Source organism: Nicotiana sylvestris, chromosome 4 (assembly GCF_000393655.2).
Source record: "Nicotiana sylvestris chromosome 4, ASM39365v2, whole genome shotgun sequence".
In the NCBI taxonomy this organism is placed as follows: domain Eukaryota; kingdom Viridiplantae; phylum Streptophyta; class Magnoliopsida; order Solanales; family Solanaceae; genus Nicotiana; species Nicotiana sylvestris.
In genome coordinates, this window is record NC_091060.1 from 170,078,200 (window position 1) to 170,150,288 (window position 72,089).

Genomic DNA, 72,089 nt, shown 5'->3' on the forward strand with positions numbered 1-72,089 from the left:
TACCCGAGTTCTAGAAAATTCTCTTTCGGAGACCTTGCTCTCACTCAACTCGAACTCAGGATTCCCGATGTCCCGAGCTCGCATCAAATTAATTTAAGCTTAACTCAAGGATTAACAAAAAGCCTTAAGGGATATTTTATTGATCGATTAAAAACCTAAAGGCTTATTATGTTCTGAGTCCAGTATTCGGACTGATCATTAGAGTTATACACCAAATTTTTCACAAATGAAGATGGAATGGAATTCAACACAAATCGAAGATGAAGTGAAGAAATTCTTTGTATTTACAAAAGATATTTACAAAACCCACGAGGGGCCCTTACACAGAAAGAAAGAAGCAAGCAAAAACAAAAAGCCAAGAACCTAATCTACTTATGGGGGCATATCCCCGAGAGCGGCATCTTCGGGAACCACCTCCTCGGGGACTCCATCTCGATCTTTAGAGAAAATTATGGCCTGGTGAAAACTTGGCGAGTATGGGTCTTATCAGCACAACTATTTTGAAGCCACTTCTTGAGACGTTGTACCGGTGCGAGATGCAAAAATTGGTAGATGATAGCGCCACCTCACTCCATGGAAAGCAGAAGGAATGAAGTGCCACACTAGGTTGAAGTTAATAGAGATGAGAGGTAGGGTGAAGTTCACATATTTTGTGATGCGGGAAGGATTCTGCGCCCTTTTCTCGTTGTTCCGAATCGAAGATTTGAGAAGAGGAACCCTGGCGTAACTAGTAAAGTTGTTGCCATGCGACCAGGAGGTCGCGGGTTCGAATCATGCAAATAGATGATTAGAGGAAGAAATAAAGAAGGGAAAGAATTAGAGTAAAAGTGATGAATGAGTACAACTCTTAGTTCAACGGAGTAGCCTCATATTTATAGGAAGGCGACGACGGTTCGACGGCGACAACGGTTCGGCGGTGCTAGTGGTCGACCAGTACTGGCGCATATTTGATGTTTTGTGAAGCGCGTTGACAGGACATTTCCGATCACTTTTAACGCCTACGTAACAGGCATGACGTCATCATAAGAGGCTCGGAAAAGTCGAGGTTCAAATTGTTTCTTATCATTTTATTCTAAGAAATGCGGGGACTATCTGTATACGGTCAAAATTGAAGAGCTCGATTTCAAGGACTTAACGGTACCCCGGGCTCGAGTTCGGGCAGCACGAAGTAGAGACCAGATCTCATTGGAAAATGCATACCTCGAGGGAGCAAATCGAAGGCCTGGCACGACCTACCCGAGGGAGTTCCATTTCGATGACACTCAAGAAAGAGCGGGAATTTCTCAAGGACACGTGGATCAGGGATCAGGGCATAAATTATGGGATAAGGTTTGTACGAAATGGTACGAGTCCGTACTAGGTTATTATACAGCTGTACCAATAGAATTCTTTGCCATAATTGGAAATGTACCACATTAGGGTTTCCCCCTCCTATATAAAGGGGACCTCAATCATTTGTAATCATCATCTCATTCACCGTAATAGAACATTCTACTCTGCTTTTCTCGTTTACTGTGTTCCATAATTGTTCTTCAGTTTTATTATTTTTACTTTATTGTTCATACTTCATTGCTCTTAACTCACCTCGAGGCCCCCAAGATAATCGAGCTCGAGGTCCCTATTGCTCTAACAACATTGGTTTGGTTCATCAATTCTTCTTACTTAACCTAATATTACTTGTATATATATTCACTAGTATTGGAATAAATCAGATATCTTTAAAACCACAAATCAAATTTAATTATTACTCGTATTTTCGAGGTAAACAAATATCTACTTAAGGAAGTATTTGATTCTTAGTTCTTATTGAAGTGATATAATAATATATGAACGTTCGACTTCATTTATTTCAGTATACATTTTTACACTAGATTGGAAAAATGTTCCCTCTAATTTTTGTGTACATATTATCTGTTTTAATGTTCGGAAAAAAAGTCATGAAAATCTTCATTACATATATACGAAGAGTCACAAGTTTACATAACAAAACCCCCTTTTTACATGCAAACATTAGTACTTAATTTAGTCACACTTGGTCTATGTAAGTTGTAACCTGCAGAGAATTCCATCTTCATGTATAGTGTACTACTACTACTAATATCTAATTTAGGAAAGATGTACTCCATAAATAGTAAACCAATACCAGTACGTATTTAGACCCTTTAGTTTAGGATCTAGTCAAGCTAGCCTTCTGTGCAGTAAAAGGAAGACAACCTAGTCAATTAGTACCCATATCGTTATGTCAAAATCAACTTATTTTTAATAATTCACTCAAATGTTACGATCAAACATTTACCATCATGTCAAAGACTATAGCTAATAGCAAGGGCATAATTTTATTTTTTAACCAAACTCATCAAGCAAGCGTCATGTTCGACCATGACTCAGACCCGAAATACCTAGCCCCTTCGTGAGTTTTGCTATAGGTAGGATGTTGGGTTACCCTTACAAGTCCCCTCTAACACCTGGCTCATGCAGCATGTTGCTCTTGGGAATCGAACTCATGATATTGACTTTGATACCACTTGTTACGATCAAACTCAATGATTGAGTTGTGACATATTTGTTGATTTGATTCAACGGGTAAAGTGGGTGTGACTCATCAAAGCAAGTCAAAACTGTGTATACCGATAGTTATATTATATAACCTGATGGGTCAAAATGCAATCTAAATTCAAATACACAACGAAATTTGGATAAGATTAATAGAAATCTATGTAAATTTGAAAGAACTTAGAGCTATAATTTCAAAAACTTACATCAACTTTCACATTTTTCCAAAAAAGTATAAAATAAATAAGGAGGAACATTGGATCATATTGGTTGGATTATGAATTGATATATGATCCATCTTGACCAAAAAACTTTTAGCAAATTTTAATCATACAATAATTCATTTATCAAATTTGATGCAACCCGTTCATTTATCGCCTCTACCTATATATCCATTTGTTTACTTGTTTATTTCTTTTCTATGCGTTGAACGTGTTATATTAAGGCCCCGTACATAAAGATCTACTTGCCAGCAAATATTCATTGTTTTATGCATCTTCTCTGAAACTTCAAGAAGGATGTAAATACATACAGTATAAATTATTACTCCATGGGAAGGGGGGGGGGGGTTAGTTCTTTTTATTCTCTTAAACTGAGGATTTTGTCTCATTGTGCTTACTGAACAAACTGAGATATGTTTTTATCGATTAAGATGATATAAAGTAGGCAGAGTTTATTATTACTAAGTACTAACATACATAAATAAAGTATAATAAAGCTTGATTAAGCTGTCAATATTCCATCAAATTAAGAATTAATCGCAACATATTAATTAATAGTATAATATATAAGAAGATAAGGCCCCACAAAAGTTCAAATCGGAGGAAAAGGTTGATGGGAGAATGTGAGATAATCAGAGTATGGGCAAGCTTTATCCCAATTACCCTTTTTGCTTTTACCCTTTCAGCAGCATGACCCTATTCCCCACACATCCCTTCACTGCTTATACTATTTTATATAATGTCCTCAATACTATCGAAAGAGGAGGTATTATCTTCCAAAATTACACACTCATCGCCTTGAAAAGAGCAAAATTTAAAAGTATTGTTGAACCTAATTCACCTCTAAAAATTAGTTTATGAAGTTAAAGATTATTTTTGTGTAGCGAGCTGTCCTTTTTAAGTGAATTATTCAAGTCTATATAAGGAGACAATAGCTTATCGAGGATCATGGGTGGAGCTAGATGGCGGAAGGGAGTTCGATCGAACATCTCCTTCGCCAAATATTACATTGTATATATAAGGTTAAATTATTATTTTTATGTTTATGTATATTGGGTGTTGAGCCCCGTAGCTTCTTTGCGTGTTTATCCTTTTATTTTTTGAATTTTCTCGATAAAAATTTTGCTTGCGCCACTGACGAAGACATGGCCCTATAATAGAAAGCTCGATATGGAGGTCGAAGATTAGGGTAGAAAATTAGTAAGAAGTAAGAGTTTGAAACACCTACGGACTCCTCATGAATATACCATGTGTTAGGAAACAAAAAAGATTCAAAAGGAACCAGAAAATGAATATCTCATCAACTCATTTATCAAAATATGTGAATATAGTGGAGAGAATTCAGTACCGGTGGATGATCACATAAAGAAAAGGAAAAGATCAACAATATGTATTTAATTGAGAAAGAATTTTAATATTTCTTAGTTTCTTTTCTTGAAATTGTAGTTGTCTGCATTTCAAAAAAAAAAAAAAACCCTTTATACAAATGCTGGTATTACTATTTTGACACACGAACACTGAAAGAGACAACAACATGACGAAGATGCGTGCATGCGTTTAGAAAAATAGGGAAAAGAAAAAAACATTTTGATAGTAATAGTTATAATAGCTTTCTGGTTAATTTATTAGCTTTTCTTTTTACTGGCTCGTCACCTTTTCATAATCTTTAATCACAGTAATCACTATCTTCCAAGATTTTGATTTCCTAAAAAAAGCTGTTTCTCTGCTTCAGATTTCCCCCCACCATTTTGTGTTTTACAACCAAACGTTCCTTCAAACTTTGATTAAACCTTAGCTTTCAATGATGGATTTAAGATCCACTCTTTGCCTTGTCACTTTTCATTCCCTTTAAAGTCGATTCACTACATTTCTACAACTAATTAAATAGAAGGATGTGGAAGGAAGGCTTCTTTCTCCGAGATATAATCTTATCTGATCAACAATCTTATCAATTGAACTGAAATTATTAGAAGAAATCGATTATAAAAAATTTATTACAACTTTTCATCTCAAAAACCTTGAAAAATAGATTTTAAATAAAAATATATATTATAACCTTTTAAAAAAATGTAGGCATCACATTAAATTTTAACTTTAGGCCACATATGTGCTTGAGCCTCCCCTAGGTCTATATTATAGAAATAGTGTAAAGAATTTTGCACTATCAATTAAGCGTGTCATATGTGGGTGAACTGATTTGGGCGGGTTGGGCTGATTTTGGACAGGTTAAAATAGGTTGCGTCAATAAATGGAGAAATTTGCAGTCGTACCTAATATTTGTGCCACCTTTTAACCTGTACCCTATTTTTAAAAATTATTGACTTGGTAGCTAGTTGACAAAAAGTCCGTAATAATATGACACTTACACCCCTGATAAATCGCATGATCTGCAACCTCATTCATGAAAAAAGATCTCCTCCTCTCCTCTCAGCAGCTTTACCAAAAAACCAGAAACTAATGTAGCATGAAGATGTTTCATGCTGAAGCTAAAACTTCATGCTAATATAGCATGAAGTTGTTTTACACAGGAGCTAAAACTTCATGCTAATGCATGCTGAAGTTATTTATCCTGCAGTCTACAGTTTTGCCCTGAGTACTGAATTTATTTAGTTTATTTGCTAAAACTTCAGTTTAAACATTGATAGAATATACGAGTCCACCAAACTATATAGAGACCAGGTCCTATATAGTTTTCCACAGATAACGCTAATGCAACAGTAAGTAAATGGAACAGGGAACTTTTACGTGGAAAAATCCCTGCTCAAGGGGATAAAAAACCACAACCTACACTGGTAGGATTTCAACTTCACTATGAGCAATCTTTAGATTACAACCTATGCAATCTACGAATTAAACTCTTAATCCCTCCCTAACTTGTAATACACCTATTACAAGTCACTTTGCAATACAACTATTACAAAGACTTCAACTCATGACTAACTCTAGTCGCGACACAAACACTAAAGGTTTATGGTTTACAAGGGGTTCCTAAATAAAGCTTCTAGATAAGCAAAGTAGGAATTAAAATGAAGAACAAATACAAAGTTACAACTCAACTAAGGACATACAAGAGACTTGTTGTAGGAACTGGTTCGTAGTGGTGTTGTAGTTTGTTCTTGATGCACTTGAGAATTGAATGCTTGATTGTCAGATGCTTGAATGAATTCTCAAGTGTCCAGTGATGTTTTGTTGTAATGTTTATTGTTAATACAACATGAATGACATCCTTGAATAATGTAATCACTTGGTTAGTCAATGAGAAGTGATTATTATAATGTGCTGCACTGTTTGTGTGTATAGTGCAGGCAGACACTTTCCAGCTATATACAGTTGACTTCGTACTGCTGTCAGGGGAACCCAAGGGGATCAGGTCCCTATGTTGATTCTTTATCTTCTAAAGTCATAACAACTCACATTAGCTTGAGTCCATTGATTGAGTTGTGTTCCAAGTGTATCAGGTTCCTTATTTGGTTCTATGACAGTAAGTTTGTTAAATCATCAAAACATAAAGTTAAGGTACTGTAAACCCATCAAACATGCTGAAGTTATTTGGTTCATTTGCGAAAACTTCACACGAAACATGCTTAAGTTTTTGTCTTACAGTATGTAATTTTCTAATGAGTTTTTACTAATGCATGCTGAAGTTATTTAGTTCATCTACTAAAACTTCAGAGTAAACATGCTTAAGTTATTTAGTTCATTTGCGAAAACTTCAGATTAAACATGCTTAAGTTTTTGTCTTGTAGTATGTAATTTTCTAATGAGTTTTTGCTAATGCATGCTGAAGTTATTTAGTTCATTTTCTAAAACTTCAGACTAAACATGCTTAATTTATTTAGTTCATTTGCTAAAATTTCATGCCAAAACATGCTTTAAGTTTTGTCCTGCAGTCTACAGTTTTGTCAATAGTCCTGAAGGGCAAAATTGTCTTCTTAAAATGCTTTTAACAAAAAAATAGGTACGGATGCAAACGAAAAAACAAAATGGGTATAAGCTAAAAGGGGTGCAATTTTTACCAATAAATAAGTGGGTCAAGACCCACCCAAAAGTTAAGTGAGGTGAGATTGATTGAATCAAGATAGGCTAAAATTTGAGTCATAGTCCAATCGGTCCACCTCTTACTGAGCTTTAATTAATGTGTATTATTTTCTTATGAATTGTTTAACTATATCAAATAAGATTTTTTCTTTTTTTTTATGGTCATATATAACATATCAAATAAAAAAGAATTATTTTAAAGATATTTCAGCAAAGTTACTCATAGATTAATTTGGGCTAAAAATTAGCCCAACTTTAAATGGGCTGAGAGGTTGGGTCAAGATGGGTGGTTAAAAATGGACGAAGTTCCACAAATAAGTGGGTCAATAACCATCCCAACCTTAAGCGAATTAGGCAGGTTAACTGGGTTTGCGCTGCCACCGCTGCTATCAATATAGTTTAACCTCTCATATCAGTTGTGGCAAATTAATAATGTGAATTTTCACGATTAATTCGAAATTAAAGATAAAAAGGAAAGAGAAATACAAATTTGACAAGTTGAGACAACTAACTTTCAAAAAAGGCAACAATAAATAGCCCAAAGAAGATTAGCCTTGTACTTATATTCCTTTAGACATGAAAAGTTAACATTAGAAAATTCAAGTAGGGAACTCCATACATACCCTTTGGTCCCCACGAGTGCCTAATTATTGAGTAAAATTATGGCCTTTCATTCAAAGTGAGTGCATTTTTCAAAAAATAATTTTTAATGGTTGATTGATTAAAAAGTCATATGACATTAATCCCCAATTTAATACAAGAAAATCATTTAAAATAAGTGAATAGAAATAAAATAAGATAAAGAAACAGAATATTCCTATCGATCTGTGCATCTACTGTCACACACTCAAACACCAATTGCTTGTGTTTTTTTTCCTTTTAAATTTCTAAATCTTGAGAATATGTATTATTTAATTAATTTCTATTACCCCATCAAAAGGACTTTTGTCATCATTGATGACTTTAGGGTTCTATCACCATCACATAATTAAAACAATCTTCTTTATTTGCAAGTAATAATCGGTCAACTTTGAGGTCAAAACCATCAGTACTATAGTACGAGTACTAATTAGCACTATCATTATCAATGCTAAGAAATTTCTACTTAAATAATTGCTTGAAAACTGTCTAAACCTAGCTAATCATCTGAATTTGAATGGAGTTTTGAACATGATTCGAGTTTTACACTATGGTCGCAGAAAATTATCTTTACTTCCAGTGGTGGAGCTAGCCTATGGGTTCGGACGTTTGGTTATATATATATATTTAGTAACTAAGACGAATTATAAGTTCTAGGGAAAATTCAGAACTCACAAACTTCAATCCTAGCTCCGCCTCTATTTACTTCTTACTGCATGGTAGGTTCTATCAAGCGCAAATTTAGGGGGGCGGTAGGGGGTGAACTCGAACCTCCTTCGCCGAAAAATTACATTTTATATAAGGTAAAATTTATTTTGTGCATCTATATATTATATTGTGAATCCCCTTGACATATCCAGAAAGTATAGCTCAGTTGTTAAGGGGGTTTAAAACGTTTGTGTGTGTGATGACCATTCTGCATTCTGAGGCCTTAAAAACCTCTTTTAGCATTACCTCTATTTGCGTGCACAGTCCGGGCGCGTACCCGGAAAGCCTGAATGTGAAAATCTGTGAAAAATGATAATTTTGACTATAAAATGAATTAATTTGACTTCGGTCAACGTTTTGGGTAAACGGACCCGGACCCGTGATTGGACGGGCCCGGAGGGTCCGTAAGAAAATATGGAGCTTGGGCGTATGCCCGGAATCGAATTCCGAGGTCCCAAACCCGAGAAATGAATTTTTGAAGAAAATTATTTTCTGAAATTGTTCATAAGGTTTGGAAATAAATTTTGATTAGAACGTGCTGGTATCGAGCCCATATTTTGGTTCCGACACCCGGTACAAGTCTTAGATATGATTTAAGATAATTCTGTGAAGTTTGGTAAAAAACGGATTCCGTTTGACGTGATTCGGACCTTAAATGCAAAATTTAATGTTTTAAGAAGTTTTGAAATATTTCATTGAATTTTGAGGTTTAATTCGATGTTTATGATGTTATTTTGGCAATTTGATCGCACAGATAAGTTCATATGGTGTTTTTGAGATAGTACGAATGTTTGGTTTGGAGCCCCGAGCGCTCGGGTGAGTTTCGAGTGTGTTTCGGAAGGTTTTGAACTCATAAAAAGTATGCAAGTTTTTGTTGTTTAGTGCCGAGGGATTTTGTTCTTCGCGTTCGCGTGGGTCCACTCGCGAACGCGTAAGCAAATCTCCTAGGTGCCAAATTCCTTCTTCGCGAACGTGAAGCTGGTGATGCGAACGTGAGGCTAAGGTGGGATACCTTTCGCGAACGCGACCCAGCACACGCGAACGCGATGGCTTATGAGCCTGGGCAGGGAGGCATCATACCTACTCGAACGCGACTACCTGGACGCGAACGCGAGGGCTCGAGGAGTTAGTGCTCTGCGATCGCAAGCCCACTTACGCAAATGCGAAGGTCTCTCAGGCCTGACTCATCGCGAACGCGATGAGCCTGTCGCGAACGCGAAGACCAAACTCGCCTAGTTATTTTAAGTTTCAAAAACAGAATACATTACGGGAATTCCACCATTTTTCATAAACTTCATCTTCTCCACACCTCTTGGGTGATTTTTGAAGAGAAACTTCACCATAGCTTCATAGGTATGTAATCCTAAGCTCGTTTACTTCCATTTTTATCAACATCCACTAGATTTCTAGGCTTAAAATATGAGATTAAGGGTAAAAAATTAGGAATTTGGGTAGAGTTAGGGCTTTTTGATTATTTGGGAATTTGACCTCGTTTTGGGGTCAGATTTCAAAACAAATTATATATTCGGACTCGTGGGTGAATGAGTGATCGGGTTTTGGTCTGAATCTCGTATTTTGACCAAGCGGGCCTGGGGTCAATTTTTGACTTTTTGGGAAGAATGATGGGAAAGCTATAATTAAGCATTGGAATTGGATTGTTTAGCGTTTATTGATGTTATTAAGCCGATTATGTCTAGATACAATTGATTTGGAGCCGAATTCGAAAGGAAAAGCGGTGTTTGAGGCTTGAGTTGGCCGTGGAAGTTCGAGATAAGTGTTTGGTCTAACCTTAGCTTGAGAGATTAGGAGTTGTGTCTTATTACTACATGTTAATTGTGAAGTACGACGTATAGGCATGGTGACGAGTATCTATACGTTGGTGTCAAGCATGCCCGTGAGTCTTGTATTATAATTGTTATAACTCCGTTGTGGTTTATTGCGCTTCATATGTTATTATCACCATTGTTCCCTTGTTGGGATGTTTGTTTGATATTAATGATCCTTTGTCGGGATGTTTGTTTTGATAGTATTGTTCCCTTGCCGGGATGTTTATTTTGATATTATTGTTCCCTTGTCAGGATGTTGTGGAAATATCATTGTTCCCTTGCCGGGAAGTTGTTATATTGCTCTTGTTCCCTTGCCGGGATTCTTTGTGATTATTTTTGGCTTAAGATAAATGAAATAGGATCGGGTGGTACGCCTACCACGAGATAAATGAAATGGGAGCGGGTGGTACGCCTACCACAAGATATAATGAAATGGGAGCGGGTGGTACGCCTACCACAAAATAAATGAAATGGGAGCGGGTGGTACGCCCACCACAAGATATAATGAAATGGGAGCGGGTGTTACGCCTACCACAAAATATAATGAAATGGGAGCGGGTGGTACGCCTACCACGAGATAAATGAAATAAGAGCGGGTGGTACGCCTATCACGAGATAAATGAAATGGGAGCGGGTGGCACACCTGCCACGAGATATATAAAATGAAAGTGGGTGGCATGCCTGCCACGAGATACATGAAATGGGATCGGGTTGCACGCCTGCAACAAGATGTGAAAAGAAAGTGAAATTTGCCTTTGTTTTCCTTATTCTTGTTAGTGGTTGATTTTGATTCCTTTATAATTCTCTTGATATTCTATTTTACTTGTTATTCCCCGAAGCATGTTTCCCCTCCTATCTTTATTTGTTTATTTCTGTATTTCTTTTCCGCTGTATATATATTTGAACTGCACAGGTTTATTTGGTAGTCTGGTCCTAGCCTCGTCATTACTTCGTCGGGGTTAGGCTGGACATTTACCAGCACATAAGGTCGGTTGTGCTGATACTACACTCTGGACTATGTGCAGATCCCGGAGCAGCTTTTGGACAGTAGCTTGGAGGCTTCCTTTAGTCCATCCGGAGACCTAAGGTAGACCTGCAGGCGTCCGCAGGCCCTAGCGTCTCCCTCTGTCCCTATTTCGTGTTTCATTTTCCTTTTATTAAAAAACAGTGTACTGTTATTTCTTCAGACTTTGTATGTAGTAATCTTAGACAGTCTGTGACACTGTGACACCAGGTTTTGGGTGGTTAAGGCTTAAGTATTTGTAATAGATGCAGTTTTCATAAATCTTATTTTTGTCTTCCGCTTAAATTTGAATTTCCGTTGTTACCACGTTATCGTCTTATATTTGTTAAGAAGAAATAATTGGTTAATGAAGTAATTAGATTAAAGGTCTGACTTGCCTAGCTCACATTAGTAGGCGCCATCACACCTTCCGATGGTAGGAAATTCGGATCGTGACAGTGTGGTTGGTGATTTAATTACCCCTGGCCACCGTTTTTAAAAAAATTTAACTTTTCCTTTTTGAAAATCCCTCAGCACAAATTCTGCCTCTAATGCTATAATACTTTTATTTATATTTTTTGATTCGTAAAGGAAGATATATTGGTGTGGTGTATCTAAAGTGAAAAGAATCACTTTGACCCAAAGACCAATACTTTTGGCTTTGGTCACAACAGTGTATAATATTTGAAGACAACTTTTTCTCAAACGATTAAATTATGTAACTCAAAGTTACACAGATTTGGAAAAGCCCTTAAAAGGAGGGTCTAAAGTTGCAGGATTTAAAGGGGTGTCTTGAGAAGAAGACAAAGCATTGAAGTCTGGAGAATATATGCCTTTCTCAATTGTTAAATTAAGGCAAAAAAAAACTTGTATCAAATTATTAGTATTCTCTCCGAAGTATATCCGGTCTTAATTACCCTCCTCAACTTTGCCTTTTGAGAGTCATTACCCCCTTAAATACTGATGTTGCAAAAAGTGTGGGTACACTAGCCTGCCACGTGGATTTTTTTATATATGTGGCATTGTTTTTGAAAAATAAAATATATTTTTGCATTTTTAAGAATATTACTTTTTTAGATTTTTTTCGAATATAATTTATAATAAAACTTGGATAGAACTACATTATTTAGGCTAAATATTTTTATTTGCCAAAAGTAATAAAGTTTTAGTTAAATCTTTTTTGAATTTGACCTGAAAATAAAGATATATACAATTGAAATAAATAGTCAAGTCATCTAAATAGTTATAAAAAAATACATAGTTTGAAATTAATTATTTTGGCTATAATTTTTTATATAGCTCTAAATTACGGTGCTCTAAAAATATTTTTTTACAGAATTTACCTTAAAAAGTAAAAATACACAGTTGAAATAAATAGTCATTGCATCAAAAGAAGAAATAAAAAGAGTGTACAATTGCAGTATAATGCAAGTGATTCGTTTTATTTCTTGCAATTGTACATTTTTTTTTATTTCTTCTTTTAATGCATTAACTATTTATTTCAACTGTGTATTTTTATTTTTTTAGGTAAAATCTGTAATATATATGTATATATATATATATATATATATATATATATATATATATATATATATATATATATATATATATTTAGAGCTATATAAAAAATTATAACCAAAATAATTAATTTCAAACTATGTATCTTTTATAACTTTTAGATGCCTTGACTATTTATTTCAATTGTATAAATTTTTATTTTCAGGTCAAATTCAAAAAAAGATTAACTAAAACATTATTATTTTTGGCTAAATAAAAATATTTAGCTTAAATAATGTAGTTCTATCCAAGTTTTATTATAAATTATATTCGAAAAAAATCTAAAAAAGTAATATTCTTAAAAATGCAAAAATATATTTTATTTTTCAAAAACAATGCCACATATATAGAAAAATCCACGTGACAGGCTAGTGTACCCACACTTTTTGCCACATCAGTATTTAAGGGGGTAATGACTCTCAAAAGGCCAAGTTGAGGAGGGTAATTAAGATCGGATATAGTTCGGAGAGGATACTAATAATCTGAGCCAAATTTAGGGGTGGTTTAAGGTATTTTGCCTTAAATTAAAGAGCAATGAAATCCAACAGTAGGGTCCCGTCTCTTCTTCTTGCTTTCTGTATCAAAAATACCTAATTATTGATTTGATAATCTACAAGAAGTTTCATATTTTTGCCTCTTTTAAGACCTATATTCAATACGTGATCAAACGATTAATTTATAGGATAATGGTTTTCTCACTCTGTGGTGTATTATCTTTTCTGATGGGAGACGCTACCTAAAGGCGTAATTATATTTTAAAAATATATAATTATGTTTACATTATATTACGAAGAAGTCTATTAACGCCATGATCGATCCACGTCCTAGTGTAGGGTCCGTCGTCTTGCTCATCTTGGTCAACTTTGTACTCTACAAAGATTCATTTCGTTAAGTTAAATGAAGCATTCCTCCAACAAATTTCGCTTTCACAAATATATACAACAAATTAAAGGCAATTAAAGATATTGTATAGCAATAATTCAGTTCATAGCCTTTCAAGAGTAGACCCTCTTGACCAAATGTCCTGTCCATGTCCTTGACCAAAAGAATTTCTTCTCTAAATGAAATGCACGTTTCTTGTCAAGGAAAATTGTAGGACTTGGGTGGAAATCTATTCAAACAAAACTTTAATTTGAAGTCATTAGTGCATATTAGGGTTTCTAAAAGAGTTGTTATTAATAGGAATTCGAGTAGGATGTATCTTCACGTACGCATTGGCCACAGAAAAGCAATAATATTCCAACGTTTACACAGAATAATTAATTTCAAAACGATATTATAAAAAGAGTAAAAATAAAGAGATTGACATAGTTTTGAAGAAGTGATTCTTGCAATTAAGGAAGGAAAAAACATGTCCACTACAAGTCTACAAGAAATCTCTAGTGGTGTCAAAAGCCTGAAATCCTGCGGAGATGTTGCTCTCTGCAGATTGTTTTCCAGTTGCATCTAGACATAAATTGCATGCACTAAGGTATGATGTTTTTCAGACTTGAGTGAAAACATGTCCACTACGTGTGATTGCGCAACTATAACTGGTCGTTGTTGCTGGATTGAGCTTTGATGAACAGAATTATTTACTACATATGCTGACAAGATAACAGGATAAGTGGATTAATCGAGATGTGCAAAAGCTGACTAGCTCGACTGACATAGTAGTCTATGGCATTGCAATTTCAATTCATTACGAGAGCGCAATTTTAGAGAACTTTTCGAAATTCTAAGGTAACGCGATGCTTCAAGTTATCAACAGTACATTTGCTTTTTAGTTGATTAATATATATAATGGTTCATTAAAACGCAATTACTGAACCTACATTACTAAGAACTCCTATGATTCATATTCGTGTAAGCTATACACCATGGCCAATTAAAATTTGGAATTAATTATCTGAATCTTTAAAATTGGTTTGACAGATGTAATTAATCGTTTGGAACCGACAAATTTAAAAAGAAAATCATATGCGATAATGGATGTTTTCCTTTTAGCTATGTGATAATAGTGTGCGTGAATGAACACAATTTTAGCCCGCAGTCGAAATTATTTATGTCCGATAACTGCAAAATTTCTGTGTGTGTATATTATTTTGCGAGCGGCTATACAATGTCATTTTCTTAATAAATTTGAATGAGGCTGTTTTGATTATTTATTCTGGATTTATTATGTCTAACTTACACATAATTTTATTATTTCCCAATATTTTAAAGGTTTTTCACCTATTATCTCTATTTCATCTAGTATTTTTACTATGTTGTCTAAATCCCTTTGGTTTTTTATTATCCTATTTTTTCTATTCCCTATATATATATATATATATATATATATATTATTTTGAGAGCGGCTATACAAATATTTTTTCAATAAATTTGAAGGAACCAAATGATTGGTTGCGGACTGAACTACTATGGGCTTGGTTTGTAAAGGCCATTGCAGAAAAACATGGGCTAAAAACTACAATAGCACTAAGGCTTTTGCTCTAAACACTAAGCAATCCATAGAAAATGGCCCGCTGGATATCTATATAGTAATTCAGATTTTTCATTGAGGCCCAATGAGTAGCTTATTAAGCCCTCTTTAGCACGACTTGAAAAACAAAATTCTATCTGATCCGTTCCAATTTTTTATTCTAAGCATTGGACGGGCGCCTTATTTGGTCGCCCCTATTTAACCTATACCCAATGTAATCAGCACTTTTCTTGTAGTGTTAAATTGCTACTGAAACATGAAAGCACGACTTGATTCCCTGTGCATTGGGTGAAGATGTTACTTTTACTAATGGTCTTATTTTACAAGAGTATTGTTTTTCAAATTTCCTGACAATTCAATTATTCTAAGGCTAAAATATACAATAATAGTAGTTAGCAACTGGATCTTAATGACAATATGTGATTGTTATTTTAGAACTTCAGCTCTAAGAATGATGAAGTTCAGCAAATATAAATAAAAACTTCAGCTCCTAGAATGTTGAAGTTCAGCAACTACAAAACAAACTTCAGTACTGAAGTTCATCACAAACATAACAAAGTTTCAGCTAAAAGATGCTGAAGTTCAGCAAATACAGAACAAAACTTCAGCAACTAGAATGCTTAAATTCAGCAATTACAAACTAAAACTTCAGCCAACACATGTTGTTGTATTATTGAACTGAAGTTTGCCATTAGCACTATGAACTGAAGTTTGCGTGATTGCCTTTGCAAGTCAGGCCGAACTTCATGCAAAAATATCTGAAGTTTTGCTACACTTCAGGCAAAAATATTTTCTACTTCAGGCCCTGAAGTTACGCAAAAAGTAGGTATGCTTGTAATTTATTTTGCAAATTGGGTATAAGTTAAAATGTCACGACCCAATTCCCGAACCTGGTCGTGATGGCGCCTCTCATGAAGACAAGGCCAGCCATTCAACCCAATTCATTCTTTTAAGACAATTAATTAACACAATTATAGTATAAACATGGTTTAATAATATCCAATAGCGGAAAGTATAGATAAAATACGGAAATCCAACCCAACTCAGCCCTAACCGGGGTGTCACAAGTCATGAGCTACTACAGAGTTTACTAAAATTCTACAAAGTATGGAATTAGGAATAAAGTCTGAAGATATCATAAATAACAGAAGATAAGGGAGAAAACGGGTCTGCGAACGCCATGCAGCTACCTCGATAACTCCGATGAAAACTGAACAGCAGAAAACTCGCTCTATGCCTCAGGAATACCTGTACCTGCACACATGGTGCAAGGAGTAATGTGAGTACTCCGACCCAGTGAGTAATAAATATAAATAATGACTGAAGGTAAGAAAACACGTTAAGGCACACAACATTCTATACAGAAGTAGTGAAATCATTTAAAATAACAATTATGTGAAACATCATGTGAAATTTCTTTTAAACCAGTAAAGCAGGTAATTTGGTAGTAAAATGACGAGTAGAAATCTGCCCCTCGGGCTCAATATCAAAACAACAAGTAGAAATCTGCCCCTCGGGCTCAGTATCAAAATAATAACTAGAAACCTGCCCCTCGAGCTCAGTATCAAAATAATAAGTAGAAATCTGCCCCTCGGGCTCAGTATCAAAATAATAATTAGAAATCTACCCCTCGAGCTCAGTATCAAAATAATAAGTAGAAATCTGCCCCTCGGGCTCAGTATCTCAGAACAGTATCAGCCCCTCAGGCTCAGAACAGTATAAAGCAACCAGTCAATGAAATAAGAGCACATAATTATTATGGCAGATAATGCAGATAAAGAATAAATGCATGAGTGCAATGCAATGCATATGACGGTACCCTCTGGTACCCACTGCGGCGTGCAGCCCGAGCCATCCATATTTATTTATCGTCGACGGCGCTCACTGGGGGTGTGTACAGACTCCGGAGGGGCTCCTACAGCCCAAGCGCAATATCAAGCCATCTCGTGGCATCAAATCTAGGCCCTCGGCCTCATATCAATCTCAGTATAATCACTCAGGCTCTCAACCTCAATATCAATGTAATCAACTAGGCTCTCGGCCTCAATATCAATATAACACTGCGGCGGCGCGCAGCCCGATCCATGCTCAGTCCAGAAATCATCATAAGCCCCTTGGGCATTTGTAAAACAGTAATTCTCAGCCCGAAATATCATTTAGAAATATCATTTAAATTTTCAAATCTTAGAAAGATGGCTGAGTTTGCAAAACAATATTTAAAACCTTGGACTGAGGTCAAATGATATGCAAAATATGCGAAAGCAGTGATATCAATCCCTGAAGGATTCAAATAATTGGCAAGAAGCCTACAATTGGAAACATGACTGAGGATATAAATTCTTTAACAAAATAAGTGAGGAAAACCAGTCAAAAATCCCCTAAGGGTTCTACAGGTCGGCACAAGGCCCCAAACATGGCAACAAGCCCAATTCACAATAATAAAGTATACGTCTCAACAAAAAATGTAGTAAAATATCTCTCGGGACGGACCAAGTCACAATCCCCAACAGTGCTCTACCCCACGCCCGTTATCCGGCGTGCAAGTCACCTCAATATAGTATTACGATGTGAAATTCCGGGGTTTCAAACCCTCAAGACATCATTTACATCTATTACTCACCTATATCCGGCCAAATACTACTCTGCAATTCCCTTTCCTTTCATATCGACCTCCTCGCGAGTCGAATCTGGCCAAAACCACAACGAATACATCACAATAGGCTAAAGGAATATAACTCAATCGAAAAGACTCGAAAAATATCAAAAATCACGAAATTTGCAAAACCCAAGCCCCGGGACCATGTCTTGAAATCTAGAAATTTTTACATCAAAATGTTCCTTATCTCGCCACGAGTCTATACATACCAAATTCACAAGAATCGGAGTCCATTTGACCCCTCAAATCCCAAATTTAAAATTTCAATCTCAAGCCCTAATTTCTTATAATTTGGCTATGTTTTCATGGATTTCTAGGATGATTCTTCAATAAAATCATGTATTTAACTCATAAAACTTACCTTCAATCGATCTTAGTTGAAACTCTCTTCAATCCCCGTCCAAAAGCTCTCAAAATGACTAAAAATGGTGGAGAAATGGAGTGTTTTTTCGCGAATGAAATGTAAACATTCTGCCCAGAATTTTTCGGAATTACTGTTCACCCCGTGTTACTGTTCACCCTGTGTTACTGTTCACGGGGTACTGTTCACGGATACTGTTACGGGGTACTGTTCACGGCACTATTCACAGATACTGTTACGGGTACTGTTCACGGCACTATTCACGGATACTGTTACGGGGGACTGTTCATGGGTACTGTTCATAACTACTGTTCACATTGCTGTAAAAAAATGCAACAACTTTATTTTTTTCGTGTCTAAATCGATCCGTTAACCTTCCGAAATACACCCGAGGCCCCCGAGACCTCAACTAAAAGCACCAACATGTCTTAAAACATTATCCAAACTTGCTCCAATCGTCAAAACACCTCAACTAATGCCAAAATCATCAAATTATATCGAATTCAAGCCTAAGTTCTTTTAAAATTTCTAAAACACACGTTCGATCAAAAACCCGACCAAACGATGTCCGAATGACCTGAAATTTTGCACACATATCCCAAATGACACAATGAAGCTACATCAACTCTCGGAATTTCATTCCGACACCCGGATCAAAATTTCACCTATCAACCGGAATTCGCCAAAATACTAACTTCGCCGATTCAAGCCTAATTCAACACCGGACCTCCAAAATTACTTTCGGCCCTGCTCCTAAGTCACAAATCACCTCCTGGAACTAACCGAACCGTCGAAATTCACATCCGAGCCCTCTAACTCATAAGTCAACGTCCGGTTGACTTTTCCAACTTAAACCTTCTTAAAAGAGACTAGATGTCTCATTTCTTATCAAAATCGCTCCAAATAAATTCTAATGCACCCAATACCGACAATAAAATATGAGGAAGCAGAAAATGGGACGAACGAGACAGTAACTCATGGACGATGGGTCGGGTCGTCACATAAAACGTGACCCAAAAAGTGGGTATAAATGCAAATGCCCCTTCTCCTCCTTCGTTTTCTGAATGCTGAAGATTGAGCTATTGTTATGCGTTCTAGCTTGATGATTCATATATATCTATTTGTCCCATTATGTTCAGTTTGGTCTTATTCATAATAATTTAGCCTCTTAGATATTTTAGCTTTACAGGCACATTGGTTTTTGGTTCTAATTTATCTGTAGTAACTTGTTTTCATGTTGAAAATATTTTTTATTCTTTAATCTTTGAAATGAACAACATCAATCGCTGCTAATCATGATCTATTAAATTCATTGTTGTTTTAGAACTTCAGCTCTAAGAATGCTGAAGTTCAGCAAATATAAACAAAAACTTCAGCTCCTAGAATGCTGAAGTTCAGCAAATACAAAACAAACTTCAACCCTGAAGCTCATCACAAACAGAACAAAGCTTCAATTTGCAAAACTTCAGCTAAAACATGCTGAAGTTCAGCAAGTACAGAACAAAGCTTCAGCTATTAGAATGTTGAAGTTCAGCAATTACAAACAAAAATTTCAGCCAAAACATGCTGTTGTTTTATTGAACTGAAGTTTGCCATGTGCACTATGAACTGAAATTTGCGTGATTGCCTTTGCAAGTCAAGCCAAACTTCATGCAAAAATATCTGAAGTTTTGCTACACTTTTGGCAAAATTCTTTGCTACTTCAGGCCCGTATGCCTGAAGTTACGCGAAAAGTGGGTACACTTGTAATTTTTTTTGCAAAACGGATATAAGTTAAAACATGACCTAAAAAGCAGGTATATATTCAAATGCCCCTTTTTTATTCCCAACATAGTCATCATTTGTTTTTAGCCTGATTCCAAGTCCATTAATATTGTAGAATTTACACTAGGTAGACATTCTAGAGGGCTACTATTTAGAAATTAGCAGTGTATCCTGAATTTTAGTTTTCTAATTCAATTTTTTAGGACACAAACTCCTTAAGTTAAGATTTTCAGGACAAAATAAGTACTGACTAATTCATAAATAGCAGCCCTAAAAATGGCTATTTGTGTACTTCTTCCATTAGTATTGGAGGAGATTATTCAATTCTCTTTCTTAATTAATTCTTTTAGATTTTAGTTCCTTAAGAAACTTTTACATTTCCACTTTTTCTCTTTTGTTTAATTTTATACTTCCTTCACTTAAAGGCAAAATTGTAGTTACAAATGATTTAGTATATCATAGGATGCTAAAGTTATAACTTCGTCCAATAGTTTAACGTTTTATCTTTCGTCAAACATACAAAATATCCACTGAAAATAGAATATTTACCATAGTTTAAGGGGCAAATTAGTCTCATGCCATTTTCTAAGCTTAAGTAGAAATTAAGCGCGATGAATGGGTGTTGCTTTAGTAGTAGAACTTCTCACTCGATCTCAACTTATAATAAATAATGCTCAAATTGATTTGTGTACACCTCAATTATTTTGTCTAATATTTACTACCTCTCTCAACGAGAAAATGTTGAGAATATCAACAATCATAAAAATAAGTCTATGCGCATTGTTTTATCGAATACCTGCTATTTTTCTCGAGTGAAAAATGTTACAAATGTCAAATCACACTAAAAAAAAATGGGAGCATGCGCTGAGTGTAGGCCTAATAAGCCACACGTTTGGAATCCTAGATTTGGACAAATAGATTATGAATATCTTTCATGTGGATCTAAAAAGCAAGTCTAGTTGTGGACTCGTGGCCTTATGGGTATGATTATATATATAGTCATCATCATATTCTCATAATGTATTCTAGTATAAATATATTAATTGTTTGTGACATTTTTCTATATCTCAATATTGTACTAGCATTATTCCTTTTGATATCTTTTGATATACTGCCGTCCCACCATTGAACACTAGACTCCCATGCATCATTGTCTTCTACTTTTCCTTATCATGCCGGGGGCGATCCGGCCCTTTGGTATCGGGTTCAACTGAACCCAGTATTTTCAATGCGGAGTATAAATTTATATGTAAAAAATTACTAAAATTATGACACGTAATAGATATCAATTCATAACTTTAAAAATATAATTGATTTGAATCCATAGAATTTTAATTCTGTATCCGCCTCTGTAATAATCATGCCATTGACTTTTGTGGGTAAAACTCATATCTAATTGCTTTCCCTTTAATTAATTAATTAATTAATTAAGGAAAAGGAATTTTATCTTTGATTCACCAATTATAAATGTGTGCATTGATTCCTTTGACATCTTGAAGAAAGCATCTTCTTTTCGACAAGATAATGTGTTTGTTTTGTATAATTTAGGTCAAACATTTTTAATTTTGGGGCTTAATCGATAGTAATTAATAGATTAGTATATTCAAGAGATAAGCTTTTGAGTTTTGGCTAATTTTCTTTCAACCAATCAATAACATTTAGAGGCGTCTAATTTTGTGGTATTATCAATTTTAGCTCGTCCCAGAAACTATTTATATTTGGTAGCGAAAAAGTGTATAACTTTTTTTATATAACATGCATAATATATATACACACAAAATATATACAATAAATATACAATTTTCGACTATTATTTTAAAAGCGGCTATATAGTGTCATTTTGCCCTCTAATTTTTCTGGTGTAGTTAATCATTCAGTATTAACCCGTCCTTTGAGATTTACAAGCGGTCGTATCCCTTTTGGATAATATCATATAATAGCACTTACCAAAAAAGTAATTATACTTTATTAATTATGCTAACTATAATGAAGTTAGGAACTATAACTCCGTACTTTTTTTTTTTTTTTTATGATCGTTGACCAAATATAATGATTCAGCTTGCCACTATTCTTTTCCATTTATGCCTAAACATAGCTGCTATTGGAGAAGATAAATTTGAAAAGCAATTTTAAAAAATCAACTTGTATAAGTGGTGCATCTTAATTCTTTTCCAATTAATTCCCTCCATTTTTTTAAAGACAGAGATGCATTGTATGTACTAGCTATTCTTTATTATCAATGGTAGCGAATATGATATTAATCTATCTCTCAAAAAGTCACGCTAATGATAAGTGGGCGTTTGGACATAAGAATTGTAAAACTCCGGAAAAGAAGTGAAAAAAAATTTCAAGTGAAAATGGTATTTGAAAATTAGAGTTGTGTTTGAACATGAATATAATTTTAGGTTATTTTTGAAGTTTTATGAGTGAGAATTTTAAAAAACAGTTTTTTGGAGTTTTTCAAATTTTCAAAAAAATTCCAAAATTCATCTTCAAATGAAAATTTAAAATTTATGGCCAAACACCGATTTCAAAAAAATATGAAAATTTTTCAAAAAAATAAAAATTTTCTTACGTCCAAACGGGCTCTTTCTCTTCGTTGTCCACTTACATTAAAAAGGATAATATTTACTCACATGCGATGCTTATACTAAAATAATTTTTTTTTATCATAATTATGTGATAAAATAAGATGAGAATATATTTTTTAAATTAATCATAATTAAGTAATAAAAGTTAATACGCAAATGTTATGCTGGTTTATGTAAAAACATCACATGCATGTAAATTTTTATCTCCACATTGTTATTGAAAGATCTTACAAGACATTTACCGCAATGATCATACAAGTGTTTGTTCTGCATTGGTCATATTGATCGATCGATTGTCATACGATAATGTGATACAATTGAGTTTCGTGCTCTATAATCACTACATTATTTAGTTACTGTCTAGTTATTATAAGTTTATCATAATTTACTTGAGGTGGAATTTAACTATTAGAATGTGAAAATAAAAACATTGCATAAAGTTCTCTAACATGTAGAAACTAATCCATTGATGCACAAATATATAAGTATATATACGAACTTTACATAGGACATCAACGGGAACGTACAATTGTTTTCTGGATCTTGTGGAAGGTTTGCTTAACTTCAATTTTCTACCAATAAGGACACAATTTTTGTTTCATGATCAATTGATGTCCATCTAAAAGATGCTTTTTGCAACCAAAAAAAGAAAATCTCTTTAGTCTAATTTTCTAAATTTAAGTATATTTTTTCAACCAAAAAAAAAGAAAAGAAAGAAGAAGACTGCCATTCAGGGGCGGATTTAACCTAGCTAAATAAAGGTGTACGTGAATTGAAGCTTTTGTTGTTACACTCATGTTGTTGTACTCCTGAAAACAGCCTCTCTACCCTTCGGGGTAGGGGTAAGGTCTGCGTATATATTACCCTCTCCAGACCCCACTTGTGGGATTATATTGGGTCGTTGTTGTTGTGAATTGAAGCTTTTACCTTCAAACTATATATTTTATATACATATTTCCTAAAATTAATCTAATATTATTTAAGTTATTTATTCATAGAAATAGGGATCGATCAATTCCTTCTTAGTACTTTTTTTGTTTCTTTTCTTTAGTGATACACTCATGTTTTAGAAATTCTAAATTCGCCTCTAGCTATTAGTCTAATTCTTTAGAGATTGATATTTGAAAGATTTTAAGTAATTGGACGTAGAATATCATTGCATTCACAATTTCTTTTAACAAATATACATTCACACTCTATACAATAAATTGCAGCTGGTGACAAATTACTAGAGAACACATTCAAAAAAGGAAATAAAAAGAAACTGAAATTAATTTTCCTAAGAAAATTCATGCAGAAATCATTTTGGGATTTTTCAAATGAAGATGCCCTTTAATTACATCTCCATTAACATCACTTACGTCCCAAAGTTCAGTCATGTAATATTCAAATTTCTTCACAACTCCTTCTGGCATAGAAACCAATACTCGAACTGCATCAAATTCACCCACTGACGGTAAAAATAAACAGTAAATATCACTGGTTAAAGGACCCATTTGAATTGGCTTCCCTTCACCAAAATCTACTTCCTCCAAACTCAATCTTGACCACTGTGAAATAACGAAGCTCGCAGATAAATCAGTTTTTACTGTTTTATCTTCTAACAAGTCGACTACTGATTTTATTGAGCCGCTGGTTAATTCAGATTTAGCATTTTGTACCAATTTTACCGTGTCTTGTAAGTTACCATTTACCACTTGCTTAACTGGTGCTTCAGCGCAACCAAGCACAAATCCATTCCCATAATACCCTTCTGGTAATTCTGGTTTTACTGCCTTCCTAATATTCACAGAAAATAGGAGCTTCACGTTAATGGAGGATGGTAAATTTAAGGATTTAACCCAACAACGCCACGTGTGAGAAGCTAGAACCTCAAAGCTGGTGGATTTTACCGAGGGTGAACATTGTCTTTTCAGGTGAAGAATTTGGGACTGTGAAAATGTTATGGATGCAGGGGTGATTGGTTGGGATTGTAAATATTGGAAAAGATTGAGGCTAAATTGGGAATTTTGTCTATCAAGGGGTATTTTCGTGAATGTTGGATGTATGGAGGTAATTTGTGGAGGATCACGGGGTTTTAACACGTGGCGTGAATGGAACGGGGTGATTGGTAAATTACCGGTGGGGTCCTTAGTAAAGTGGGCCCAGGCATGTAAGAATTGAGCAGTGCCAATGCCGTCGCATAGACAATGGTTGATGGCGGTGCAGAGGATCATACCCCCGCAACGGAGATTTGTTACCTGTAATGGAAGCAGAGTGGGTGAGGAAGGGTATTTTCGTCTTTTATGAAAAAAGAATGACGTTAAAAGAAAAAGCACCCAACCAAAACTAAGTGAAAGGAACAAAAGGGAGAAATTAGCCAATGCGAAAGATGCGTAGAGTGACAATCTTTTTTAAGTCGTTTTCTATGGCGGATCCAAAGATTTATCCATACAATTCCTTGCAATATTATTTTTTAAAGTATTTATTGGCTTCGTTTTCATGATATTACAGTTAGGAAAAAAAGTTAGAATTTTAAAGTTTTTTTAAAATTTGGTATATACACGTAAGATATGTCTCTTGATACAGTTTATGTTGTGACTTTTGCTATGATTTGTCCCCTTGAAACCCTAGCAATGCAACTTTCAAATATGAATGTACTGTTATACCGTATTCTAGTCACGTTCCATATGTGCCATTTTGTTAAAAAACGAAAATTAAATTGATTTTAATTTCTTAAAGGGGAAAGTAGTTAACTTCCCGATGCTGAACAAGTTAAAATGAACAATACACTCGTACAAATTATTAATTTAAAACACACATATCAACTTTTCATGCTAAAAGACGCTCAGTGGTACGTATAAGAGGTATGTTTCACTATTTCCTTGCAATTGGCAAGACAATATATAGAAGGAATTAATGTTAAAATTAAAATAAAAGAAAAACAATTCAGCTTATGCACATTTGTAGTAAAAAAAAATTACACTATCAGAGTATATTAAGTTGTTACTTGTTATAACAACTAAGGTGTCTTATTTTTAAAATTCATTATTATTATGTACGATTATCCATAGTCATCTTTAATGATGATCTGTTAGCCCACTTATAAAAGTTATAAACTCTAAATTAGAAACTAACCTGCACAACTAGAGGGGGAATATCCAAGAAATTGGTAGCTTCAACCTTATACAATAATTTCCTCCAAGATTTATCAGGCTTATTAGAAACAACAAGAAGTTCATCAGCTGTTAAATCCAAGAATGCTTCAGCAAATATAGCACCTTCTCCATTACAATACACTTGAAGTTTGTGATCATTTTCTGGGCATTTTCTTACTCTCCCTGCTAAAGGATAATAATCCACCAATACTCTTGAAAGAGAAGATTTAAGCTTGTCCAAATTTATGGACTTAGTAAAAAGATAAAGATATTTGATGGAAAATCTAAGGAACTTTTGATCATCAAGATTTGATAAATAAAGGGAGTGATTTGGTGTTGGGCTAATGGGAGTTATGAAAATAGGTTCTTTTGAATAAACACAATCTGGGAGTTCTATTGAGCCTAACATGGTTGTTTTTAAGTAAAGGAGAGAAAGTTAAAGAAGGTAATTTTAATGGAAGAATAAGGTTTTTGGAGAAGATCTAAGTAAAGGATGGTGCTTTATAAAGTGGATTACAAGTTAAAGATCTATGGTTGGATATGGTTGTTGGGGGTGGGGGTGGTGGGGGTGGGGGGAAAGTAGAGAAAGTACTATATGAGAGATTCCTCCCCAAAGAGTAAGACTACAAAAAAGTGAAGCTTTCATTATTCTTGCTATATATGAGCTCACACTTTTGAATTTTTTCTACCATTATTTTGCATGCTTTTATGGCAGTTACATGTGCTTCCCACATTCTCTCCCCCTTACTTGTCTTTCTTCACATGTGGTCAATTTTTTTTAACTTCTTTACCTAAAAAGTATAAATTTTGAATGTTATTAATATATTTTAATTTGTTATAACAGTTAGGGGTTGTTTGCTAGGATATATAACAACAACAACATACCCAATATTATCCCATACCGTGGCATCTAGGGAGGGTAGTGTGTACGCAGACCTTACCCCTACCTTGTGAGGATAGAGATGTTGTTTCCAGTGGACCTTCGGCTGAGGAAAACATAAACACCCATTAATGAAAATATAGAGAAGAAGAGACAATACCAAAAAGTCATATAAAAGCAGAATAAAAACAACAAGATAGTAAGGTGATCAACAATGAAAGGAAACAATGGTTAGTCATAAAAACCTACTACCAACAGAAAGTGAGACTGCGTGCCAATACTACTGTTATGAACACTCTAGACTACTGACTCTACTACCCTAATCCTCGATCTTCGTATATTTCTATCAAGGGTCATGTCCTCTGTCAGCTGAAGCGGCGTCATGTCTTGCCTAATCACCTCTCTCCACCTCTTCTTTGGCCTACCTCTACCTCTTAGTAGACCCTCCAATGTCAACCTCCCTCACCGGGGCATCTGTGTTCCTCCTCCTCACATGACCAAACCACCTAAGTTGTGCTTCCCGCATCTTGCTAGGTTATATTAGAAAAAATAATGCATATATTAGCTTTGATATTATTAATCACTTGTTTGATAGTATTTTTCAATATATTTATAACTAATACTTGTAACAGTTATACAAGTAATTCAGTACTATTCTCATACATAGCAAACCATGACATTAACAATAACATGATTTTTAATACAAGGATAAGCATGTATAAAGACAAAACTGTCATTTCAAAACCTTTAATGTACCAAAATAAATTGTCAATAAGAAATAATCAAAGCATAACTAATCACATCATTATGTATTAATTTCTTATACACCCAACCAAACGATCCCTTAGGTTATTAATTTCACTTTATGTGATCGATTATCCGTGGTTTATTTTTTATGACTTGATAATGCAAAATCATTATGTAATGTCTAGTATATATAGAAGTTAAACGCAAGGTAAAAAGTATTATAACTTTGATAGAATAATTGGTACTCCATAATTTTATCAAGGGTATTTGTAAGTAATTCATTTTACCAACTTAGCTAGAATTTGCACGTAGTAGTTTTTATCTATAGAAATTTGATCTTGTGTCCTTTAGTTAATATGTATATATGAATTCTTGATTAATGAGCAACCTATCCATAGTTGACACGAGGTAATGAGTAAGCAATCTAGGATCTATATATATGATGGCTAGTGACTTTAATTTGCTGATGGAGTGCAAATCTAATGTGTAAACCACAAGTATATGTCACTCTTTAATTAGATAAAATAAATATATGTATATTCTCTAGCTTGTCATTAGTCTCTAGCCCCACATTTGTGAGCTCATGCCTGTGCATTTATTTATTAGACCTGCCCCTTTCGGTCCTTTCCTCCTTATTGTTTGCCAAGGAATTCAAAGAAAGTTTCTTTTTTCCATTCATTACATGAAGTGGCAAAAGAAATTCTATTATTCTAGTTCTGTAGCACATATAATTAGTGCTGCGGAGAGACATTTGGAGTATATATATTTTAGTGTTCTAACACTAATTATATCATCCAAATATGCATCGTATATCAACAAATTATGATTTTGAGAATCGTAATAAAAGAGCTTTTTAATGAGTAGATACATGAAAATGTGAAACAAGATTAGATTATATTCCAATGTGTGAAGCTATTCTTCAAGCAGAGTAGCTGATCCATAAGTCATTAGAGTGTTTGTGTGAATAATGAAATAATTAACATAATTTGTTTTAAATTACTGTATGGTGATATAATAATTTTTCAAGAAAATGATACCAGAACAGGCGGTGAAGAAGTAAAGGGGATCCAAAAAAGTATAACAGAACTCAAGAAGCATCAAGAATGATGAGTAGACTGCATCTTTTTATTCCTATTACATGTCCACTGCCAAAAATACAAACGTGAAAGTATTTCCACGTAAGAACAAAGAAGAAAATCTCCTGGAGCAAACGTAGGCGCAAATCTTTAATGACGTTGACCTTACAGTAGTCTCTAGATGATCTGGTATTTTTTTTTTAGTTTTTTATCCGGTGTTCGGTATTTGTATTGGGGTCCGACTAAATTTCGGATTCACATTGGAAAGTCCCATATTGGGGAGTTAAAACACTCCATAATAAATGCGATCTCATACCCCGAACTCGAGCTCGAAACCTCTGATTAAGGATAAATGAGTACTTACCATTCCACCACCATCCTTGTTGGTTGTTAGATGCAAGAAGTAACTAGAAACCATATCGAAGTGATAAGTCATGAGCATAACCTTAATAGGTTTGATTACGTTAGGGTAATACCAAAGTAGCTAAGTGCGTTGATAAAATAAGAAGGAATAGAATGGAAGGAGCACTCTAACTAAACTCCTTCTAAAGACATTCCACCAATTTATTTTTAATAATTCATGATATAATATAAACGCATCTTTAACGTTGTCAACGCATACTCATTCGATATTCGGTAAAAAAGAGAAAGAAAATAATTTCCTATTCCATATTAATTTATTTCGAGTGTTGACTCAACAAGTTTGTCTTGATGTCGAACTAGAAAAGGAATTATTATTGTATTGTACGCACTCTGTGTTTTTCACAAATTGATTTAATCAATTCTATTACTCTTCTCTACCTTTTTCCTCATTCAGTTCCTATTAGTATTATTTAGAAAATACATAGTACGAGAATTATAATTGTTTCTTACGTAGAAAACAATAACAGAAAAAATCAAAGGATAAAATAATTTAAAAAGTGGACTGCACTCTTATATTTATCTTAATCATAAGGTATTATTCTCGACAAGACAGTCTATCCACTAAGATGCGCAATTTTAATAACAGTGCACTAATTAATATGGAGCTAATGGCCTCCTTGACGCTAACCCACCTATTTCCTAATTCACTCTTTAAAAAAAGTTTTCACTTACATAATATTGATAGTACAATTTTTTCAAACTGATAATGTAATTTTAATTGTTATATCAATTAATATACCTTATCTTTTAGATTACTAATTCCACAACTCATGAACGATTATTTATAATTATCACGGTATAAAAATTAAACTTTTAAGAAAGTACTAGCCACATTGCCCAAGGTCACCGAAAGGAAAATGATGACAAGGAGAACTGCAGAATATGCCAGTATATGAGCTAAAAATAATGGTCCTATTGTCAAACTACTACTTTTTGACAATAAATTATTAGCAATAAAAAAAAGAGAGAATAAATTAACCAGTCCAAAAGTAATGTTTTACTTTCAATGAACTTAGAGGAGGAAAGGAAGTTAAAAGAATAAACCTCTTTTCTAAGTTCAAAGCTTGCGAATATCGCAGTAAGATATGATTTTGACTAAACTTTTATTAGGAATTGGATATTTTTTGAATGGGTTCACTCTTCTTTCTCCACAATATTCTAACTAAAAAGAGAGGATCAATATGTCTCGTCAACTATTTCAAAATTCTAAGTGTAGTTAAAAAAGTATCCAGCACCAAATCAATTAATATCCCATTCTGATATCCCAGCAATAGATTTTTTTAGCGAAAGGTATCTTTTTAATCGCTCTAAAAAATAATAGCCAACAAAATATATATTTTTATATATGTATATTATATATAAATAATATATATATTTTATAATTTTTTAGCCAGCGATTGCAATCATTTCGGCCAACTAGCCAATTTTGTATTTATTTGTAGGGAAAATGATACTGTATAGCCGCTTTCAAAATATACATTTGGTATGTTATATACAAAAATAATATAAATTTATACTTTTTTGACTACTGAATGAAAATAATTTTTGGAGTTGGCTAAAAATATAATACCCTATGCTAATTACTGCCACCCGACTTCAAATAACAAAAATATGGGTGAAATTCAAAAATAGCCAGATTTACAACTGGTCATTCAAAAATAGCCCAATTTCAAAAATAATCGAAATTTAATCACTTTTCATGTAAAGATAAATTTGACCAAAAACACTGTTCAAAATCCGGAAAATACGCCAGTATATTATGCTGGAGTTCCAGCATAAGTACACTAGAACTCCAGCATAATATACTGGAGTTCCAGCAAGTATACTAGTCCAACATAATATACTGGAGTTTGGAGCACCGGTGCTCCAGTCTCCAGTATATTATACTGGAGCCAGCAAAGTATACCGGTCCAGCATAATATGCTGGGGTTCATACACAGGTGCATCGAACTCCAGTATATTATGCTGGACCAGTCTCTGTTACAGCAAAATAGTGGCTATTTTTCATTGACTTGGTAAACGCTGACTATTTTTGAATAATCAGTCCGGAAACTGGCTATACCGTGTTATTTTTTACCAAAAATATTGATTAGCCCGAGATTTGAATAGGCCTAGATAATTGGGCTTTGGCTGAGGGCTCTACTATAGTTAAGACCCGGCCCATATTTCCTAATTGATGTGTCATCTTTCTGTGTTAGTGTGATAATCTGCATAGATGTTATACAAACATAAATACTATCCCTATCATGTGAACTCTTTGCAATCAAGTAATGTTTGGTTCAGAAGGGAAAAAGGAATAATTACACTACACTATTCATCTCTTTTTAGAATTAGGAAAAAGGCCATTAAAAACTCACGAGTTTGTTTTTACTTCCAAAGTACTCTCTTGTAATTTTCAGCTCTAAACCAAAAAACTAATAATTTCATTATATCAAGTAATTTTCTTTATGACAGTAAATAAATACGATACATTGCTAATGGCCACTTGAGAAAATCCAACTGATAAGAATTTTGAACTTTGTGGGTAAAGCCCATTATCAATTTGACTACTGGGCTTGGAGTAAGGGCACTCAGAGAGCTTAAGATATTGATAATATTGAAAACTTAGTGTTGGTTCCTCGAGTACACACATGTATACGTGACCATCAAGTAATAAAGTGATTCGAAAGTCGAATATCGAATCCACAAAGACTTAAATCAATTGTTACTAAGCAAAATTAATTTAATGTCCAAGATAATCAAAAGTTTGGTTTTTATATTACAACTACTATTTCGAAATTTAAATACGTAACCAAGGGAGATAAAATTCCAGAGTTGTGGTCGATTATCAGTCCTATTGAGTTCGTAATTACATATGTTGATCCGAATTATCTTTGGTTACTAGTTGACCAGATCGTTTATATAAATAGCATGTTTCCACAGTACTATCCGTCTATCCACAATATATCAACCCTATATTCCTATGGTTTTGAGTCTAACATAAACGAATATAATGCGGTTTTTAACTAAGCAAGACTGTTAGGTATATTCCTATCCTAACAGCGAAATCTTTCCCCGAGCCATGGGTTCAGAAACAAGCTCTATCTAATTCTACTCTAATCTAAACACGACTTTCCCAAACATAGCATAATTAGCAAATAGAACTCAACTGCTGGTCAAACAATTAAGCAATTATACACATAATTAGAGAAACAACCAAAGATGATAACTAGAATTAACAGTAATATAATTAATGAACTTCAATATTCATGACAACCACAACCTTAAAACGTGAAGTTTAGATCTACATAGACATGGTATCAAAACAACAATTCATCCAAAGAAACGTAAAGATTACTAAGTTTGATGGAAGAAATATGGAATCTGATGAATTCCGGCCTCCACGACGGCTATGTGCTCTCCTTTGTCCTAAAGTATGTCCAAAATCCTCTAAAAATTATTTTTACATGTATTTATACCAAGTAGGCTCGGCCCTAGATGAAAATACCTTTTCCTGTGCGAACTAGGATAAGAACTCTGTAAAAATTGCATAGGCGTGCCACATGGGGCGCCGTGCCAGGTGGGGCATCTGTGGGGAACTTCAGAGAGCATGCAAATATCACGACCCAAACCGATGGGCCGCAACGGGAACCCAGTACCTTACTCAATTGAATACCAACATAACATATCTTTTCATGTCATACTATTATAGATAACTGAGCCGGAAGGCTGCCGTGAGATAAGTAGAATACAACATGTGATACCAACTTATATAAAAGACATACGTGCCTATAAGACCAAAATAACCATTCGTATACTGAACATAGGCCGACAAGGCTATACAATCTTTTACGTATATGACATCTATTTACAAGCCTTTTAGAAGACATAATTTTCATATGGGTCGGAACAGAGTCCCACCATACCAAAAAAATACAAGTCTAAATCATACTAACCAACATCTTCCGCTGAGCTGATAGTCTACTTGCAGGACTCTTGACCTATCTATAGGGACCTACAGGCATGAAACACAGCGTCCCCAGGCAAAAGGAACGTTAGTACAAATAATGTACCGAGTATGTAAGGCACATAAATAAGTACATAAAAGACATGGAAGAAATATAGAGTACATGACTCAACCTATAAGTCTGGACAACTCTGCAAATCATGAAATACTTATAGTGTCATGCATATGCGTATGAATATCATGTCGTGCATGTGTTCATAATATCATCAAGCCTTTGAGGGCATCCCATCATATCATCTCAGTCACTATGGGAAAAATCATCAACGTATACCAGCTGATCAGGTGGTGGTGCATATATAACGCTATAACCTTTTCCCATATCCCATATAAATATAATATACATATATACGCGTATATAATGTCATCTGGTCATGGGTCAATGTACATGTATAAATGCATGAAATGCATAAGAGATACGTTAATAAGATTTTCTAGGAATACCATAAAAATCCATATGCCTTTCAGATAAACTTTATCAAATACGTATTTTTTTGAGACCCATGAACAAAAGATGTTATAACAATTCACATGGGGAATCAAGAATATAGACACCCCTAGTATTTCTATGATTAGAGTCATTTATGAAAGTTGTGTATTTTGCTCGTTTCATTTGTATCATTTGGATCATGCCAAAAGGAAAGAAGGGATAGCCTAAACATACTTGAGTCAATTCTCTTGACAATCCCTCTAACATACGTCAATTGCGACAACACATAATGATGGATCGGAGTAGGAAAAAATTCGTATGATATTATTGGGAAAGATTGAACCGTACTTCCTTAGAATCACAAAATCCCATTGCTATTACGCAGTAAAATTTTATATGAAATGTTCTGCACGGGATCGTTACCAACCTGAATTTTACCCGTTGGATTCATTAAGAGAATCCATCTCTTAATGAATTAGAGTTTTATACCTTAGTGGGTGTGGGCCCCACTAAGGTGATGACTAAGACCTTAAAATGACACATTATCAAGTAATTTGATGTGTCACTTAAGTTTGATTAGGTTTCTGCCACGTTAAGCATAAGGTTTATCCAAAAAACCTTTGTCTTTTATCCAAAGACAACCACAATTTATTAATTAACTAGGTAATGTCCTATTACCTATTAATTAATTAATTACCCACATAATTAAGAATTATCTCCACTTACTTAAAATACTACTCACTTTTAACATACCTCATATACTTCACTACCATGGTCATGTGGTATCTTGTATGGCACAAGCCCATAAATATCAGGTATTTTAGCTCGAGCCGTATTTTATCCCAAAATGACAAACTTCGACGAAATTCATTTTCTTCGATCCGCTTACCCTCTCATCTTCACAAATTAACTTATCACTTTTTTGAAATAGCGTAATACTTATAATCCCAAAATAAATATCATTCCCGAACTTACGTCGATTAACTTACAATGCAACTTCAATGTACGAAAATACGTGATGTAACATCTCATTTCCGATCTTATGTCAATTTACTTGTTGTTACGATCCTGGTTCGCCCTCTGTGAATCATAGTGACGACACTTAGTCTCTACGACTAGGTAAGCCTAACAATGCGGAAAACAAACCAATTTGCAGAAGAAAATAATTAAAAACCAAAATAGTAAAATAAAACAGCGTTTAAAAGTGCCGCTCGGCATACACAATATCAACTCTCAAAAACTAATACATTTCCCAAAATCCGAAATCTCATGAACACAAGCCTTTGAATGCCTACCAGTATCTAACTCCAGAATATCTAACAAGGAAAGAAAAATACAGAAGGGCTAATACTTAAAAGGGAGAGTAGAAAGGGACTCTTCGGTCTGCGGACGCGGCAGATATACCTCGGAGTCTCTACAAATGCCTCGTCTCAAGCTTGATAAGTCTGCATGGAGGTACCTGGATCTGCACATGAAAAACATGCACAGAAAGGGCATGAGTACACCACATCGGTACTTAGTAAGTGCCAAGCCTAACCTCGGTCGGGTAGTGACGAGGAAGATTAGAGCCCTACTGATATTAAATAAAAAATATACGGTGTGACAATATAAGATAAAGCAGTATAGTTGAAAGATAATGATAAGAATTAAAACATGATAATAAAGATAACTACAACTGAAACAAAGGCAAAAACAATCACAAGGAATACCACTCTTCACAAAGCAACTAACCGGGGATCTCTCAGTATCCCGAGGATCTCATAGTACCCTCAATATGTTCCAGGGATCTCTTGGTATCCTCAATATATGCTAGGGATCTCTTAGTATCCCGAAGATCTCTTGGTATCCTCAATATGCTAGGGATTTCCTGGTATCCCGATGATCTCTTGGTATCCTTAATATACGTGCTAGGGATCTCTCGGTATCCCGCACCTCGGCTCAAGTCATAAATACGTACAAGGAATCTCTTGGGATGCCGTCCCGTAGTCCCAAAGTTAAAACACACAGCAACCACACAAAAAATACTTAACTAAGCTCAATTTCATACCAAGTAAAATAGGTAATTCTAACCTAACATGCTTCACATAATACAATCAAGGCAGTTTAACCAATAAAGCAATTAAGTCATTTAAACATGCTTTTCTAAGCTAACAGCAGGCTAAAATTTCAAGTAGAGTAAGCAGAAAAGGAAAAATACAATTAAAGCTACTTTAGTGAAAAACAGTTTTTTCAATAATTAGCATAAATACGCACTCGTCACCTCACGTACAAGGCATTTCAATTACCACAATAGCAAATCCTAAGGGGAATGTCCCCCACACAAGGTTAGACAAGCCACTTACCTCGAACCAGCTCAAATCAATTCGAAACCACGCTCTTGTCACGAGTACTCGACTCCAAATGGCCCAAATCTATTCAATTCAATTTCATAATATAAATAACACTTCAAGTAACTGATTCTATAAATAAATTCTAAGTTAATACGCGAAATTAGGTAAAATAACCAAAATGCCCCTCGGGCCCACGTCTCGGAATCGGGTAAAATTTACATTTCCAGAATCCTCACACTCTCACGAGTTCAATCATACCAAAGGTACCAAAATTGGACCTCAAATGGTCCCTCAAATCTTCACTCAAAGGTCTGTAATTAATCAAGCCCTAACCCCCAAATTTCCACTGATTTTCCTTAAATTTTAATGCTTATAATGATAAAAATTGCCTCAATAACGAGTTTAGGGACCAAGGACCTTACCCCAATGAATTCCTCTAAAAATCTCTCTTGAAAATGCTCCCCAAGGCTTCTTCCCGTTTGAAAAGAGGTGAAAATAACTCAAATTCTCGAAGGCAAGTATTTATATGTTCTGCCTAGCTAATCCGCTTCTGCGGTCATGGGACCGCATCTGAGGTCCTACTTTTGCGGAACGAAGGTTGCATCTGCGACAAATCACTAACCTCAGCTTTCCGCACCTGCGACTCCCCATACATAGATGCGGTACCGCTTCTGAGGTAAAACTCCCGCTTCTACGGCTTTTGCTGATTCTCCCTATTTCCGCTTTTGCGGCTACGCACTTGCGGGACCCAACCACAGGTGCGGTTATGATAGAAGACCAGCAACTGAAGCTGCTCAAACAACTCCCAATTCTTCCGACAACCTTCCGAAACCATCCCGAGGCCCCCAGGACCTCAAACAAAAACACAAACAAGTCTAATTCCACTGTCCAAACTTATACCAATCCTTAGAACATCTAAAACAACATCTAAACGACGAATCAACCACGGATTCAAGCCTACGAACTCCAAATCTCTAAATTTACACTTTCGATAAAAAAAAGTCTATCAAACCTCATCCGAATAACCTGAAATTTTGCACACACGTCACATTCAACACTACGGAGCTACTCCAACTACCAAAATTCCATTTCGACCCTCGAATCAAAATCTCACTATCGAACCGGAAACTTCTAAATTCGACTTTTGGCATTTCAAGACTAAATTTTCTACGGATCTCCACAACACAATCCAAACACGCCCCTAAGCTCGAAATCACCTAGCGGAGCTAACAGAACCATCATAATTCTATTCCGAGACCATCTTCGCACTGCTCCGACTACAGTCAAATTTTCCAAAATTTAAGCTCTCATTTAGGGACTAAGTGTCCCAAAACTCTTCGAAACTCAAAACCAAACATCCCGGAAAATCAAAATAGCAGAAATAAACACGGGGAAAGCAGTTAATAGGGGATCAGGGCATTAATTCTTAAGATGACCGGCTAGGTTGTCACATCCTCCTACACTTAAACATTCGTTCGTCCTCGAACGAGCATAGAGACATACCTGAAGTAGTGAAAAGATGAGGGTAGCGGCTACACATATCTTGCTCGGTCTCCCCGGTCGCCTCCTCGACCGGCTGACCCCGCCACTAAACCTTTACTGATGCAATGCTCTTTGACCTCAGCTTTCTAACCTGCCTATCTAATATTGCCACTGACTCCTCAACATAAGATAGATCCTTGTTCAACTAGATTGAACTGAAATCCAACACGTGCGATGGATCACCGTGATACCTCCAGAGCATCGAAACATGAAATACCGGATGAACTCCTACCAAGCTGGGAGGGCAAGCTCAAAAGCAACCTCCCCAACACGCCGCAATATCTCAAAAAGACCAATAAACCTCAGACTCAACTTTCCTTTCTTCCCGAATCTCATAACGCCCTTCATAGGTGATACTCGAAGCAGAACCCACTCTCCAACCACATAGGAAACATCACAAACCTTCCGGTCCACGTAACTCTTCTACCTGGACTGGGCTGTACAGAGTCTATCCTGAATCACTTTAACCTTCTCCAAAACATCCTGAACCAAGTCTGTGCTCAATAATCTGGCCTCACCTGGCTCAAATCAACCCATCGGGGATCTACACCGCCTACCATATAAAGCCTCGTACAGTGCCATCTGAATGCTGGACTGATAGCTGTTGTTGTAGGCAAACTCCGCTAATGGCAAGAACTGATCCCAAGACTCTCCAAACTCAATCACACACGCACGAAGCATATCCTTAAGAATTTGAATAGTGCGCTTGGACTGTTCATCCGTCTGAGGGTGAAATGTTGTACTCAACTCCACCCGAGTACCCAACTCATGCTGAACGACCCTCCAGTACCGTGATATGAACTACCTCTATCTGAAATGATGGAAACTGTAATACCATGCAAATGAACAATCTCCTGGATATAAATCTCCGCTAGACGCTCCGAAGAATAGGTAGTATACACAAGAATGAAGTACGCGGACTTGGTCAGCCGATCCACAATCACCTAAATAGCATCAAACTTTATCAAAGTCCGTGGGAGCCTAACTACAAAGTCCATGGTGATCCGATCCCACTTCTACTCCGGAATCTCTATCTGCTGAAGCAACCCACCCAGTCTCTGGTGCTTATATTTCACCTGCTGACAGTTGAGACACCGAGCTACAAATCCAACTATATCTTTCTTCATCCGCGTCCACCAATAGTGCTGCCTCAAGTCCTAATACATCTTCGCGGCACCCAGATGAATGGAATACCGCGAACTATGGGTCTCCTCCAGAATCAACTCCCGAAGTCCATCAATATTGGGTACACAAATCCGACCCTACATCCTCAATACCCCATCATCACCAATAGTCACATCTCTGGCATCACCATGCTAAACCTTATCCTTGAGGACAGGCAAATAGGGGTCATTATACTGACGCTCCCTAATATGATCAAATAAGGAAGACCAAGAAACCATACAAGTTAGAACCCGTCTAGGCTCCAAAAGATCCAATCTCACAAACTGGCTAGCTAAGGCCTGAACATCCATCGCCATAGGCCTCTCCAATACTGGTAAATAAGCCAAACTCCCCAAACTCTCTGCTCAGCGACTCAAGGCATCGGCCACCATATTGGCATTGCCCGGATAATACAAATAGTGATATCATAGTCCTTTAGTAACTCTAACCATCTCATCTGGCGCAAATTTAGATCCTTTTGCTTGAACATGTGCTGCAAGCTCCAATGATCAGTATAAATCTCACAAGGAACCCCGTACAAATAATGACGCCAGATCTTCAGGGCATGAACAATGGCATCTAACTCAAGGTCGTAGAACGGATAATTCTTCTCGTGAACCTTCAACTGTCTGGACACGTAGGCAATCACCCTACTGTCCTGCATCAAAATCGCTCCAAGGCCAATCCCCGAGGCATCACAATAGACAGAGTAAGGCCCCGAATATGTAGGAAGTATCAAAATTGGGGTTGTAGTCAAAGCTGTCTTGAGATTCTAAAAGCTCGCCTCGCACTCTTTCGTCTACTAGAATGGAGCACCCTTCTGGGTCAGTCTGGTCATAGGGGCTGTAATCAATGAAAACCCCTCAACAAAATGACAGTAATAACCCGCCAAGTGAAGAAAACTATGGATCTCTGTAGCTGAGGATGGTCTGGGCCAACTCTGCACGACCTCTACTTTCTTCGGATCCACCTGAATACCCTCAATCGACACCACGTGGCCTAAGAATGCCACAGAATCCAACCAAAACTCACATTTCGAAACTAAGCATATAACTTCTATTCTCTCAAGGTCTGAAGCACTGTCCTCAGGTGCTGCTCATGATTTTCCTGACTCCAGGAATACACCAGAATATCATCAATAAAGACAATGACGAATGAGTCAAGATACGGCCGGAACATACTGTGCATCAAATGCATAAAGGCTGTTGGGGTATTGGTCAGCCCAAATGACATAACAAGGAACTCGTAATGACCATACCGAGTCCTGAAAGAAGTCTTCGGGATATCTGGCTCCCGAATCTTCAACTGTTGGTAACCTGAGCACAAGTCAATCTTAGAAAACACATGTGCGCCCTGAAGCTGGTCAAATAGATCATCAATACGAGGCAAAGGATAACGGTTCTTCACTGTAACCTTGTTCAACTGGCGATAATCAATACATATACGCATAGAACTATCCTTTTTCTTCACAAACAAGATAGAAGCACCCCAATGTGATACATTGGGCTGAATAAAACCCTTATCAAGCAATTCTTGTAACTGATCCTTCAACTCCTTCAACTCAGGAGGAGCCATACGATATGGAGGAATAGGAATGGGCTGAGTTCCCAGCAACAGATCAATGCCAAAATCAATATCTCTATCAGGCGGCATGCCCGGAAGATCAGCTGGAAACACATCGGGAAAATTCCGTACTATTGGGACTAAATCAACTAAAGGGGTATCAATACTAATATCTCTCACATAAGCTAAAAATGCGTCACACCCCTTCTTAACCATTCGCTGAGCCTTAAGGAAAGAAATAACTCTACTGGGAGTGTGATCTAAAGTACCCTTCCACTCAACACGTGGTACACCTAGCATAGCCCGCGTCACGGTTTTGGCGTGATAATCAAGAATAGCATAATGGGGCGACAACTAGTCCATGCCTAAGATAATATCAAAATCTACCATGCTGAGCAATAATAAATCGGCTCTGGTATTAAAACCACTAAGAGAAACCAAACACGACCGATAAATGTGGTTCACAATAAGAAAATTTCCTAGAGGAGTAGAAACATAAACGGGGGAACTCAAAGAATCCTGAGGTACACCTAAATACGGAGCAAAATAAGAAGATACATAAGAGTAAGTAGAGCCTGGATCGAATAGAACCAATGCATCTCTGTGAAAAACCAGTATAATACCTATGATGATAGAATCAGAGGCAATTACCTCGGTACAGATAGGAAGGGCATAGTATCGGGCCTGGCCTCCCCCTCTAGGGCGACCTCTACCTCCCCGACCTTCACCTCTAGCTGGCTGAGCAAGTGGGGTAGAAACTGGAGCTGTAACCATAGCCTGAGAACTCTGTAGGGTGCGCTGTGGCTGAGAAGTCTGTGGAGGCGTACTCCTCCCAAGTCTAGGGCAATCCCTCACCACATGGCATGTGTTACCACACTCAAAAAAGCTCTAGGAGGACGTGGTGGCTGTGACTAGCTCAGGCCAGGTCTATTGGACTAACCTCTGAAAGCACACCGCGCAGGAGGCGCGCTAGATACCGGAGGTGCATAATAAGGCTCTTGAGTCCTAGGAGGAGCTGGAATACCACTAGCTGCTGGAAGAGCTAAATGAACAGGGCGACTCATATAACCCCTACCATGACGACCTGCAGTTGGGGCACGTACACCAGAATAATGGCCTAACTCTCGAGACCTCTTGGCCTCCCTCTTCTCTCTCTCCTTAGCATACATACCCTCAATCCTCCTAATAATTCTCACCACCTGCTGATAAGAAATATCCATCTCCAACCGGCGAACCCTCTCGCGAATAGTAGAAACTAAGGCTGGTGCATGTCTAGCCAAACTAGTGTAACGGATAACATACTCTAAGACACTCATAGCACCCTGATGCAAATGCTCAAACTCTACGCGCCATGCATCCCTTAGGCTCTAAGGAACATACTCTCTCAGGAACAGATCTGAAAACTGGGTTCAAGTCAGTGAAGCAGCCTCATCCGGACTGTCTAACTCATAGGTGCTCCACCACTCATAAGCGGCTCCTCGAAGCTGGAAAGTAATGAAGGAAACCCCGCTCGATCCTCATATACCTATGGTACGGAGAATATGGTAACACTCATCTATAAATCCCAAAGCATCATCCGATGCTAGACCACTGAATACAGGAGGCTTGTACTTCTTGAACCTCTCAAGCCTCAGCTACTCATCCTCGAAAATCGCTGCCCTATCCTTGGGCTGATCTCGGACTGCAGGCTGTACCGGAATAATCCCAAGGACCTACTCAACATGCACTCGCTTCTTAAGAGTGCAGGCGGCGGGAGTCTGTGCTCCTCACCTGGCCTGAGATGTAGCTACACCAAGGGAAAACAACCCTGCCTGAGCCAAAGTGGTGTACATGGTCATGAACTATGCCAGAGTCTCCTAAAGTGCTGAAGTAGTAGTAGCAGTAGGCATATCAGGTGCCTGGACTCCAGCTGGAACTGCTGGTGGTACCTCAGTGGTAGCTCGCCCCGATGCTCTGGCCATACCACGTGCGCTTCCTCGACCTCTACCCCGGCCTCGACCTCTGATGACTGCAATAGGGGGCGCGGGTGGCTGATCATCTTGGGTAGCGTGTGTCCTTACCATCTGTGAGAGAATAAAAGACAGAAGTTTAGAATTGTTATGTCTAAATCTTGCACGACAAGGAAATCAAATGAAGTGGAATTTTCGTAACAGTTACATAGCCTCTCGTAGATAAGTACAAATGTCTCCGTATCGATCAGCGAGACTCTAATAAACCGGCTTGTGATTCATGACTCCTATGAACCTAGTGCTCTGATACCAACTTGTCACGACCCCGGTTTGCCCTCCATGAACCATCGTGACGGCACCTAGACTCTACGACTAAGTAAGCCTAACAATGCGGAAAACAAACCAATTTGCAAAAGAAAACAATTAAAAACCAAAATAGTGAAATAAAATAGCGTTTAAAAGTGCTGCTTGGCATACATAATATCAAATCTAAAAAAATAATACATTTCCCAAAACCTGGAATCTCATGAACACAAGCCTTTGAATTCCTACCAGTATTAACTCCAGAATATCTAACAAGGAAAGAAAAATATAGAAGGGCTAATACTTAAAAGGGAGAGTAGAAAGGGACTCTTCGGTCTGCAGACGCGGTAGATATACCTCAGAGTCTCTACAAATGCCTCGTCTCAAGCGTGATAAGTCTGCATGGAGGTACCTGGATCTGCACATGAAAAACATGCATAGAAAGGGCATGCGAACACCACAACGGTACTCAGTAAGTGCCAAGCCTAACCTCAGTCGGGTAGTGATGAGGAAAGTCAGGGCCCTACTGAGATTAAATAAAAAAATATATGGTGTGACAGTATAAGATAAAACAGTACAGTTGAAAGATAACGATAAGAACTAAAATATGATAATAAAGATAACTACAACTGAAATAGAGGAGAACAATCACTAGGAATACAACTCTTCACAAAGCAACTAACCGGGGATCTCTCAGTATCCCGAGGATCTCTTAGTACTCTCAATATCCCGAGGATCTCTTGGTATCCTCAATATATGCTAGGGATCTCTTAGTATCCCGAGGATCTCTTGGTATCCTCAATATGCTAGGGATCTCCTGGTATCCCGAGGATCTCTTGGTATCCTCAATATACGTGCTAGGGATCTCTCAGTATCTCGCACCTTGGCTCAAGTCATAAATACGTACAGGGGATCTCCCAGGATGTCGTCCCGTAGTCCCAAAGTAAAAACGCACAGCCACCACACAAATAATACTCAACTAAGCTTAATTTCGTACCAAGTAAAACATGTAATTCTAACCTAACATGATTCACATAATACAATCAAGGAAGTTTAGGCAATAAAGCAATTAAGTCATTTAAACATGCTTTTCTAAGCTAACAACAGGCTAAAATTTCAAGTAGAGTAAGCAGGAAAGGAAAAACACAATTAAAGCTACTTTAGTGAAAAATAGGTTTTTCAACAATTAGCATAAGTATGCACTCGACACCTTACGTACAAGGCATTTCAGTTACCACAATACCAAATCCTAAGGGTAATATCCCCCACACAAGGTTATACAAGCCATTTACCTCGAACCAGCTCAAATTAATCCGAAACCACGCTCTTTCCACGAGTACTCAACTCCAAATGACCCAAATCTATTTAGTTTAATTTCATAATGTAAATAACACTTTAGGTAACTGTTCTACAAAGAAATTCTAAGCTAATATCATGAGTTCAGTCATACCAAAGGTACCAAAATCGGACCTCAAATGGTCTCTCAAATCATCACTCAAAAGTCTCTAATTAATCAAGCCCTAACCCCCAAATTAGCATTGATTTTCCTTAAATTTTCATGCTTATAATGATAAAAATTACCTCAATAACGAGTTTAGGGACCAAGGATCTTACCCCAATGAATTCCTCTGAAAATCTCCCTTGAAAATGCTCCCCAAGGCTTCTTCCCGTTTGAAAAGAGGTGAAAATAACTCAAATTCGCAAAGGCAATTATTTATATGTTCTGCCCAGCTAATCCGCTTCTGCGGTCAGGGGACCACATCTGCGGTCCCGCTTTTGCGGAACGAAGGTCTCATCTGCGATAAATCACTAACCTTAGCTTTCCGCAACCGTGACTCCCCATACGCAGATGCGGTACCGCTTCTGCGGCTCCTGCTGATTCTTCCTATTTCCGCTTCTACGATGATTCCGCTGCTTCTAAGGCTACGCACCTGTGGGACCCAACCGCATGTGTGGTTATGTCAGAAGACCAGCAACAGAAGTTGCTCAAACAACCTCCAATTCTTCCGACAACCTTCCGAAACCATCCCGAGGCCCCCGGGACCTACCAAAAACACAAACAAGTCTAATACCACTGTCCAAACTTATACCAATCCTTAGAACACCTAAAACAATATCGAAATGATGAACCAACCACGAATTTAAGCCTACGAACTCCAAAACTCTAAATTTACGCTTTTGATCAAAAAGTCTATCAAACCTCGTCCGAATGACCTGAAATTTTGTACACTCACATTTAACACTACGGAGCTACTCCAACTTCCGGAATTCCATTCCGACCCTCGGATCAAAATCTCACTATCGAACCGGAAACTTTAAAATTCGACTTTCTGCATTTCAAGCCTAAATTAGCTACGGACCTCCACAACACAATCCGAACACGCCTCTAAGCCCTGTCGCGCCCCCTTTTTCTTACGAAATCAGGTTTATGATATTTTGGTTGGGACAACTCTTTCCTTTTGGAAAAGGGGTTTGCATTTTTGAAGAGTCGCCACCTAACGATTTTAAGTTGCGCTAGGGAATCTATAAGGTTCATTTATAACTATGTTTGGTAACCAGAGACAGGATAAGGGCTTGAAATTATCCTAAGGGGAAGGTGTTAGGCACCCCTCAAGATCCACTAGTGTGGTTCAGGACCAAACAATTTTTGTGAATTTGTACAAATAGCAAATAAACAAGTATGGATCAAATATTAGGGGATTTAAGTTTAAATACACGGGTATTTGAAGAAAAATTAATGAAAAGAATTACAATCTAAGCATATTTGGGAATGTAAAAGGGGTATCCTAGGTTTGTTTATAATATGGATCACATCAATGCAATACCCGGTATGACACTCCTCAAAGAAGGGATACACGTGGTATTAATGCACTGGTCATCATATCTATATCTACCCTTTTCCGCCCCGTGAAGGTAATTAAAGCGAAGGTTGGTCTCGACCCTTATTGCATGCTGTTACCCATCATTTCCTATAATCATGGAGGAGTTTAGGATTTCTATCCTATGAGGGAGGTTCTAGGCAAACCCTCGGGTTTAAAGTAAAAATAATAGGCGACAAATAAGAACACATAGGACTGTATTTAGGGGGGGGACACAGAAAATAGATAAAAGGCTCAGATATACCTCCACAAGTAATGCACATAGACAGCACGACTCATACACATATAAGGTCCACATTTGAACTCATAATCCTAAAGCATGGTATCTAATTGGTTTTAAAAAACATAACAAAGGCAGATTTATGACATAACTCAAATAAGAAGTCCTAATTAGGCTTGCCTACTGATTTTAACATGCTAATAGTCAAGAAATAATCACAAAGACGGTTTTGATTTAATTTAAGCTATATTACATAAGACTTGCCTAAGCGTAAAATAATATGCAGCAATTACCAGAATTATAAAACAATTATTTACCTAAAACATGTTGTTCTAAATGTTGCAAAGATATGCAGGATTATGCCCAGTTTCACTTAAACATGATAATCAAATGCGAGACTGTTTTATGTCCTTTTTCATGCATCAGTAGTTTAACTAGGTGTAACTGAGCGAGTGTGAACGAGATCCTGAAACAGGGTATCTAACATGCACATATGAAAAATACAGAATGATTGCAGAATATGCAGAATTCCTGGAGCATGATTTCTAAATGCCCACAGAGTTACAACATGACTTCAAGACGTGCAGAAGCAACAATTTTATGTTGATGCTATTATTTAGCCTAAAACAGGATTTCTAAGTGGTAAAATGATGTCAAATGAGATGCTGAAACAGTAAACCTAAGAACATGGTATCTAATGCATGACATGCTTTGCATGGGTTGATCTTACGCATGGATTCTAATGAACATATAGGAAATCTAAACCTAAGACATGGTTTCTACTCGTTGATGTTGATAGAATATATAACTACCCTCCCCTTTTTACTAGCCGGCCCCAATACTTGTTTATAATGGATTATTACAGACCAATACTGAAATGAATTAGATGAGAAAAATAAAAGTTACACTATAGAGAACCTGAAAACAGGCCTAGATTTCCAACACCTGATTAGGACTTCCTGTTTGAGTTATGTAATAAGTCACCTCAAATGCCAAGATTGTTTCATAGCCCTTCTCATATCTGGGTGTGTCAGAGTTCCCTAAGGACCTCAAGGGATCCCGGGCACACACAGAACAAGTTCAAAGAGTAGTATCATTTCAGCATTCACAAGCAGAGAAGTAAGGGGTTGGGGACAATTAGGAAACACATAAGAGTAAGCATACAATAGGTAGATTTTCATATACGTTAGGATCAGAGAAGTTCTGGGGGGGGGGGTGAGGATGTATTACAGAACCTATTAGTCACAACAAAAACAGTCCTATCACAAAGAGGTTTATGCTAGGAATTAAAGCAACATCAGTGAAACAGAATCACGTTGAAGGCTCTTAAGGGGTAACATGTTAAGTTTAAGGGAGGAGATACCGTAATCATACTAGTAGAACAATAAGTAGACATGCTAATTGCAGGGTAGAAAACAATAAGTAGAAGCATAGTAGAAATAAGAATAACTGAAATACCAAAAGAAACATGTTGTTTTTGAAGCTTTAAACTAAACTGAGGACATACCAGTTAAGGGGGAGTAAACATAAAGTGTATAATACTCAGTCTTGGCTTGCAGCCGACTGAGAATAGCAAATAACCAGAAAGAAGAACAAGAGAGAGTATGTGTGCGTGAGAGAGAGAGAGAGAGGGTTTAGGACAATGTGTTAATGTCGTTGAAGTGAGAATAAATGAGAGTATATATAGCAACCGAGAGCTAGGTAGAATAAGGTAAAGATCAATTATTCAGTAATTAGGGAAAATTACATAATCAATCATGCATAAAATCAGCAAGGTTTCCTTTAATAAAGGGGTAACCAGTTAACGATAAAGAGCATGGCATATAATTAAGGAAAGAAAATTAACTACTTAAGTACAGGGTAGGTAATTAAGGATAAATAAACAAAAGTTCAATTAAGGGAACAATCAATAAGAATCAACAAGTACCACAATTAGTCGCAAATAAGGCAAGAAATAATCAAAGGTTGTAGAAATAGGAAAAATAATCGGAAATCCGTATATAAGTATTACCATGCCAAATCAATGAATAAGGATTCAAAAATAATACTAATTTAGGGAAAATGATATAGGTTTTCCATGAATAATAGATAGGTTAAGCATAAACACATAAAAATCAATCCAGCTTTGAATCTGAAACCCTAATAAAAGCACACTAGGGTAAAAAAAAATCATAAGACGTTCAAATTAAACGAAGGAGAAATCATATGAATCCAAGTACAGAACAGAGCTATGTATCAAATAACACGGATCGACTCAGAATCCAAACACAATATCAAAAATTAGGGGTTTTAACACAGACTAGTTAGGGTTGAAGAAAAACTCAACATAATTGATTAAATCACCTAAGAATCAGAGAATAAGCACTTGAAATCGGAAAATATTTTGAACCAAAGATTTTCAGGAAACCCTAGTTAAGAAGAAATGAAAAGACACTTGAAAATTAGAAGGTTTTTCATAAAAGTAAGCAAAGATATCTCAGAACTGTACAGATCTGAGAAGTTCAAGAGATGAAAGTAGGTTTTTTGTAAAAAATAGTGCAGAGGTGAAGATCGGCTTAGAAACCCATAGGTTTAAGCAAATAGTAGAAAGATCTTACTCAAAATCGAGCCATGGCGGCCTGAAACAGGCAAGAACAGGCCAAGGTGTGAGTGGACTCACCCTTGTCCCTTGAGGGCCTTAGAGACAGCATGAATCCCCGCGTAAGAGAGCCATGAGAGGCCTGAGGGTGGTGAAGAACAACCATGGTTGATAGTGGAGAGTGATGGTGAAGTAAAATTTAGGGTTAGGGTTCGAGAGAGCTCTAGATAATTCGAGAGAGGTGGGAGATGAGTGTTGGCGGGGTCAAGAGAGAAATGAGGAGTTTGAGAAGGGGGTAGTTTAGGTTAATTAAGGAATGAGAGGATCTGGACCATTGATCACAATGATCAACGGCCAAGATTTGTCTAGGTGTTGGGTCGAGTAGTATTAGGACTTGGGCCTAGGTCTGTGGGTTATTAAATTGAGTTAGGGGTCCGGTTGGATTTATGCTAGAATTTAAATAGGGAGTGTCTAATTGTTAAATACCCATCAAAATTAGATAAATAATTAATAAAAATAGCTAATAATTAGATAAAATAAAATTAAATCTAAATAGGTAAAATTAAGGTAATTAAATAATATTTAAAATATAAAATGACCAATTATTGAATTAAAATAGCATAAAGTGTACAATTAGGCTATAATTGCAAAATTATTGTAATTATAGCCAAACAATGCCAAGTTGGCTAATTTATGAAATAATTAAATCCTAATAGGATTAAAAATGATATATTGAGCTAATAAATACTTTGAAATTGCTTGTAATTTAATTTATGAATAATTATTGGATATAAAATAAATTAGAAAATAAATTGATAATAATATGGAAAATTATGAAAAAATACCAATTATTATAAAAAGTGATTTTGAAGGTATATATGCAAATTTAAAAATAGTTTGAGGAAAAATTGGGTATCAATAGCTGCCCCTCTTTACCAGGGAAGGATGAAAGAGTTTTCGGGTAAAGAAATGATGGCTAATTTTGACCGAGCGAAATAGTTCGAGAGATTAGGCCGCACCCTGGCTTCTAAGCTGCCTACATATCCCTGGTTTCATAGGAACCAGGCCGTATATAGTTTAGGATCCATCGGCGGAGTATACCGATGAAACCATTTCAAGAACGGACGCAACACCTAGGGTTGGGTGAGTGAATGGTTTACGGGAATGGTTAGGTTTGATATAGCTTGAGGGAACTGGAGCGGGATCACTCCTGTTGGGATAGCCGTTGCTCGCCATTTTACCTGCAAATAGAAGCAATACAAGCGTATACTATGTATAAATTTAAACATAATGCAAATTCCCGTCAGACCATGAATGTTGTCTTTGGACGGTTAGGAATGACGTCCTCATACCATGATGTCCTGGGCCATGGGTTGTTTGATGCAGGATTCGCAGGCCATGAAATGATGTTCTCGGGCTATGAGGATGGTGCCTCCGAACCATGACACCTTTGAATAATGATATGCAAAGGATTGAAAGAGATCCTCAGGCCATGACATGGTGTTCTAGGGCTATGAAGATGGTGCCTCCGAACGATGATGCCTTTGGATGAGTTGGCGATATTTCAGTCCATGGAGGATGCAGTAGTATGATGCAGACAAGACAAAGCTTAGTCTTGCGAATTGAAGGGTAGAGCTTAGCCCGAGATAAATAGTGTTTGGGATAGCGCTTAGTTTCGAAGAAAATTGGAGGCAGAGCTTAGCCTCGGAAGGTAGAATGGTAGCCTTATGCAGATTGGAAGACATAATAGTAGACTTATGCAATGCAGATGTAGATGGAGGTAGAGCTTAACCTCGGAAGGAAAAATGGTAACCTTATGCAGATTGGAAGGCAAAATAGTAGCCTTATACAATGCAGATGCAGATGGAGGTAGATCTTAACCTCGGAAGACAGAATGGTAGCCTTATGCAGATTGGAAGGCAAAATAGTAGCCTTATGCAATGCGAATGCAGATGGAGATAATGTTTAGTCTCGGAAGGCAGAATGGTAGCCTTATGCAAATTGGAAGGCAGAATAGTAGCCTTATGCAATACAAATGCAGATAGAGACAACGTTTAGTCTCAAAAGGCACAATGGTAGCCTTATGCAAATTAGAAGGCAGAATAGCAGCCTTATGCAATGCGAATGCATATGGAGACATCGTTTAGTCTCAGAAGGCAGAATGGTAGCCTTATGCAAATTGAAAGGTAGAATAGTAGCCTTATGCAATGCAAATGCAGATGGAGACAGCGTTTAGTCTCGGAAGACAGAATAGTAGCCTTATGCAAGAAATAAGATAACAACTAACAATAGAGTTTTCTTAGCTGATAGCAGATTGCGGCGTTGTGATTACTGTGAGCATTGTGACATATGGAACATAACTGGTGTGTGCTGATAGCAAATGTTGGAAAGTGCTACGGTTATTGAGAATCGTATTCTTGAACAATGTTTGTCCCATGGGCGTACAATATGTTCAATGATTTCGCAATCCTAGTGCCTGCATCTAAAGAAAAATCGTGAGTTTTGTAAGGGGGAAGGTTAGTTCATATCCCCATTGGCTTTTGCTTGACTTGTTCAGTTTTGATCTGGTAACACAGTCTGTATTATTGGGGTAGCATTGCTAAACAAAGCAGTTTCAATAATAATATGCATGATTTTGTAAAAGTATGACATAAATTAAAAATGACTTTTAGATGAACTGACGACTGTGATGTAGTTCAGGACATTCCAACCTCTCCTGCTATGGAATTTTGAGGGTCCTCCTCAAAAGTTTACCCCAGTTTGATGGGTTGACGCTCTGACTGTTGCTCCCATGGCGGTTGGCTTAAATTACTTCGGAATGTTGAGGGTCCTCCTTAAAATTCTGCCCTAGTTTCCAATTGCGGGGGAGGGGGAATGAAATTTTTATTGAATTGTGACCGATCCCATAGGGGTTCCTACGTATCCCCTCTTAAACGGGAATCAGGTCAGGCGTAGTTCAATTTACATCATATAAGGAAAACATAAAGATTACACATAGTAACGCTTAACTGTATCTGAATTGATCGGCTTTGGCCAGACTTTTCCATCCATTTCTACAAGTATGAGGGCCTCTCCTGTCAAACCCCGATGAACCATGTATGGACCCTGCCAGTTGGGAGAGAACTTCCCTTTGGCTTTATCTTGATGCAGAATTTTCTTCAACACCAGCTGCCCCGGTAGGAACTGTCTTGGATTGACTCTTTTGTTGAAGACTCTGGACATTCTGTTCTGATAAAGTTTACCATGGCAGACTGCATTCATTCTCTTTCCATCTATAAGGGCTAGTTGCTCATAACGACTTTTTACCCACTCTGCGTCGTCGAGCTCAACTTCTTGTATGATCCTTAGGGAATGAATTTCTAAATGATAGCCTCTGTACCGTTAACTATCATATAGGGGTTGCCCTAATTGATGTGCGGATTATGGTATGATACCCCAGAAGAGCAAATGATAACTTCTCGTGCCACTGTCTGTGATTTTTTATCATTTTCCTCAATATCTTCTTGATATTCTTATTGGCGACTTCTACAGCTCCATTCATCTGAGGCCTGTAGGTTGTGGAATTCTTGTGTTTGATCTTGAAAGTTTCGCACATAGCTTTCATCAAGTCTCTGTTGAGGTTGTAGTTATTATCAGTAATGATTGACTTTGGAATTCCGAATCGACAAACAATGTGGTCGCGGAAAAGTCTGTCACAACTTTCTTAGTCAATGCTTTGTAAGATGCTGCTTCGATCCATTTGGTGAAATAGTCGATAGCTACTAGGATAAATCTGTGTCCATTGGAAGCGGCAGGCTCGATTGGTCCAATAACATCCATTCCCCAAGCGGCGAATGACCACGGTGAGCTTGTTGTGTTAAGCTCGCTTGGAGGTACCTTTATCATGTCTGCATGTATCTAACAATGGTGTCATTTCTGGACATACTGGTTATTGTCCATTTCCGTAGTCATCCAAAAGTAACTAGCCCGGAGTATCTTCTTTGCTAGGACAAAACCGTTCATATATGGATCGCAGGTCCCAACATGAATTTCCTCTAGTAGCCTGGATGCTTCCTTTGTGTTGGCACATCTTAATAATCCTAAATCGGGAGTCCTCTTATATAGGATTCCTCCGCTGTGAAAGAAGTTGTTGGACAATCTCTGAAGTGTGCGTTTCTGAGTAGGATTTGCAAGCTCCGGGTACTCTCCCTTTGCTAAATATTTCTTGATATCATGAAACCAAGGATTTTCGTCTGCTTCCTCTTCAACATAGGCACAATAAGCTGGCTGATTATGGATTTTCACCAGAATGGGATCAATGAAATTCTTGTCGGGATGCTGTATCATAGATGATACGGTAGCCAGTGCATCGACAAACTCATTCTGGATTCTGGGAACATGCTGGAATTCCGTCTTCGTGAACCTCTTTCTCAATTCCTGTACATGATGTAGGTACAAGAGTATCTTGGAGTTCTTGGTCGTCCATTCTCCTCGTACCTGATGTATAAGAAAGTCTGAATCTCCAATCACTAGCAGCTCTTGAACGTTCATGTCAATGGCCATTTTGAGTCCTAAGATGCGGGCTTCATACTCGGCCATATTTTTGGTGCAGAGGAACCTGAGTTTGGCAGACACCGGATAATGCTGACCAGTTTTTGATATTAGGACTGCTTCTATGCCAACTCCTTTAAAGTTTGTTGCTCCATCGAAGAACATTCTCCAACCGTCATAGGATTCCGCAATGTCTTCTCCTATGAATGATACCTCTTCATCAGGAAAATACATTTTCAGGGGTTCGTATCCTCCATCCACAGGGTTTTTAGCAAGGTGGTCTGCCAGTGTCTGTCCCTTGATCGCTTTCTGAGTTACTTAAACAATGTCGAACTCACTCAATAGGATTTTCCCCTTGGCTAGCTTGCCGATGGGCATGGGCTTCTGAAAGATGTACTTCAAAGGATCCATTCTCGATATGAGATAAGTTGTATAGGCATAGAAGTAATGTCTCAGCTTCTAAGCTACCCAAGTCAAAGCGCAATAGGTGCGTTTAAATAGAGAATACCAAGCCTCGTATGGGGTGAACTTCTTACTAAGATAATAAATGGCTTGTTCCTTCCTCCCTGTTTCCTCATGCTACCCCAAAACGCAGCCGAAAGTTCCATCTAATACTGCAAGGTAGAGTAATAAAGGTCTACGTATCTCGAGTGGGACTAAGACTGGTGGAGTTGACAGGTACTCCTTGATTTTGGTGAAGGCCTTTTAGTAGTCATTGGTCCATTTGGTGGCAGCGTCCTTCTTTAACATCTTAAAGATTGGCTCACAGATAACTGTAGACTGTGCTATGAATCGGCTGATGTAGTTAAGTCTTCCCAAAAAACTCATCATATCCTTCTTGTTCCTTGGCGGTGGTAGTTCTTGAATGGATTTGACTTTCGATGGATCCAGTTCTATTCCTCGGCGGCTCACAATAAACCCAAGCAATTTCCCAGCAAGAACCCCAAATGCGCACTTTGTGGGGTTTAGTTTCAAGTTGTATCTCTGCAGTCTACTGAAGAACTTCCTCAGATCTTCTATGTGGTTAGTGGCCTTCTTGGATTTTATAATAACATCATCCATATATACCTCTATCTCCTTGTGTATCATATCATGGAAAGTGGTAGTCATGGCCCTCATGTAGGTGGCCTCTGCATTCTTCAGGCCGAATGACATCATCTTGTAACAGTACACTCCCCACGACATAATGAAAGCCATTTTCTCAGCATCTTCCTCATTCATCTAGATCTGATGATAACCAGCGAAGCAATCTACGAACGACTATAGTTCATGCTTGGCGCAATTGTCAATTAGGATGTGTATATTTGGCAAAGGGAAGTCAATTTTCAGACTAGCCCGGTTGAGATCCCAGTAGTCGACACAAACTCTAACCTTCCCATCCTTCTTTGGCACCGACACAATGTTGGCTAATCATGTAGGGTATTCTACTACCCTGAGAACCTTAGCGTTGATCTACTTGGTGACTTCTTCCTTGATTTTCAAACTCATATCAGGCTTGAACTTTCTGAGCTTTTGCTTCACCGGTGGACACATTAGATCGGTTGGCAGTTTGTGAGCCAAAATAGACGTACTCAGACCAGTCATGTCATCATACGACCAGGTGAATATGTCCTCATACTCTTTAGAAATTCTGTGTATTCTTTCTTCTCCGATGGCGATAGGTGAATGCTGATTCACGTTTCCTTGATGTTTTCTGCATCTCACAGGTTGACAATCTCGGTCTCCTCCAGGTTGGACTTAGGTCTGTTCTCAAAGTTCTCAACTTCTTTGACAATCTCGTCAGGTATATCATCTTCTTTTGAATCCATGTCCATTTGTTGCGTTGTCTCATTGCATGTCACAGTCATTGGTTTATCAAGACAAGTAACAATAATGCTGTATTGGTAAAACAAGGAGAGAAAATGATAGCAATAAATATTAATTCATAAGAAAATCAAAAATGCTTTTGATAAATTGAATAACTGCTTTGAACATCGAAGATCTTATTGCGGGAATTGAAAAATGCGAAAAAGAAAATCATTTGGTAAATAAAATAGTGAATAATGCTTGTTTTAGCCTTACTACCCCGATGCTCGTTGGGATTTGGTTGTCCTGATGGTCCAATTCTTGAGATGTGCCCCTCTACTCACAGTCTGTATGGAAGGGCCTTCCTCCCCTTCCTCCTCGATAATAATGCAACAGTCCATATCACTATCCTCTAAAAACAAGTTCTTTACTACTGCAAGTGCTTCTTCTTCATCTGACCCATAAATAATGTCGGCCTGTTGGAAAGTCTGCTCTAGATGTGGTATTGGCTGCTTTAGTGGATAGTAAGGACCGAGCCATGATGGCGACCAGTTATTGAATTCTTCCCAGGTGTATTCATAACCCAAACCAAAGGTAGTGCCATGTTTCTTAAGTTTTATGGGTTTAAAGATTCCTTGGAGGTTCTTGTCGAGCCCTTTGCCAGGCTCGTACCCATTCCAACTTAGTATACTCTCGATTTTGCTATCCCACCATTTTTATTTGTCGATAGCATTGACCCGCTCAATGTGGTGGTAAGTTTCTCCACCCATCTTCCTTCTTCCCTCGATCGCTGGAATGGTCTGGAGACTGTATATAGGGTTGCTACTGCCGCCGTGAATGATCACTTCCTGGTGATTCCATTCGAACTTTACTTCCTGATGCAGCATTGATGCTATGGACCCAGAAGCATGAATCCATGGCCGTCCCAGCAACAAGTTGTAAGACGCTGGTACATTTATTACCTGGAAATCAACCTCGAACCAGGTTGGTCCCATCTGCAGGCATAGACTAATCTCACCAATGGTGGACCTCTGAGAACCATCGAAGGCTTTCAGATTGATTTCTCCATCCTTTATCTCATGCAGCCCTTTACCCAACTTCTTGAGTGTTACCAGTGGACAAATGTTAAGACTGGAACCTCCATCGATCAGGATTCTGGTGATGAAATAATCTTCTTATTGCACAATGATGTGTAGTGCTTTGTTGTGGCCCAGCCCTTCAGGTGGTAGCTTGTCCTCATAAAAGGTGATCTTATGGATTTCCAGCACTTGTCCTACCATATTAGCCATTTCCCTGATAGTGATGTTACTTGGTACGTCCGCTTCATTTAGCACCTTTAACAAAGCATTCTTGTGCGTCTCAGAAATTTGCAGCAAAGAGAAAATTGATATTTGTGCTGGCGTCTTGTTTAACTGGTCGATGATCTAATATTCCTTGGCCTGTATTTTCCTCCAGAGGTTGTACGGACCTGTCTCAATGAGAGGCGGCCGATTGGAGGCCTACTTTCTTGATTTATCCAGATGTCAGGGGTATAGACTCTACCAGTTCTTGTCATACCCTGTGCTGCGATAGTTTCTTCAATCCTGACCTTGCCATTCCTTCTCGCCTCAGCTGTATAGTCCTAGGGTACAATATTTGTATAGAAGGGTGGCATGGTTGACATTGCCACTGGGATCGGCGCGGCTATCCTCACTTCAAATGGAACATGTGCTTTGGGTGGCAAGATTGCAACCTCGAATGGTGCAGGCGCATTTGCCGGAGCGAATTCAACCTCAATTGGTGCCGGTGTCTTTGCAAACGTCGCTGCTTCAAACTCAAGAGGTATAGACATATTCACCCCAGCGTCCTCAGACAGTTGGATCTGGACTATGATTGGATTGAGAGTAATTGTTGGTTTCTTTGGGTCATCACCTTCTGCGATCAACCCAATTGATCCCTCGGGATCCCAGTTATCTTCTACTTCAATCATGTGGATACCTCCACCTTTATGGTCTGGCAGAGTGTTGTTGCATACGTTTGGAGCGGGTTCCTTTGCCACAATGATCTTGTTATCAATCAAAGACTGTATCTTATCTTTCAAGGAGCAACATTCATCGATAATGTGCCCTTTCATGCCGGAGTGGTATGCACATGACTTGTTTGGGTTAACCCACTAAGAAGGATTCTCAAGGGTTGCAGCAGGGATGGGGGTGACACAACCACCAGCTTTGAGCCTCTCATACAGCTGGTCGATGGGTTCAGCGATGGTTGTATATTATTTTGGAGGTTTGCGATCAAAATTAGGTCGGGGTCTAGGGAAATTTTGGCGTGCAGGGGGTGATTGATAATGGGATGGTTTAGCATTATAGGTTTGGTAGACATAAGCGGGTTGGGAGTATTTGGGTGAAGTAGGTTGATATGTAGGAGGTGGAGATGATTGATACGTTGGTGGCGGAGCTTGGTATGAGGGTGCTTGGTAATTTGGGGTCGGCTGGTATGTGAGTGGAGGTGTTCGGTAAGCTTGGAATTTAAGGGGAAACTTGGTCATTTGTGCAACCATCATGACCCATACGTCTCTTTTCTTGGACACACCACCGGACTGTAAAGCCTTATCCGTGGCTTGCAAGGCTTCGAAATTTGTAACCATACCACTTTTAATACCTTCTTCAATTCTTTCACCTAATTTGATAATGTCGGAGAACTTGTGGTTCTCAATCATCATCAATCGTTAATAGTACTGCGAGTCCTGAGCCCAAACAAAGAACTTGTTCAATTTCTCCTCTTCTAAGGCAGGTCTGACCTTAGCAGCTTCGGACCTCCAGCGAGTAGCATACTCGCGAAACGTCTCCGTGGGCTTCTTCTTCAAATTATGGATATAGAACATGTCTGGTGCGTTCTCTGTATTAAACCTTAATCTGTCCATAAAGTCAGATGCCATGCCTACCCAGCTTGACCACTTCTTGGGATCTTGGCTGATGTACCAATATAAGGCATCTACTTTCAAACTCCTTATGAACAGCTTCATGCAGATCCTTTCATCCTTCCCTACTCCAACTAGCTTGTCGCAATATGTCCTCATATGGACCCTTGGATCACCCGTACCATCAAACATTTTGAACTTAGGAGGTTTGTATCCCTCAAGCAGTTCGACATCAGGCTGTATGCAAAGGTCCTCATAGTTCAGCCCCTCGATTCTTTTGCTTCCCTTAACGCCCTGAATCTGGCTGGTCAGTTTCTTAAGTTCCTCGGCCATGTTCCTAATAAGCAAATCCTTTCATCAGACTCAGGAGTGCATGCGATAGGTTGCGTGAAGTGTGGCATGGTCTCCACGTAGATAAGATTGTTATGGTGGCCTGGTGTATGGGTGTGGAAATAGTCATTTGTGGAGTTCTGAGGTTCTGGGATGAGTGGTGAAGTGTTGTTTGGGGTATGGCAGGTGTTACATTGGTTCTTTGGTGGAGTAGTGTAATGATGAGGCACATGATGATTATGTTATTTTGGGATATTTTGAGGAGGTGTCGGGTTTTGAGCGTTGGGGAAATTGATATCTGGGGTGTTGAGGGAAAATGACAAGTTTGCCAGATTCCGAACCTGATCGAGATCTTCCTGGAATTTCAACAGTTTCTATTCAAGTTGTGACACATTCTCGTTAGGAACCCGAATACCCTGGCCATCAGTGGCCTCTACCCGTTCAGTTGTGTTCTCCTTCCTGATGTTGTTTAAACCTTCCATTTTATTCTTGCCTTTGTTTTTGCCTTTAATGGGACTAAGAGGAGGAGTGGGTGGAGGGCCCCTGGATCTTGTGATATACGTTGATGATGCTAGAGTGCACGAACTAACCTTTGTGGGGGGGGGGGGGGGTCATAATAAAAATAAAAACAAAAGGTAATCAAGTCAGTGAGGATTATAAAAAGTATTGCAATATTTAAGCACATAGTGCGGGAATATAAAACGTGTCCTAGTTTGGGAACCTCTTTGTGCCTTAGGTAGGCCTAGCGACAAATAGATTTGGAGAAATTCGAATGCCAATAAATACTTCATTTCATAATATAAAAATAGACAAATCCCAAAATAATACTAAGATAAAAATAAATTAGGGGTGTACATAGGTCGTGTTGGTTCGGATTTAACAATTACCAAACCAAACTAATTGTGTCGGATTATTAAATTTAAATACCAAACCAAACCAATAAAACTCAGGTTTTTCACTCTCGGGTTTTCTCGGATTTTCGGGTTATTCGGATTTTTTCGATAAAATCTTCGTAGAACAAAACATATAAATTGTGCTCAAAATATTTCTTTAGACCTAGTAAGATACAACTATATAAAGTATTTTCCAAGAAAATAATACAAAATATGAGATATGTCATGGCATTATCCTAAAATATTCAATAATAAAGACAATAAAATTATGTAATATAAATATTGCTAATTAAAAAGGCATAATAAAAATAAACATAATCTAATAGTACTAAGTCCTGCTAAAATAATTAGATTAATAAGGGATTATTAAATACCTGACTAAACGCTAAAGAAAAAATAAAAATAGGTTATGCATTTTTATCTAAATTATTGCAAAACAAAAAATAGATATTCAATACACTCCCGTTCGTAGTATTGAATTAAATGTCTTTTGTTAGCATTAATATTGATTTGATTTTGGTTTGGGATTTTGTTAGCACTATTTAATTTACTAATGTTAGTGGCTATAAAACTTATTGGAACATTCAAAAGTTCTAAGTCCAACCTTGAAAATTATTGTAATTATAGCCAAACAATGCCAAGTTGGCTAATTTGTGAAATAATTAAATCCTAATAGGATTAAAAATGATATATTGAGCTAAGAAATACTTTGAAATTACTTGTAATGTAATTTATGAATAATTATTGGATATAAAATATTGAATAAATTAGAAAATAAATTGATAATAATATGAAAAATTATGGAAAAATACCAATTATTATAAAAAGTGATTTTGAAGGTATATATGCAAATTTAAAAATAGTTTGAGGAAAAATTGGGTATCAACACGAAATCACCCAACGGAGCTAACAGAACCATCAGAATTCCATTCCGAGGCCATCTTCACACTGCTCCGACTACGGTCAAATTTTTCAAAATTTAAGCACTCATTTAGGGACTAAGTGTCCTAAAACTCTCTGAAACTCAAAACCGAACATCCTGACAAATTAAAATAGCAGAAATAAACACAGGGAAAGCAGTTAATAGGGGATCGGGGCATTAATCCTTATGACGATCGGCCGGGTCGTCACACTTGTGGCATACTTTCATGTACAAAAATATAGTGTGTAACATCATTCCCCCCTTTGGAACATTCGTCTTCGAATGTTGACTGACGTACTTATCATTTTCATACTTATGTCTTTCGAATACTTTAGTACTCTCCTTGCTATCTTGGCAACGATTCTGTGAATAAATCCAATGGCCAGGGCATTCCCCCCTTTAGGCCTCTTTCTCACATCACGACTCGGGTCGGAATCCTTACAATCTTGTAACTGTTTACCTTCTATCATGTAGCCTGTACGACTCTGACCTTGTATGTGCGCCTATGAGATGCTTCTCCTCCCTTTCCTCCAGCTCTTAGACCATCTCTAGGCCTCACTTTGTAAACATATACAGATCTTGCCAAGAGATCCCTTTGGGCATCTATTGGTATGATGAAGTTCTTTGCTCGGTACTTTGTTGAACTTACAAATATTGTTGTACCTTATTTCATAGGCCCGATTATCTAACCGTATGACTTTACTGCATCTAAGTAGGTCGTAACATACCATAACCCTTACCACGATATATCGTTACTGAGGTTTGCTACCAAACTCCAGGTTACGTTTGTTGCTTATCCTATATGTATAAATCTATGTCCTTTAATGCTTTCTCATTACTGTTGCTCTTAAGAATGACAGCCTAATCTTACCTCATACTTTGTGACTTTTGTCCATCCATTTTTGATTCACCTTAATGTTGATCTATTATTTACCACTGATAACTTAACCTCTTATGTAACACTGCCACTAGGGATCACATCTTATCGAGGACATCTGGAGTAATTAGACTGATCCACCTAGGGGCGATACTATACTTCCATAACCGTATTTCATAACATCCCAATGTGATTCACCTTGCGTTTTTAATTCTGTACAATCCATGAAATCCTCTTCAAATCATTACTTAGTCGAAGGCCCAAACGTTATCCTTTATCTATCACAATCACACCCTCATTCCACTACCAGGGCAGCATTTTATTTTTCTAGATATTATTAGTCTTAGACTCTTTTGAGTTCATTCAGGCTATACTGAACTCTCTATAACTTAGAGAGGTCATCAGCTCTTCTTGTTTTCATGGGCTTAATCATATGGACTTATCCATTCTCGTTACCTTCTCACTCACCTTTCCTTATCCTTACTCTTATCATAAAACTTTGTCGCTTTACTATAATTTAGCTTGGGACCTATACATATATATTTATATTATTCGTGGCCTTCCTTCAACTTGCTTGTACCATAGATTTCCTTTTGTTATTCTGCAATATCAAGAGAGACATCGCATCGTCCCAAACTCTTCTTTACTCTCTTGACTAGATCTCTCGGTACTTAGAAACCATAGGCTGGAAGGTACGCCACTAACGATGCTTCTATCATTCCTGGATATTGAATCCTAGTGCTTCTAGCCTTTTATCTGAAGCATGAACTATTCACGATCTTCTACCTTTGAGTATATTGTACGTTGCTCACTTACCTTACTTATCTTAAAATCTTGCATCATATCTTTTATCTCTTTCATGACCTCCCTTCCACATAGGTATAATTCACGTCCATGACTTGAAGATCTATTATAATACTTGCACCTCTGGTGCCTATACGATCCGGTGGGAGCTCCATACTGAATTGTTGTGAGGCTGGTATTTTTCTAACTGGTTTTATCGTAGAGCCATTATAGAATATGGTTGTTGTACTATCCCTTTGGTACCTATGATATTAAGACTAATCTTGCAATGTTCTCAATCGCGATTTTTATAATTTCCTGGGTCCAATAATCAGATTCCTGATTTACTTCGTTGATCTATCTCTTTAGTTTTATCCTTCTTCTGATCAGCCTTTATGTAGGCTTAAGCTACCTTCCGATATGCAGTTCATGGTATTAGTTATTACGTTTAGTCTTTCATGGGCACGGAGGAATACTCATGATACAATCCTTTAATAATTCAATCCTTCGTTTATGACCTAGGCTCAATTCTTTCTTTTAACTTATACCAGAATCTTCTACGGCTGTATATGCTGTATGTATAAAACTCCAAACTATTAAGTGTGTTCATAACATAGCTAACTCTGGATCATGAATCGAATAATTCCTTTTTTTCTATCTCAACTTTCTTCAAACGTAAGCAATAACTTTTCATGGTCTTTCTACCCCTTTTTTGCGTGCATACTTAGCTTATCTTGGTGCCCATGCATACTTGTATTCCATCCAATTCATATGATATTGAATATCACTTCAGATTTCTCTTCCCGTTAATTAGCCATAATAGGTGTCATTTTCTTATGGAGTTCCTACAATGTTGTTGTGAGGCTGTTATTATAAGACCATTTCCTCCTCAGGTCACCCAGCTTAGGTTGAAACCTCCTTCATTATTTCCTCAACTAGTCTTTCATTGTAGTACTTAGGGAGAACCCTTGACTCTTGTAAAGTTGTGAGCTTATTACGGACCTTTTGATGTTCTTCCTTGCCTATAATTATCCGTAGTTGCTTACCTCCATGCCCTTGTGCTTGTCGGGTTGCTTCTGAACTGATATTTTGACTGTCTTCCCAGTGGCTTTCTCTTTTATGTCAGTAACACTCATATGGTACCTTTAACTACCCCCACTCCTATCTGAATATTTCTCAAGGACCACGATGTCATATGTGCGAGACTAAATTCACCATATTGGGTTTTATTATGTTTATCTTGCACGATCTGCTAACTTGTTTGTAACCTCCTGTTTAGCCATAACTAGACTCTTCCTGAATCAATTACTGACTACTCATTGGCCCATTCTCATATATATATTCCGCGTAATATTTCTTGGGTTATTTCCTTTATCTTAACTTACGTCTCGCACTGACTCCTTATCTATCATTAACATTTCGGGTAGGAACCCTTAATTCCTTTCCTTGACGTCGTATTTGCATAATGTTCTGGAATCATAGCATATATGTAGGATTTGGATAATTGCAATCTCACCCCTTTTTCACTTTTCATTTTTTTCTTCGCATTCTTCCTTTACCATTCCATAATTACTAGAATCACTTAATTCTGGCTTAATGCCACATCATTCCATATTCCCCCTTTAGGGGAGTACTAAGAGCTGGAGCTACGATGACTACCTACAGATGTTTTACCTCTTCATCTTTGGAATCCTTTCACATCATCGATAACCCTTACTCGAGTTGCGGAAATCCTTCTATACCAAGGATAACAAAATTCCTTACTCACAAGGGTGACACTTAGTGTAACTGGCACACACAGTCCCTTAAGCTTAACTTTGCTTACATTGCTTGCTTTAGGGAAGAGTCTTCCTGAATGACCATTCTTTGTATTTTTCATGAACCTTCTTATGTTGTAAATTCTATTATTGACGGAACGCAATTTGAAATTCTCATGATGCTGACCATGATCAAATCATTCAATCACTAATTCATGTCTATTTTATCTTGCTCACCAGTCCATATTGATTTCTATTATTTTAAGGTCTAACTTTTCCTTCTGGTAATCACGAACTTATTTCTCGAAATGAGGATATGACTTATGACCTATACTCTATTGTTGTCTCAAGGCCTGGATGCTCTTGTCTTTTCCTTCACTTGACTATATATTCTGTAATACTGCCATTTTTTTCTACCGTTGTCATCTGTGCATCCCATCTTACTCATAATGCTTCATTAACTCTCTTCTCATTTCTTACTAACATTTCTGTCTATCACTTTATTCTAAAAACTCCAACAAGACATTCTTTTCCTTTTAGCTCCCTTTGCTCCACCTACTAGCTCTTCGGATTGCCTAAAATTCTACCTCTACTTGGGATGGGAGCCATACTAAGGTAATATTTATTCCTTCAAGGCTTCCAGTGCCTATATTTGTAGTGCTCATATCTAGCTATACTATTTTAGAGGGCACTATCTGGGTGTCTCACAGGGAGATATATGAGCACTTTTGCATTATCCTTCAGAAATGTCAACTAATGCAAATAAGCCGTTCACCGTTTTGGGTTACTCTGACCCCAGCCAGATCTTGATATTCCGTCCTTCTCTTAAACCATATTTGTTGGCTCCCATAGGTCATAACTTAGATCAGTGTGGCCCATTGTACTTACATCTATTACTATTAAAAGTAACTCATAATGCTTATATCTTTCTTCCTGAATGGTACATAATGATAATCTCTGTTAACTGGGTACCTCGTACCCTTCTTCATCTTAGTTCTTTTACTTTCTGAAACTTGTGTCTTTCTTTCGATTCTATTATTCCTTTTTACCATAAGAGTGGATAAGTATTCTTGCCTTAAAAGTCCTTATCAAGAACCTGCCACCTTTTAGTACATGCATGGTCTGCTGAAGATCTCACATTTACTCATCATAAGCATGATGCGGAATCGAGTTCCTCTGGCTCAACACTTCCACAGTTATATCTCTTATCGATCGTTTCTCTGAATGTAGGCATTATTGTATTACGAAAAAGATAGAGTTTAGGAAATTGAGTTCTAACAACTGAGCTCTACCACATGATCTAGAGTAGGTAAAAAGAGTGACAGTCCTAAATGCCATGTAGCCTCCTACTTATAAGTGTGGTGCACAACACACCCATAAACAAGACTCTATTAGACGCGACTTGTAGACTCCCTAGTATAGAACTGCTCTGATATCACTTTTATCACGACCCAAACCGATGGGCCGCGTCGGGCATCCGGTACCTTACTCAATCGAATACCAACATAACATATCTTTTCATGTCATACTATCATAGATAACTGAGCCGAAAGGCTGCCGTGAGATAAGTAAAATACAACATGTGATACCAACTTATATATAAGACATATGGGCCTATAAGACCAAAATAACCATTTGTATACTGAACATAGGCCGACAAGGCCATATAATCTTTTATGTACATGACATCTATCTACAAGCCTTTTAGAATACATAATTTTTATAAGGGTCGGGACAGAGTCCCGCCATACCAAAAAAATACACGTCTAAATCATACTAACCAAACAAGCAACTCCGAAGCAAATGGAGCGCACCGGCATCTTCCGCTGAGCTGATAGCCTACTTGGAGGATTCTCGACCTGTCTATCGAGACATGTGGGCATGAAACATAGCGTCTTCAGGCAAAAGGGACATCAGTACGAATAATGTCCGAGTATGTAAGGCACATAAATAAGTATATAAAAGACATGAAAGAAATATAGAGTACATGACTCAACCCGTAAGTCTGGACAACTCTGTAAATCATGAAATACTTAGAGTGTCATGCATATACGTATGAATATCATGTTGTGCATGTGTTCATAATATCATCAAGCCTTTGAGGGCATCCCATCAAATCATCTCAGCCACTGTGGGCAAAATCATCAACATATACCAGCTGATCAGGTGGTGGTGCGTATATAACGCCGTAACCTTTTTCATATCCCATATAAATATAATATACATATATACATGTATATAACGCCATCTGGTCATGGGTCAATATACATGTATAAATGCATGAAATGCATAAGAAATACATTAATAAGATTTTCTCGGAATACCATGAAAATCCATATACCTTTCGGATAAACTTTATCAAATACATATTTTTTTTGGGATCCATGAACAGAAGATGTAATAACAATCCACATGGGGAATCAAGAATATAGAGACCCCTAGTATTTATATGAATAGAGTCATTTACGAAAGTTGCGTATTTTGCTCGTTTTATTTGTATTTAGATCATGCCAAAAGGAAAGAAGGAATAGCCTTAACATACCTGAGCTATTTCTCTTGACAATCCCTCTAACATACGTCAATTGCGACAACACGTAAGTAGGGAAAAATTCGTATGATATTCTTGGGAAAGATTGCATTGTACTTCCTTATAATCGCAAAATCCCGTTGCTATTACGTTGTAAAATTTTGTATGAAATGTTCTGCACAAAATCGTTACCAAGCTGAATTTTACCCGTTGGATTCATTAAGAGAATCCATCTCTTAATGAATTAGAGTTTTATACCTTAGTGGGTGTGGGCCCCACTAAGGTGATGATTTTAAGACCTTAAAATGACACATTATCAAGTAATTTGATGTGTCACTTAAGTTTGATTAGGTTGCTGCGACGTTAAGCATAAGGTTATCCAAAAGACCTTAGTCTTTTATCCAAAGACAACCACAATTTATTAATTAACTAGGTAATGTCCCATTACCCAATAATTAACCAATTACCCACATAATTAAGAATTATCTCCACTTACTTAAAATACTACTCACTTTTAATATACCTCATATACTTCACTACCATGGTCATGTGGTAACTTGTATGGCACTAGCCCATAAATATCGGGTATTTTAGCTCGAGTTGTATTTTATCCCAAAATGAAAAACTTCGACGAAATTTATTTTCTTTGATTCGCTTACCCTCTCACCTTCATAAATTAACTTATCACTTATTTGAAATAGCGTAATACTTATAATCCCAAAATAAATCTCATTCCCGAACTTACGTCGATTAACTTACGATGCAACTTCAATGTACAAAAATACAGGACGTAACATTTCATTTCCGATCTTATGTCAATTTACTTGTGGCATACTTTCATGTACAATAATATGGGGTGTAACAACAAATTGAGTGCAACAGGATTTTACATAACCGCGGCGTGCCATGCGCCGCGGTTGTGTCTTTTCTTAGAGTGAATCTTTTTTATTGATTTTTAAGTCCAGACGTGGTTCTCGACCTCAAGTTTAATCTTTTGGGCTTTTACTTAGACTTCAAATCTCCAAATAGCTTGAATTTATTCCATAACATCTACATCACTCGGAATCACTCCTACAAGGCATAAAATACACAATTAATGCAAAACACTAGCGATTAAAGCTCAAACTCAATTAAAATACATTAAATTAGAGTGCGATAAGCGACTAAAATACGTAATTATAGCCTACCATCAACACCCCACACTTAAATCATTGCTCGTCCTCGAGCAATCAAACTACACTTTATATGGACACGACCTTTTTAAACAATTCTCCTAACCCATCACACCAAGAATATTTAAAATAGACCGAGCACAAGAGTGTAACATCTTCACCTCAATATATTACTCACAAGTACCACGCATTATTCACAACTCACCCACTTACTCTAACATAGAGGTCAATGACATTACCTTTCCTTCACGAAGCAAGTGTCCTCACACAACAAAAGAGAGTAGTTTCACACACAATAAACTTTAAGAATAATTAGGAACTCAAGATAGAAAGAATTCACTCACTCTCAGAAATAACATTTATATGCCACAAAAGATGCACCATAGGCTTGCCCGTAATGTACTATTCTACTAATTGAGTTCATTCAGTCTAGGATCAAGTAGGACTTTAATTGGTTGTAATGTAGGCTGCGGGTAGGGTAGGATACATTTGGATTAAGAGTGACTATGCCTCCCTAAGCACTTCAAACCCCACACTTATGTTGAACCATAACTCTACCTTCACATTAATATACATTGACTCCCTACCTCTTTAAGCACAATTACATCAAGAGTACCACTATCAAGAAATATTTTTCACAACAATACAACTATTTTTTTCCTTCTTTTTCAATTCAAGTGACTCTTACTTTTTCAAAACAGTGCACCTTTCTCCTTATTTCATTAATTCCACTCAAAAGCCAAACCACCCCCCTCCTCCCCACTTTAACTTTTGCAAAGTTCAATACACTTCAAGTGCTCATGAGAGGTGAAAAGGTTCAAATAGATGGTTAATTCAAACAAATGGGTAAGGCTTGTAGTGTGGTTGCCAAAGAAACAGAATTACAGGCTCAAAGGTAATATATATATATATATATATATATATATATATATATATATATATATCAACGAAACACCTATATCACTTTCAAGACTGAACAAAACTACTATTTTGCTTTGCAAACATACGAGGCAAGTTCTAGACATCAAATGCAGTGCACAGAATAACACACATAGCACATAACTCACTCAGGATTGGACTCATCAAGACACTCTAGTCAAAACAGTTAAGCAAAGTTAAGATCATACAATTTAAGGTACTTATACACGAGTCAAAAACTGAGCCTAAGCGTCACAACCAAAGTACTCATTATTCACAAGGCATAACAAAGTCAAGAGATATTGCTTCAATTCCAATCACACCACAATGGCTCCTACTCCTATAAAAATAAAACTAACTACACCCGATTCAAACAAAATACTTGGAAAAGAATTGCGGAACAAAAAAAAAATCAAGGGGGAATTATTACACTATCTAACAAAAGAAAATATTTTAGTTCTTTTTCTTTTGACTTAAATCCCTCAAGAAACTTGTGTGGGAAAAAGTCTAATTTTTCTACATTTTCTGATTTTTTTCCTAACTTTTCTTTGGAGTTACTAAAATACTACACACTACGAAAACAAAAATAAGAAGTTAATATTTTTCTAGCACACTACTACTAATTATCTAGAGATTTCTCCCACCCCACACTTAAAAGAGTGTAGTGTCCCCAATGCACAAATAAAACAAAATAATAACGAGGGTGGACAAGAAACTCCATGAAAGGCCAAAGACCGAATCAATAGCGGCTCACGGGTACTCAAACTTCCCCCAGGTATGGTCCTATGTGTGGGCACCCCATACTTAGTTCTCACCATCTAACTTGCGTTTGCACTCTTCCAATGGCTTTGCTTCCTATGCTTATAATCCTACAAAATAAAAACAGACACTACAAAAATAATATAATAAAGATAAAAATAAAAGAAAGCAGTAAAGTTGAGTTACCTCCCAACAAGCGCCTGATTTAACGTTGCGGCATGACTTGAACCACTTTTTGTATGTATCTTAAACTTGTGAATGGAGCCTCCAGACCGAAGCTTCATGAAACTCCATGAAAGGCCAAATACCGAAGCTTTTTGCTATGCTCTTGGGGTGGTGGGGGCAAATGTAATTGGGCCAAGTAACCAATTTCGCATTCTACATTTCTTGGCCTTCAGATGAGGTATGTAATTCTTTCTCTCTGGCATAATTGATCTCATACAAGTCATACCTCAATTCAAGGTTATGAAACGGCCGATTGCAATAGTAATACCCAACAAGGAGTCGGGGTCGAATTTCACAGGGAGCTATACGTGGGATTTAGGAGTATAGATTGTAGTGTATGAGTATGAACTATCTTAATTTACACTTTCACAAATTGGTGTTTGTTCTATGTCTATTTTAAACTAAGATTGCAAGATTAAGAAATGAAACTAGGAAACTATTTTTGTTGTTTTTCAAGTTTTGTAAAAAGCCTAGGGCTATGACCATCACCTAGGTGTTTGCCTAATAGGATATAAACCTTAATGCTTGTTTTATTGGTCGGGGTGTATAATAGCTATCAACACTTAATTATCCACTCAATACCTCTCGGTCAGAGAGTGACTTTGCCCAATTTAGCTTTCTCAAGTCCAAATGGGATTTGAACAAAATAGTTGATAAAAGCTCAAGTCGGGTTATTACTATCTCTAGGTTGAACCCTTTAATTGGGATTATCAATCTCTCGATTGACCCAATTTCTTGTTAGCTAAGTTTTTCTAGACTAAGTCTCTCTTTCTCAAGTAGAGACTAAGTCAAATAGGTATGAACTAATATTTGTAACCATTAATTTCATAAATTAAAGCATGAATAAGGCTAAATAATAAACACCCAACCATAAACAAGTACTAAATGAAACACCCATAAGGTTTACACACCAGGGTTGGATCATAACCCTAGTAAAAATCTAACTAATCATGCTTGAAATTGAAGAAATAGAAGAAGAGGTGCTAATTAAACTCATATTGCAAAATCAAAATGACAAAATCTATGTTAAAATATCCCAAAATATGAAAAACTACTAAAAGAAGTAAAGAGAAATGGCTAGTGTAGTTGCTAATGTCAAAAGTTAACCTAAAAATGTGAAACTCGTCTATTTATACAGGGTTGGAAATTTCGGACAAAAATGCCCTTTCGGAAGGATTGGAAATCTACGGTAGCATAATTCTGGACTGCAGCTGCACTGCACTCTTTCTGCGGTTTGCAGATTTGTAACTGCAGTCGCACCTTGCTCTTTTGCAGTCTGCACAATTGTAACTGCAACCGCATAGCTCTTCTTCTGCGGCCGCACAATAATTGAGTGATCCGCACTTTTGATGGTCTTGAAATGCAGACTCTCTGAAGTTTTCTCCTGACACAGCTTCTGCGGCTACACAATTCAGGTGCGGATCGCACTTTGTAACTTTTTCTGCTGGCCTTTCCTTCATACTCTGCGGCGGCAGATGATATACTGCGGTCCGCACTTCTGAGCTTTTGTGCTTGTTGTTTCCTTAAGTTTAGATTACTCCTTCTTGAGTTGTATTTCTTCTGGGGAGTTCACTTTCCAATATTCCTACAATTAAGCACATTTCATCAATTTTCGAGAACACAATTGAACGCTTTTAGACTAAAACAAAATTTAAAAGGCGCTAATAAGTAGTCAACATCCCCACTTATCAACTCCTCCAAACTAAGTATTTGATTGTCCTCAAGCAAACAAAATAATTCCCACCTCCAAAAGTTAAAGGACATTATATCCAACCATGGGTGGATCATTCACACCTTAGTTGGGACCAACAATTACCTACACTACTCATGCATTATTGATAAGGCAACAAGTTAAACATTTATGCACATATAACTCTAATGTAACATTCGAGCATCAAGGGTTGTCTTAGCTCATCAAGGACTTCCGCTCTATCTTGTAGGTCATAGTGGATCCCAAACTCCTCCTCTTCTATTCTCCATTTGCCAAGATCACTTAAGCATTTAGCACTCAATTCAATTTTACGAAAGGTTCACTCATCGCTCTCAAGAGAATGTCACAAGTAGGGTTTCTAGTACCATAAGCTTGCCTCTCATGTAGATCACCACTAATGTAAGTTCACTCGGCTTGAAATCACGTAGGGATTTTTCGGAATGTAATGAAGGTTTTTGGACTAAGGTTGGATATGCTATGATAGAACGAGTTCTTCTTTCCTTAAGCTCTCCATTTTCTTTTCTCGGCTCATGTTTTGCCAACTATTTGAGGCATTTTCTTTTTTCTTAGGGGGACTAAAGAGACTTAACATCACTCTTTCTTGGTCATGATATTCATTCTCTCCTTATTTAACTTCTCCATGCTTTGCATCATTACTTTTCTTTGAATCCCTTCAACTCTTCAACTTATTCACTTTCTTTTTGAAATTTTCTTTTTGTTCTTTTTTTTTCTTGCCTTTCCTTCTCTTCATTTCTTTTCTCTTTTTGTGCCATGATACCTTTTTCAAACTCCTCATCTCTCCCCCAAACTTACGTTTTAGCCAATTATTTCACGAGAGTGTTAAGGAAAGCTTGGATGCCAAGAGAGGGTCACGACAACACGGGTAAAAGCTTGTAACATAGTTATCAAATGAGAAAGGTTTTAGGCTCAAATGGGTTTACTAGGGATAACAACATTGGTGGGCAATGGAAAATTTCAAGCGGGTCAAGGAAAGCCTACAATCACTTCTCAATCTAAGCAAAACATAAAATTTTGCCCAGAAACACATTCAGGGCAAGTTCTAGACCTTCAGCACTCGGACTAGCAACAAAGCATCTCACCCCTCACGCAATTAGATTGTTAAAAAGGATAGAGTCAAGGGACCAAAATGACCACATTCAAGATTGTATATCACTATGGTCCAATTAGACCACTCGATGGTGTCAAAGTCAACACAAGAGTTACAAAGTCACTAACTAGAGCTATTTTCTTTTAAAATTTTTTGTCTCTAACCATAAGCACGTAGTTAAATATGTTGGTGCCAAATGAAGTATGTTTGACTCTTTGAGTTTGACTTAATTAGGTCTTTTTATTTATTATTACTACTATTACTACCCAGACACCAAAGACGGACTCAATCCCTTAAGAATGTTGTCATGCCATCTATCGTTGGGAAGAGTCACCCGGTTCACACAAAAACTACCTTTGGAAAGAACCGTGGCATTAAGAAAACCAAAGGTTTATTGTCCCTTAGAACATAAAAGAAGCTACTAACTTAAAAAGAAGATACTAAATTACACATTAAAACTAATAAGAAAACAAAATAAAGAAGATACAAAGAAAAACTACTGAAAGCGTAACGAATATACAAGAGGAAAAGAGAGCATATATACATCATGAGAGAAATGAGAGAATATATACAGAATAAGGAGAAAAAAGAAAATACTGTTAGTTATTACAAACCAAATGTCTTAGAATCATCCAAATAGCTCAAATAAACTCCCCCCATCCCCTCTAAAATGAAGATAAGCATTGTCCCCTATGCTTAACAAAATAAAAGTAAGGAAGGGTAAGAGTGAAGAAGACTCCCTATGTGGCCTTGGACATCTCTGTGTCCATAGCAACGTCACCGCCCTCAATCTCCTCTAGCTAAATCTCATCATCCTCGACTCTGGGAGTAGTTGGGTTGGTGAACATCTGGCATACCACCTCGGCAGTTTCGACAGCTAGGTCTGGCTCCTCAGACTAGCCAGCTGGTGCCACTAGAGCTAATGGTGCTACTGCATCTGTTGGTGCTGCTGGATCCGACTCCATCAGCATGTCAAATGGAAGATCTCCAACTGTTGCTATCTTGGTCACCTCTCTTCTCAGCATGTCAACTGATTTCTTAGACGCATGGGATTTCCTTATTTTCTTTACCTACTCCCATATACTCAATCAACAATCCATGCTCTACCAAGGTGTTCATTATAGTGGTCTGGTTCTCCAAGAGCTTCTTCAATGTATCCTTTACTATCGGAGAAATTTGGGGTGCCAAAGTGGATGACTGCACTATAACAATACTGGATATGTCAGACAGCTTTACAGTGGCTGTCTACAGTCAATTGTTAAGGCTTGCTAGTGTTTGGGAGACTCGC

At 37.2% G+C, this 72,089-nt stretch overlaps 1 protein-coding gene across 1 annotated transcript; it reads right to left on the bottom strand.

Moving 5' to 3' along the window:
* Window positions 1-23,521: 23,521 nt before the first annotated feature.
* LOC104249454 (alcohol acyltransferase 9) lies at window positions 23,522-26,010 on the bottom strand. Its single transcript, XM_009805884.2, has 2 exons — window positions 25,499-26,010; window positions 23,522-24,621 (listed from the first exon to the last, which is right to left on the bottom strand). The coding sequence occupies exons 1-2, from the start codon at window positions 25,925-25,927 to the stop codon at window positions 23,671-23,673; spliced, it is 1,380 nt and encodes a 459-aa protein (XP_009804186.1). The 5' UTR covers window positions 25,928-26,010; the 3' UTR covers window positions 23,522-23,670.
* Window positions 26,011-72,089: the final 46,079 nt, after the last annotated feature.

Excerpts from the sequence above, each read along its gene's own strand:
- LOC104249454 (XM_009805884.2), bottom strand. The coding sequence starts at position 25,927 with ATGTTAGGCTCAATAGAACTCCCAGATTGTGTTTATTCAAAAGAACCT. Across the intron at positions 24,622-25,498 it reads TTCCCCCTCTAGTTGTGCAG|GTAACAAATCTCCGTTGCGG; the intron begins GTTAGTTTCTAA and ends CTTCCATTACAG.